Here is a 71,380-nt window from a genome sequence, read left to right on the forward strand (position 1 = left end):
GCTGTGGTTGTACGTCAGGTTCAGGACTCGAGGTCAAAGTCGAACCTGCTTATTGTGACATGGATCTCGGTGTTCACCTGTTGGTCTCTCGATACGTATGTTACTCCTCCTATTGACTATTGTTGATATAACCTTAGGTCTTAGGCCTTGTTTAGATCACCTCCAAATTTCAAGTTTTTTCACTCTCTCTCCACCACATCAATTTTTGGACGCATGCATGGAGCATTAAATGTAGGTAAAAAAATAACTAATTGCACAGTTTGGTTGTAAATCACGAGACGAATCTTTTGAGCCTAGTTAGTTCATGATCGGACAAAGTTTGTCAAATACAAACGAAACGTGCTACAGTGTCCAGATTGCAAAAATTTGCAATCTAAACAAGGCCTTAGCATAAATATGTGATTTAACATATACTTAGAAGATCTTAATCTTGGTGTAAGCATCACTATCTTAACCTGATACGGATCTTAATTAGGTGCTTAGGGTTTAGCCAAAATTATGTTATCCCTCCATTACAAATTGTACTCCCTCCACATAAGACGGTACAATTATGGGATCCGTGCCACTTAAACTAATCTAAGTTTGACCATGTTTATAGTAAATAATATTATCATTTATATATCTAAATAAATTTATTATGATAATATATTATATAAATATCTTTTTAAAATAAATTTAGTCAAAGTTCGAACTGTTTGACTCCTCGAAAAGCGAGAATTGCATTCTTTTGTGGACGGAAGGAATAAAAGCCATTCTAGCTTTCGTAGACGCATAGTTTTAATTATGTATCTAGACATAATGTATATTTAGGTGCGTAGCAAAAGTTATATACTATGTCTCTAGAAAATTCAGAATGACTTAGAATTTTGAACGAATATAGTAGATGCCATCTGTCACCTTTATAAGAGTTGCAGCAGTCGATGTGGTTGCTATAGGAATGTAGGCGCTTAATCTTCACCGATTTATTAGGATTTTGTCGCGCATGGTCGATGAAGAGCTCAGTGGATAGAAAAAACCTTCTAGACATGGAGACATGCTCGCAGCCCTTGCATCATCCAATAGATCGGTCAGATAATTCAATCCATGTTTATTTTTTCTTCTGCTACCTCTATTCTAAATTATAAGTCATTCTAAAAATCTTGGAGAGTCAAAACATCTTAAGTTTAATCAAAATTATAGAAAGAATCACAAAGATTTATGACATTAAATTCGTATACATTAAATTCGTATACTATCTTGTGTGACTAACAAATAGGGAGGACTTTCGTCAAACGTGTTTTCGTGTGCGCGCTCTCGTCGTAATCAGCCCGCTCCCACTAGTACAGAGATGGGCTTTACTCCCGGTGGGGAACCCCCTCTAGTCCCGGTTCCCCACCCGGGAGTAAGCATCCGGGACTAAAGGGTCTACCTTTAGTCCCGGGTCAGAAACCGGGACTAAAGTGGACCTTTAGTCCCGGTGCGTAACATCAACCGGGACTAAAGGTCCTCCCAGCTTTAAAAAAATAATGCCTCCCACCGTTGCGTCCCGTGAGATTCGAACCCAAGACCTCATGCATTGCCTCGCGCGTAGCTTACCACCCCACCTACACAACACATTTAACAATGGATGTGATGCTTCCCTTTTGAACTAACCCATCGGGGGACCTTTAGTCCCGGTGCGTAACACCAACCGGGACTAAAGGTCCTTTAGTCCGGGTTGGTGTTACCAACCGGGACTAAAGGGTCTACCTTTAGTCCCGGTTGGTGTTACCAACCGGGACTAAAGGTTTGAGGACTTTTAGCCGTTGGGCAGGGACCTTTAGTCCTGGTTGGAGACACCAACCGGGACTAAAGGTCTCTCTAGTCCCGGGCGCAAAAAATGCCGGGACTAGAGCCCATTTTTGCATCGGATAAAAGGTCTGTTTTCTACTAGTGTCCCCTATGCGGCTGCGCCCACGTCTCCGGAGTCCGTAGGTCCGTAGCTCCCCTGATTGCCCCGGGTCTCCCGTAACTGAACGAGATATCCAATAGGAGTATCTCTCTCTCTACTTGTCCTCTACGCCAGCCATATATACCCATCCGATGGAGCACGGTACATGCAAACTTGCAGATACACTAAGGGCACATTCGTTTTGCAGGGAATGGAGTGCCGGAACCGATCTGGACCGGAACGTAGCTGTATTTTATACGGCCAACCATCGCCGGGAAGCGTTTTGACCGGAAATCAGCCTAAACGAACAGGCCCTAACGGGTCCTATTGAACAGAGAGAGACAAGAATAACCACCTAGATAAAAAAATAACTAAAGAAAAATAAAGGCCTAAATGGATTTTTAAATCGGAGGCCTGGATGGATTTGAAATAGATTAGGGTTCTCACAGCAAAATTCTTTATTAGCATTCTATTATTTTCTAAAAAAAATGATCAAATCCATCACGATAGGTGGTCGTAAAAATTCATGATCCCGGTACAACGCACAGACATATATCTAGTGAAAATATAATTAATAAAAAAAGCTAATATTACTTAGTTGGCATCATGAATGTTATTATTTTATTATATAAATCTGGTCAACCTTGAAATAGTTTGACTCTCCAATTTTTTTTGAAATGACTTATAATTTGAGACGGATGAAGTACGTTATTAAAAGTAACATAATGAAACTCTACACTAAGCCCTTGTTTAGTTCCTCCCCAGAACTTTACACCCTATCCCATTAAATGTTTGAACACATGCATGAAGTATTAAATATAGACTAAAAAATAACTAATTGCACATATTGCGACTACTTTACGAGACGAATCTTTTAAGCCTAATTAGTACATGATTTGACAATGTGGTGCTACAGTAACACATGTGCTAATGACGGATTAATTAAGCTTAATAAATTCGTCTCGCGGTTTACTGACGGATTCTATAATTTGTTTTCTTATTAGTATCCGAACACCCCATACGACACTCCCAAAACAAGGCCTAAGAACGACCAAACAAATTTGACATTCCTAGTTTTTTTTTAGCAAAATTTCACATTCCTAGGTGGAGAAACTCAAACAAAGAGGCCCTAAGCCCGCGTACAATGTGGCCTCTAGCCCACATGCCACCGTGCTACTCTTGCTACTTGTGAACACGTACTCGCAGGTCCCCGCCTTCACTTACACACTTCTCGATACGTTATCTTGCCTCGGCAGTCGGCACTGCCGCCGTGACATCTGCGTCCTGTGAGCTCCTCCTCGCCACTCCTCGACGGCTCGACTGCTCTGGCCGGCCGGCCATGGAGGCCTACGCGGGTGCCGCGCCCGCGGCCGGCGTGTTCGCGGGCTACGGCACCGCAGCCACGCGCCCCTTCATCCTCCGCCTCCACCGCCACCGCCTTGTCGGCGGCGGGTCTCCGCGTTCCAGCGCGGGGCGAGTGCGCCTCGTCCCGGCGCCGCCGCCGCACGCCGCCGGGGACGCGGGGGACCTGCCTTCTCTCGACAAGCGGGACATTATGGAGCTGGGTTTCGGCAGGTTCCTCGGGGAGGACCCCAAGCTTACCCTCGCGAAGGTCCGCCCCGTTTCTTGCTTCAGATTATCTCGTGGCTGTAGCTAGATAATATGATGATCAGCGTAAAAATGTCGTCTTGCTCACTATTTGAATGGAAGTTTAGGCGTGCTTTGGGGTTCGATTTCATTTCACATTGCTCTATTGCTAATCATATTAAAAGGATCAGTGCTAGTACTATCGTTCATAGCAGCAACTGTGTTCACTTTGACAGTTTAAGTTAGCCGCTTCGGTTACTGTTTCAGTTGTAGGCAATCCAATAAAGAATACTGTGACATGCGTGGTAATTTTTTTCATATACCTGACCTGTATAGATTGGTCCTACTGGGTTAGTTAAATTTCTCAAACACAATCCAGCTAATTTTGTAACAACATAAACCTTTTTTTTTTGGCTTCTCAGTAGTATTGCTTTTGAAAAGAATGACGACTCCAAACAATAAAAAGGGAAATTACAGGTGCATGATGAAATTTGAATTCCATCGGAAACAAAGGAGTTGTTCCTAATTAGCTTCTGTTTACATGATGCTATCTGCTTTGCTAGTGTGTACCGAAAGCATGGTTACTATCACTTCATTTGACTTGCATATTTTATGGGATGACTCTTTCAGATTCTTCTTAAGAAGTCAGATCCGGATGCCTCATCCCTCGATGTAGAGAAACTAATTGCCACAAAAAAGGACAAGCTAGATGATATTCTGAGGGAGTGCATGGAAGCTAATAAGAAGGACCAGGGTTTTAACACATCAAAAAGTGGATCCCCTGTGAATACGACACGTCCAACAACAAACAAGCCGACCGAAGGCAAAAGTTCTTTGAATATTTTCAGGCCTGTTATGGGCAAACCTATCCAAGACGGGCCTCCGTTGACTTTGCTTCGACCAGCAGGAAGCAAACCGAAGCAAGATGAGCCTTCTCTGGCTCCGTTGCGACCAGTTGGAAGCAAAGCAAACGAAGATGCACCTTCATTGATCTTGTCGCGGCTAATTGGGAGCAAACCAAAGGTACGGGGCACTCCAATACAAGATAGTTGGCCCAGTAAAGAGAGTTTAGCTGCTGCAACAGAGTTCAGTGAGGCGGGGAGCATCGCAAGAACAAGCGAGGTGGATGTCACCTTGCGGAAACCCACCGTGTATCAGAGTGAGGATGATGATTTGAAGTCGAAGCTTAAAATCAAGCCAAATATTAACCTAAAAATGAGGAAAGATATGAACGAGGACTTAACGAACATTTCTTTCCTTCAAAAGCCAGATGTTGCAAAAGATACTTCTAATCCAGAGCAGGACAATGCCTCTGCTAGCCCTGCCACAGTTTCTGCTACAGTGGATACCAGCGAACTTGAGCCAGAATCAAATGGTGAGGTACAATGCCCCCAAACAGTGAGCCAAATGTTAAAGAGGTCTTTTGAAGCTGATGATGCATATGTTCCAAATTTCAGGTCTTGATGAAAAATTAGTAACTGAAAATGTTCATGAATCATCTGGGCTTGATGACGATTCTACTGCAGGTAAGGAAGGCATGAAGGGTGGGCCTGGTGCAAGCGGTAGAGTCTTATCGCCTGTGACCGGAAGGTCCCGGGTTCGAGTCGCGGTCTCCTCGCATTGCACAGGCGAGGGTAAGGCTTGCCACTAACACCCTTCCCCAGACCCCGCACAGAGCGGGAGCTCTTTGCACTGGGTGCGCCTTTTTTTTATTATGCTAATATTATGTTGGTGTTTTCAAGGACTACAGCCATCAGGTCAAACTTTCATTCAAGAAACAAGTACTTCTGCTGGACCAGTGGATAACCAATCAGCTACCAGCAACAATTTCTCTATGCAGGCTTTCTTGCAAGGAAAACCTAAAAGGTTCTTACTTCAGGAACTATGCAGTTATATTTTTAGCACATAACTTTTATCACTAGATATCTGGATCCTTATTTGAAGATCACATGGAAAATATTGTTGAAATTGTTGAAAAGCAAGGATTTGTACAGTGGTTATGAAAGTTCTACTTCACGCCTGTATTTTCTCATCATGATATTCACTTACTTTTCATAACTTTGTAAAGTTATCTAGTACACATGCGTCTTGCTATTGCTGTGCTAATGCCCTGAAACCTTCTTGTTTAATAACTTCTACTCTTTTACGAACATGAAATGTTCCTTACCATGTTCCGTGCACATTTATTTGCTTACTCCACACTCATGTACTTGTGATTGCATGTAGGTGATTATGACATGTACACACCTACCATTTTGGTAACATAGTAGGAACATCATGTGGCTGGAATAATTGAGCATTCCTTTGTTCCCTGCTTTTGTGCTTTTCAAAATAATTGTATCATTAAGGTTTCATGCATGCTATTATCTTACAACTAACATGGCGTTTATTACTTTGTAGAGAAAACCAATCTGCTGAAATATTGCCATCTGAAGTAGATGAAAAGATGAATGCTACTGATAATAAAAATTATGTTGATGATGGGGGAAATGTCTTACCATCAAAACTGGAGGTAATTTCCTAATATTTGAGCTAGCCTCTAAAGGTTTTGCACAACAACAACACTTCTTAGAGTGTGGATATAGCTTCAATGGCATTAGGTGTTCTCCTTATAGGGCTGTACTTGACCATTACATTGAACTTAAGTTCCTGAGTCACTAATGCAGGACATCACAGAGAGTGACTGGACAAGGTTAGAGCATTACGCAAGTACTGGAGAAAAGGTTGAGGTGGAGCTGATAAATTGCAGTGCAAAGGGATTTGTTGTAAGTTTTTAGTTAGGTTTCGTATATTTTCTTATTTTATGAAACTATAGCATTGTTCTTTTCTGAGCCCTGTTATGTTTTCCTTGCCAGGTGTCACTTGACTCACTGATAGGTTTCTTACCATACCGTAATCTTGCTACAAAGTGGAAATTCTTAGCCTTTGAGACTTGGTTAAGAAGGAAGGGTGGCGATCCTTCCTTGTATAAGCAGAGTTTGGGATTAGATGATAATTTTGAGGTTAATGACATGAACATAGAACCAGAATCTAGCTCAGTTTCCAAAATAGCTGGTGAGGATCAAGAATCTGTGTCATCTAAGCCGAAGTTTGAAGATCTTATTCGAGCATACAACCAAGAAAAATCCAAGTTTTTATCATCATTTATTGGTCAAGTATGCATCTGAATTTAGTGTCCTATCATTTTGTGTGCATTGATATTATCGTAGTTAGCGTGCTGTTGTTTCGCAGAGACTCCGAGTATCAGTTGTCCTGGCTGACAGAAACTCCAAGCGGATATTTTTCTCTATGAAGCCAAAAGAGAGTGAAGAATTTATCCAGAAAAAGAAAAACCTGATGGTACTTTCCTTGTTTATATGCTCCTGACTTTTATGGATATATTTATGCCATCAAACTTGAAAAATCGTCAACAAAACGTTGGATTATCTATCAAGTTGCAAAGCACTGATATACAAGAGCAAGTAGGAGGGGAATCAAGATGTCTTGTATTTGAATATTTGACTCTTTCTTTCTGCATCACGAGTTCATGACTGAAAACCACAACATTTTTGTAGTCCCACTCACAGCTGAAACGGAAAGACACTTTCTCTATTACCCTAATTGGTTTGCATGCTATTCACTACTTCCTTATTCTGCAGGCTAGGCTCAACGTAGGAGATATTGTTCAGTGCACTATCAAGAGATTTGTTTACTTCGGGATATTTGTTGAGGTAGATCCAGTTCCTGCTAGTGCTGTATGATTTTCATCAAATATTATCATCTGACTATTTCTTTCAAAGGTTGAAGGTGTTCCTGCATTGATTCAGCAGTGGGAAGTGTCATGGGATGACACCTTAGATCCAGCAGTTTCTTACAAAATTGGTCAGGTAATTCTGGCAGTTTGCTGTTGTGATCCTCCCTTTATTTATCATCTTCCTTTTTTATTTGTTGGCCTTTCAGAACAATATCTTACCTTTTTTTTATGAGTATGTCGAGGAAATGTGAGATAAAAACTCATAGGTTTTGTCACCTTTATCTGATTTTATCTTTTGTCTTTGTTTTGTTTAATACTGCTAAAATGCTCATAGTGCTATAGTTTCTGAGAATTGTTTTTTCGTTTTCAGGTTGTGGATGCTAAAGTTATTCAACTGGACTACAATAATAGCCGTATATTTTTGTCACTTAAAGATGTAAAGGTACTGGAGCATTCCTTTGATCCACATTTGTGAGTATGTTAATTGGTGGTTTCAATTATTCCTTTGTTAATTCTTGCACTGAACTCCGATATGCAGCCAAATCTATCCATAGGTGCTTTGGAAGCAGTAATTGGTGAGGATTTATCACTTGGTGGAGCTCTTGAACCTGTGCAGGCAGATTTCGAGGTTTGCATTAAATTATGACCGACAATAGTGTAGCATGTACAATGAGGACCAAGCATTCCTCCTTTCCTGTATGGGCTCGTGTTACTCCGCCACTTGCGTCAGCTTGTGGTCTGTAGTTTCTTTTCTGCACAGATGGGTTTGTGTCGCAGACATGCCTGTGTCAGAGTCCATGGAAAACTTGGACTGCTCAATCTGAATTACCAATGGTTTTTTTAGCTTGGGAACTTCCCACATATGATCCAGCTCCTTTTCTTTGGTTGCCTTCAATCTAAGCTACATTTCTTATATTAATGGACATGTCGAGTTTAAGAATGTCTGACCTGGATATCCCGTGCCCTGAAATGGTTTATGAAGCTTATGGTCTTGTGCCGTTTTACTCCTCTCTTTTATGTCTTCTCGTCTCTTTGGATGATTCCATTTATGCCGCAATGTTCTTGTAACCCTTGGATGCATGATTGAATAATTTGTAGTGGCCTGAGGTAGATGCCCTTATGGAAGAGATGTGGAAAATAGAGGGTGTAAGAGATGTTTATAAAGGACGATTCTTCCAAAGCCCAGGGTTAGCTCCTACGTTTCAGGTAAGATGTGCACCTTGGTTCCTGGAGCTACTACTCCCCTGAAAGCTTTTGTTTTTTCTAAACAAAAATGATTTCTTGGCAGGTTTACATGGCACCTGTGGTTGGTCCGAAATACAAGCTCCTGGCACGGTATGGAAACAATGTTCAAGAGGTAAGGACTTGAACCTCAGACAGTGAGTGGTTCAAATTAAACAAGATGTCCAACTCCCAGTAGATTAGAGACAGTAGGCTTTTAATAGTTAGTATTTTGTGTGGAACTAGATTGAAAACGTACTATAGCTGGCCACATGGTGACATAATATATATATACTATGTGCTGTTGTGCAGGTGATGGTGGAGACAACACTTGGGAAAGAAGAGTTGAAAGAGGCAATTTTGATGTGCACTAATAGGGTTAGCTGAATAGCTAGGATCTCCATTGCTCCTTCATATATAGCATATATCATAGGATCTCCATGACGCCTATGTTTGACGCATAGAATATCTGGATGTATTTTGTTTTCGCTTTCCTCCTTTTCCATATCATTGGATCTACATAAACATAGCATATGTCATGGGATCTCCATGACGCCCATGAATTTGATGCGTAGATGTATTTTATTTTCGCTTCTTCCTCCTGGGAGGGCCTGAAGCATGTGAGGGATTGGAACAGCATACGGATTATATCTGGTTAAAGACGTCACTGATAAAGCAGAGAAGAAGCTTAATTTTGTTGCATGCCTGCAGATTTCTTTTTATCAGAATGGTGATAAAATTTGCGGTTCATTTTGTGCAACAACCACGTTTTCATCGTCTCCACTTGAAGTTTCGTATGTCTAAAACCGACCAAAATGTCTTGGAATAGGAGTGTACGCTGATCTAACCTGCAATGGTACGGTTGGACCAAGTTAGAGACAATGTAGTTGTACCAAAATTTGGGACAATGTGCAAGAGGAAAGGACTTTCAAGCTCACAGACGAAATCAAACAGTAGACTATAACAAGTTCTTTTATGAAAGGAGTAATATATGGTCCTGGGTTATTTTTCTGCGTGCTGCTCTCTTCAATCTTTACAACCTTTCCTTTGTAGAGAATAAATACGAAACTATTCTTTAAATCCCTGCAATAACACATGCAGAATCACGTGGTTATTAGCGAGAACTAAACCATACTCCCTCCATTCTAAATTTTAAGCAAGGTTCTAAATAGCGGGCTACAGCGCCGCTGTAGCGTTTTCATCAGGCTGCCGGTAAGATTTTGCATATCTTCTCTGCTGTCACAGCTAAGGCCGCTATATACGATGTTTAGAGTCGCCAAATAGGATAATTAGGGTTGCTATAGCGGTTTTAGTGATGATGAAGATTTGTGAAGAGGATGAGCTGAGGAGAATTGAGTCTCGAACTTGCTAAATAGGATAGCGTTATGGCTGCTATAGCGGTTTTAGTGATGAGAAGATTTGTGAAGAGGATGAGTTGAGAAGAGTTGTGTCTTAAACTTTTGCTTGTCTCTTGTGAGCTATGTGTGCTTTTGTAGGGTGTTTCAAACTTTCTGTTTTTGTTTGTGATTGAGGTTGGGACCTTTGATGCACTTTGTATTTTGCTATGAGCTTAACCTATGATGTCCTCTTAATGTCTCTTGTGAGCCTAACGAATGATCTTATGGATTCATTTACTCTTTTTTTATATTCATCTAGCTATTTATGATATGGACAAGTGTTTGGGTAAGGATGTTAGGCATATGTTAAAAAAAACTACTAATATCCACAAGTTTTTAGGTTATATAGGCTGATTTTTAGAAAACATGTCAGGTGCAAACCAACCAACCTGTGCAAACTTGAAAACTACCAATCAGGACTACTAGATGCTGATCCAATGGATGGGGTGAGGGGCTTAAGCGCAAAAAAAAAAGGCCGGCGCGTGGGGGGCTTAAGCGCAAAAAAAATCCCACATCTCACCCCATCCATTGGATCAGCATCTAGTGGTCCTAATTGGTAGTTTCCAAGTTACACAGATCGATTAGTTTACACATGACACGTTGCCTTTTTTAGAAACCATTAGACTGCTAAGAGTAGACGCAATGTTACTGGGGTTTCAAACATCAGATCTCAGCCTGTTCGGGAGGCCGTATCGTATCGTGGATTATTTACTGCTGGCTGGTTTGATGTGAGAGAAAAACACTGTTCTCGGCTGGAAATTTACGATCGTTTACGAGCAAGCGAACATGCTGTTATCAATGTTACTGGGGTTTCAAACATCTTGTCACTGACATAGAGCACTGATGCTGGAACTTGCTATTTCTTGCAATGGTAGCAGATATGCGTAAAACACGTGGGGCCCAATCCCAGTAGCTTTTTAGTTGCACGGCCACGCTGGAGGTGTTTGCCTTCTGATCCTAAAATTTAGTCCATATCACATCGACTATAGTAAATATGTTTGATACTATTTAAAATATTAAATATAGACTAATTATACAGATTGAAACTAATTTATAAGACGAATTTATTAAACCTAATTAGTCCCATGATTTAATAATATGGTACTACAATACATATGTGTTAATAATGGATTAATTAGGCTTAATAGATTTGCCTCACGAATTAATCATGGAAGTACCGACGGATTCTGTAATTTATTTTTTTAGTAGTATCCGAACACCTCATGCGATACTCTCATGTCCACACCTTCTAAATTTTAGTCACTGGATCCAAACACCCCTTTAGTTTATTATTAATATCCGAACACCCAATGTGACAATAGATATGATATCCAATGTGACATCTTATAAACTTTAGTCCCTATATCCGAAAACCTATAAAAATTTCTACTCACTCATCCAACTGAAATAATATTCTAGCCACTCAGCACCGAAGCCTCGACATTCCTCGATGCCAGATTTTTCTAACTGAGCATTCCAACTTGCAATGGGAAAATCGATGCTCCACTTTCTCTCTCTTATCCGAGCAACGCTTTTACCACTGCGGTTGCTCTTAGCAGCCGCTATAGTGGTCTAAGCTTTTCTAGGCGCGCTTCGCTAAAGGTCATGACCCGCTTTTTTTATGTATAGGCCCCGTTCGCTGGTCTACTGAAACTGGTTGAACAATACTGTTTTGGCTGAATTATTGGGAAAGAAAAACACTCTTTCCGGTTAAAAAAAAAGAAGCCGAACAAATCCAAATATGGGGTAAGCCGAACAGGAGAATTAAGTCTTGATATACGCTATGTTATACATAATAAAGTTATCTATGCAAAGTAAATTATGTATATAGAAAAGTCAATCACGACTAGAAATTATGTAATGTAAAACGGATGGAGTACATGGCAACCGCAACGTATGCAAGGCACGAATGAGTTTGGGCACTTTGCGCGGCTGCACAACATTGTGATTATGATTTATGAACAATGGCGATGGCAGTAGCCAATAGCGAGGGTTCAGTTCAGCTTCCTGGTTCCAGCAGATGCAGATTGCAGAGCAGCAAGCAGCCAATCCACAGAGCAGAGCACGTCCAGTCCAGGGCTTGGAACCGTCGTCGCAGAGATCCATCGGGTCGGACGGACGTGCCGCTCCATCACTGCCGCCGCCGCCGCCGCCGCCTAAAGACCTGGCCCCGAGCCATGAGCAGCAGCTTGGTGCGGTGGATCTTGCGGAACTTGCGGCGGAAGGCAGGGCCGGCGATGAGGCGGCCCCATCCTCTTGCAGACGAGGGCAGGCGTTGACGAGGCTCGCGGGGTCGTCGGGCGGGAGGCGGATGAGGAACTCCTCGACCGAGCTCGTCCATGAGCGCCGCCGCCGCCGGCATCTCGACTGGTGTGGTGGCTGGTGGGGGACAAGCGATCTGAGCTGGGCTTTGCCACTTCATATGCATATATGGACACAGATGGGCCTGTAGCCCGGAGTACGACGAGTTTAGGCCCGAGATGGGCCATGACTCTGTCGCGAGATTTTTCTTATACTACCACAAAAAAAATTGTCATCTAGTTTTAGACTAAGTCAAACATTCGTAAGTTTGATTAAGTTTATAAAAAAAAGTATCAAGGTTTGTCCTTTTTACGCATCACAAGTATTAGTAACTTTTTTTATGTATAATTAGTCAAAGTTTAGATGAATTGACTTCTCAAAAAATGAGAATGACATTTCTTTTTTTGGGTTAGAGAGAGTATTATACTCGAAATTCAATGTTTTGACGCAACAGAAGCCCTGTCACATGGATACCTAAAAAATGAAAAATAGGAATTTGCATTTTTATTCATGACCATCCCCACTTTCATTACCCCTCAACCACCGCTCACGGATAGTGGCGATCTTGCCATCAAGCCACTCCACCTACCACTCTTTTACCCTGCCATTCATTAACCAAGGCAACTCCTCGTCCATATGATGATTCTTCTTATTGTCCACACTCCTTCAACTCCCAATTGTCGGCTCACTCACCAACCGTCGTCCATCACCACTATTAGGAGCCTGCCAGTCATACAAAGCTCGAACTCCCAACCCCTCCAACCCTAAGCCTAGGGCTTCTTCATCAATCCTAAATAAACCATCATGCCTCTAATCTAAGAGGAGAGGGAAAGAGAGTGTGTTCTCAGATCTGAAATGAAGAACATCTTTGCTAGGCGAGGTTAATACATTATCGATTGGGCCCCACTATGTGGGTGGAAGGCCAAGTGTGTGGCTAACCACGATTAAGTATTTACATATATATCTTTAGCAACCATTATTTCTACAAACGAACAAAACATGACTTGCACCATACCATTCATACTTAAACTGCTCGGGCCTCAAAGGATAAGAAATTGACACATAAGGGTCAGTTACAGGGTTCTTCCTATGCTCTTAATGGCTCCAGCTCTAGATCTACTTGCTCCCCACCAAAAAAACCACTCTTCATTAGTTGCACCAACTCGACGACGCAAATGGGCGCGAGCGGAGAGGCGTGACACAGGGATCACAAAGGGTAGGATGGGGTAGGGTAGAGGCCGACATGAACGCAGGATCCACACACAGAAGCTGGGGCGGAGGAGGGCTTTGATGCCGCCACCGCCACGGTCGCCTCTGCTCATCATTTCGTCGCATGGAGGATGGAGCAAATGCTGTCGATGAGGTCCAGGCCTAGCGACAACCTCACCTCCTTTGTGAACGTCGGTGACATGACAGAAAAAGCAGAGAGGGGCGTAGGTGGAGATCGTGGTTTTTTTCGCTCCCCCACGTAGTAGAAGCACGGTGAGCTGCTCCGCTCAATTCTTTCGTGGAGTGGGCGGCAAAATCACTGTTTGGCAACATTCCTTGGCTTCTCTCACGCAGAGCAGAGCGAAAGGAGCACTGCTAAACAGTCTCTAAACTGAAAAGAACATTGTCAAACAGGCGACATAGATGTACAACCTGTTCGCTTACTGGTTTCAGCCAGGGCTTATCAGCCAGCCAACAGTATTTTCTCTCACAACAAACCAGCACCAACTAGACTTATCAGGCTAGAAACCAACCAACGAACAACCCGGTAAAACACGATGATTATTATCAGTTAACAGCAAGCCATGTCGTGGGCAGATTTATAGGTTTATTATTACTGCCATACACGGAGAATATCACTGATATTGTTATTATTATCATCAATACCTCTAATTGCACCGATTTTTTACCGTCTTGAGGGAGGGAGTAATAATGCAATTATATAATGTTGCTTTAATTTAATAACTCGATACACATTCAGTTTCAGGTAGCAGGGTACATGCTGTAATAATAAAAAACAGAGCCATTTCGCTTGGCTTGCATTGCTACAGACGAATCCGGACACGCGTACACGGGCTATAGTTGGGATAAGGATGATATGCATCGATCTGATGCACATGCGCAGTTTTGTCGTGGTCTACTAGCTGTTGACATGTACGTATGTCTCATGCTCATGCTGCTCTTCGTCACCTGGGCGTTTTTTTCACCGAAAACCGAACACCGCACCGAACCGAATCGAACCGAACAGTCGGTATTTTGTTTTTTCGGTTCGGCTTCGGTTTTTGGTTTTAGAAACATCGGTCATCGGCTCGGTGTTCGGTTCCTATGTAAAACCGAACCGTAAACCGAGAACACCAAACATTCGTCAACTCTTGCCTCTCAGCAACTGAGCAGCCCGTGTCCCTCTCCCCGTCCTCTCAACAGCCCACCTCGGCCCAATTAGCAGGCCCACTCGGCCACTCCACCAGACCACCGCTTCGGCCCCGCCCCCACGCGAGATGACGCGACGAGACAGACACCCGAGCGGGCGAGCGGCCAGGAGCGGACTTGCCCCAAACCCTACCGGGAGAGCGGCGGCGACGCGACGGCCACGCGAGGGGGGAAGCGACATGGGTGGCTGGGTGTGACTCGCCGACGAGCTGCGAGCGCCCGAGTGGAGCACCGAGCTGCGCGGGCGCTGCAGCGGCTGCGAGCGCCCATTGCCGAAGCGGGCGTGCAGCGGCTACGAGCCCCCTGTGTCGGAGCGAGCGAGTGGCGGCTGCGAGCGCCGGAGCTGGCGAGCGGCGCGGCGAGCAGGGAGAGGAGCTGCACGGCCGCGGCGGCGGGAGCGACTTCGAGTGAGATCAGCGAGGAGCGGAGCAGGTCAGCAGGAAGACTTCGGTCATCTCGGTTTAAACCGAAAAGCCGAATTAGGAAACTGAAACCGAACTCGTCGGTTTTGCATTTTTGAAATAACTGATCGGGTGTTCATCGCTGGAAACCGAAGTTTACTAAAACCGAACAAACCAAACCGAATTTTCGGTTTAAACCGAACGCCCAGTCCTGGCTCTTCGCTTATTTCTTGACCTGACGACGATGACAAGGAAAGGAAAGACGACGGCGGTGGACGATTAGTACTACTGAAGAACAACTCGGACACGCCTCGCTCAACCACACTAGCTAGCTTATTCACCTCACTACTAGCAGTAGCAGCCAGCAGCTCTCCGATCTATCGCCATCACTCACATGTTTGGCTTCATGTTGAGCCGGGTGGCAATCTTCATCCCCAGAGATGCGTCGCACTGCATGCATAGTAAATAAATACAATTAGTAACTAACAATCATCATTCAACATGCATGTATACTGCAGTAATATGTCGATGATTTACCTTGGAGAGGAGGTCGATCCAGATGGACCTGAGCTCCTGGCTGACCTTGGGGTGCCCCAGCGAGTCCGCGAACCTTCTGACGAACCTCTCCTGCCGGTCGGCGTCCCAAGACCGGTACCTCTCCCCAGGCTGCTTGAAATCATTCGGCTTCCGTATCCTAGCCTTCTCCCTCTTCCCCACCACCGGCCTCGCCGGGACGGGCACCGGCGGCGCCTGCCGGAGCGGCGCATGCCTGGACGGGTAGTAATCCACCTCCTCATCCCGGTGCATGAAGTTCATGGCGCCATCGTAGTGGTTGTTATGGTGCGCGCATCGCGGCGCGTTGACGGGGAGCATCAGGTAGTTGGGGCCCAGCCTGTAGCGCTGCGTGTCGGCGTACGCGAACACCCGGCACTGCAGCATCTTGTCGTCGGAGTAGTAGATGCCCGGCACCACCAGCCCCGGGCCGAACGCCAGCTGCTCGTTCTCGTTGAAGAAGTTGTCCACGTTCTTGTCCAGCACCAGCCGTCCGACAGGCTGGAGTGGGAGGAGATCCTCCGGCCATGTCTTGGTGTCGTCCAGCGGGTCGAAGTCGTACTGCTCCTCCGTGTCCGGGTCCATCACCTGCACGAACAGCTTCCACTCCGGGAAGCTCCCGGCGGCGATGGAGTCGTACAGGTCCTGCGTCGCGTGGCTGTGGTTCTTCCCGCCCACCAGCGCCGCTTCCTCGTCGGTGAGGATGCTCCGGACCCCGCACGTCGGCTTCCAGTGGAACTTCACGTAGTGCGCCTTCCCGGCGGCGTTGACGAAGGTGTAGGTGTTCACGCCGAACCCTTCCATGTGGCGGTAGTCCGTCGGCACGCCGACGTCGTCGAAGAGGAAGAAGAAGGTGTGGAGGCTCTCGGGGAGGTGGGAGAGGAAGTCGAACACCCGCCAGTACTCCTGCACGTGCGACTTCGGGTTGGGCTTGAACGCGTGGATCACGTCGGGGAACTTGATCCCGTCGCGGATGAAGAAGACCGGGAAGTTGTTCCCCAGCAGGTCCCAGTTGCCCTCCCGCGTGTAGAACTTCACGGCGAACCCGCGCGGGTCGCGGATCGTCTCCGGCGAGCCCCGCTCGTGGATCACCGTCGAGAAGCGGACGATGACGGGGGTCCGGACGCCCGGGGCGCGGAGGAAGTCGGCGCAGGTCAGCGACGTCACGTCGTGGGTGCACTCGAAGAAGCCCTTGGCGGAGGCGCCGCGCGCGTGGACGACGCGCTCCGGGATCCGCTCGCGCGCGAAGTGCGCCACCTTCTCGATCAGGTGGTAGTCCTCCAGCAGGATCGGGCCGCGCGGGCCAACCGTCAGCGCCTCGTTGTCGTTCCACACCGGCGCTCCCGCGTTCGTCGTCGTCACCGTCGTGTCGTGGCTGCTCGACGGACGGAACTGCAGGTGCATGAACACAAAGGCGCCATGCAACCACCATACTGACATTAATTACTGTATATACTCAAAACTGTATCCATGCGTGTATGTATGATTTATATATAAGTTTATAAAAACCAACAGAGTAGCTTAGATAGCTGTTAGCAATCAATATCTAGCGATTCTGAAATAAAAGATGGATGGTTGGAGGAGATAGGAAGAAGAAGCTTGAGCTCACCTTGGTGGGATCCATTGTGATTCAGCTAGTGAAGTGTGCAGTGTTGGACAGTGGAGGAGTGTGGCTGCTCTCCAAATCTTTTGCTGCTTAAATAGCAGCGAGGTGAGGGGTAGCGTCACCGCCCGGTGAGCTCGCCGGCACCAGTGACCACCCACTGCCATGTGGGCCCGGCCGGAAGCGCCCCGATAAGACAGGGATGAGGTGGCAAGGGCCCACCTTGTGTGGAAACTTTGGGCCATCTTGATTGCTGACGCCTAGCTGGGTACACGATAGGTGCACTGCATTTGCATTTCTTGATCTGAGGTGGCCCGGGGAAATCTCAAGGAGATAAGAGGATCGGCATGCATCATCACTGTCGTCGTAGACTCGTAGTACGTGATGATATGATAATCCCACTCCCAACAACATGGCTAATCTTCACTAGTATATGGGGATGGGGTTATTAGCGTACATGATTAGTCTCTCAAAAGCTCATTAGTGCGTTAGTGAGTCACCACTAATGTATAGTGTGTGGTTGATTGCCTCTTATTAGGAAAAAACACATATATATTTATGTAATTTAAGCTTGGCTCTGTACATGAAAAGCAACGCACAACATTATTGACACGAGTAAATGTGACCGAAAATCGTATGGATTTCCTACAACCAAACAAGATCCCTGTCATGCTTGCCTCAAAGGAGATATAATACCAAACATGTGAAGGCGCACACATCCCTGTCATGCTGGCTGGCCAGAACTTCAACCAGGCCTAAGGCAGCCAAGCTACCAATCACGTCCTATATGAATGTTGCTTCTATCCTCTGACTTGTCTCTTACATTGCTTATTTAGCTTCGCATCATGATTCCCTTGTGTAAATGTAAAGGGCTATGATATCCATCAAGATTAATTAATAGTCTCTTCAAATCGAATGTAAAACTGAATTAGTTTTACTTTATTCAATGTAAGCATATCTTACACATGCCAACATTTATATAAGTTTGCCAATAACTTATTACATATCTTGTGCAACATATATATAGGCTAGATTTAATTTTGGGTTATCAAGTCCAGGTGGATCATGGGACATTATCCTAGAGGTGATTTTTACGTTGTGGTGAAGAAGCAAAGGCTTTAACTACTTAGGCGGGGCGGGCCTAGACAACCGGTGATGGGCAATATTAGTGAGAGACACGTCACTGTATGTATAAGAGAAAAATGGTAGACGGCGCGCATTATTGTCCATCAATTTTGATTAAAATAGAAGTGATAGGTATGCATCAATTTCCGTGTGTCTTCATTAATTACTTAACATCCGTAGTGGTAGGCAAAATGTGTACTTTTGAGGTTTAAAATTAACCCGTCGTCATCACCTTTTGTGGCCTAGTGATATTTTCCAAACTAAAGAGGTTTTGAAAGCGCCAACAGCAAGATATATAGGGTCCGATTAATTATTTGCATTAGTTTTAGTCTACATTAAACCTTACGTAGCATAACCCAAGCTAGCATAAATGTATGTAGTATCTTGTTGTTTGATAGTCCTACATAAGCAATGCCATGTTTGAAGAAATCGTGTTTTTATTGTTTATATTTTGTTGAATGTAGTCATCTCCATGTTCTACTTGAGATCTCATGTTTCTAGTATAGGTATGTGGAGTGAGAATTAATATTTCATTTTTGTGTGTCTAATGGCGGCTTGTGCAAATCCGCATTGTCTAATACAACCAAATCTGATGTATTAGCCAATACTACTACATTAATGGACTTGCTTTGAGCATTATGCGAGCTTGCATAAGAGCCTAAGCGGACAACCGAACATAAACAAACCGCACATCATAAACCTGAATATAAGTAAACCTAACACAGATAACCAATTAGACCCATGGATGGTGCATCGGAGAAGACGTTATGTTGTTATCAGAATGCTCAGCGACACATCAAAAGTGATGCGGTCGCGTTTTGGTTTCTACCAGCTCATCATCACAATAATCCATGGAGACAACACATCAGTGTCGCCTCCTGATAAAGAAATCATAGTATATAGTATGTACGACCCAATTAAGGACTCGATCGATCGGTCACAAAATCGACCAAGAACAAGGACGTTGCACTAGCTAGCGAGCTAGTACTAGCTCTCTAAAATTTGTGGTGTGCTATCACGTGCATCGTGCTTGCCACATCAGCAGTCAGCCTGTTCGCTGGTTGGTTTCTGGGCTGATAAGCCCGGCTGGTGCTGGTTTGTTGTGAGAGAAAAATATTATACCATAGCTAATAAACCCTGGCTGAAACCAACAATCGAACCGGCTAAATATAATATAATGGACCGACCACTGGCTGCTAGTACACGCCGTCGTTTTTTTTGTGAGAGCGTCGATGAGCTAGGGCATCGTCATAAACATACATGTGTGGCTGCAAATCACAAGGTGTACTGACCAAGGTAGACTACATCACGTGGCCATGTTTGCTTTCCATTTTTAATGTCCTTTCCTAGGAGATTACACTCGATACTCCATCACCAACAAGCAACAAGTGATCCAACATTATTACTGTGTGATGCATGCTTATACACTGTTTCCATGTGTGAAGGGAGTTAGTCTGCTTGCCTAGCTAGTCTAAATCTTTTCTTTATCAATGTCGTAATCGGCAGCTAGCTCTCCTGCTCGGTTCATTTTTTTTAATATCATTAATGTTACTGGGATGCATTCTTACTGGCCTAGCTAGCAAAGAGCAAAAGCTCACTAGCTAGCTGCTGGTAGTATGTGTGCAAATTATCAGTGTACATGATTATATTAGGCCAGACCAGGGCTAAGTTTGCTTTGGTGATCTGACTCGCTCCATCATATCATCAGTACTACTGCAGCCAATTCAGGGCTCCATCATATACAAGGACATGGCCGTAATATTTGATAGCATCTCGATCATCATATATGTGCTATACATACGCATGTACGTGGTGGCTGCAAATCACAAGTTGTACTGATGAAGATCTGAATTTTCATTGCATTGCATGCATGCTGCCAAGATCACTTGCACATCACTTGCATTGCATGCTGCCAAGATCACTTGCATGCTGCCATCATATACACACACCGGCACACATACACATCACTTGCATTGCATGCTGCCAAGATCTGAATTTTCGTGTGCCCACCAATAATGCAGGAGCTAGCTATAGCTAGCTAGCTAGCAGTTGTTGATCTCGATGGATTCGGAATTGAGAGAAATTTATTTGTCGCTCATGACGACTAATATTAGCTAGTTCGGAGTATCTTGCATAATCGTTTAACTGGATTCTAGCTTTAGGCTGTATTAGCTGCAGAGACTCTCGTTTAGGCCGTGTTCGCTTATCTTATAATCCGTCTTTTTCAGCTTGTTTTTTACGGCTGGAACTATATTTTTCTCTCACAACAAATCAGCCGGAACAATGTTTTTCTCTCACAACAAATCAATCGGAACATTGTTTTTCTCTCACAACAAATCAGCCGGAACAGGAGTATCTTGCCTGTCCAAGTCTCACCAGCATCAGTCAAACGGCCAGGCAATAAATATCTGTCTACTGTATGTACTATTGCTTTTAAAAACTAAAATAAGGGCACTATTTTAAAGCTACGGCAGCTAAACAAATTTAGTGACGCTAAAGCATAATGGTCGGTGTTTCGAGTCACCAACCAGTAAATTTCTAGATTGCGCATCTGGCTTAGATTGAGTGCTTAGAGGTCACCCTGGGCTTTCGGTTAACCGAAACCGTTCGGTTCGGTTCCTCAGTTCTTTATAAAATTCGGTTAGCATAAAACTGGAACCGATCGGTTAGCTAGAAAACTTGGAACCGAGGAAATTCGGTCTCGGTTAGTTCGGTTCGGTTTCGGTTAGAACCGAACTAACCGAGCCATACATTACATCAGCGAAACAGAAGGGAAGAAAAGGAGAAAAATGAAAACCGAGCCTTACATTACATCAGCCATACAGTTCGGTTCTTTTGCTATTGGACCAATATGTACAGATTCGGTTCTTCGGTTCTGTTTGGTTAACCGAGGTCTGGAACTGAATTACCCGATATTATTTCGGTTCCTGAGAACTGGGAACCGAACTAGGAACCGAAATTTTCGGTTTCGGTTTCGGTTATTTCGGTTCGGTTCTCGGTTCTCGGTTATTTTTGCCCATGGTTACTTAGAGGACACAAGATTTATACTGGTTCGGGCAGAACGTCTCTACGTCCAGTTCATCGCTGCTGCTTGTGTTACTAGCACCGAAAGTTTGTATTAGAGGTTACAAACGGTCAAGAGAGGAACAGGGTCCCAAGTCTCTGGTGTGTGCGTGTTCTGCTAAGGCGTATTAGGGCGTGTAGAGATGTGTTCTTGCGTGTAAAGCCGTGCCCTTCATGAAGCTTCCTGCTTCCCCTTTTATAGGTCAAGGGGGGAGCAGGGGAAAAAGGAGAAAGATGAAGAGAAGTCAAAGGCCTTCTGGGTCGCACCATCTTTCATCTCCCATATGCGGGTCTCGCCGGTCTTATAGACGTCAACAGGGACAACTCCAAGTCGTGGTCCTGTTCATCACTGGTGCCCTGCGCCGACGTCGGCTGTCGGTCATGGCGGTCAATCCCGTCCCTGTGGACGGTGTGGCGAACTGACGCGCCCGTCGGTGTCCGTGCGGGGATTAGGTAGAACAACGTCGGTACGCCCGGCACTGTTCTGGACATGAGCTCTCCGGTATGGCCCGTCTTGGTCACGTGTTACATCGAGGCGCGCCTGCCCACTCTCTGGTGTCAGAACCTTGACCCAGGCCCATACGCTTGAACTAGGAGTGGTTGACAGTGGTATGGGCTTCCGTCGGGGGAGACGGGAGCTGTGCCTGAGGGGTCGGGCGAGGCGGAGCCCGCACCCCAGCGGTCGAGCGGGGCGAACCCTGCACTTCCAGCGGTCGGGCGAGGCAGAGCCCGCGCCCCAGGGGTCGGTCAAGGCGAGACCCACGCCTTAGCGGTCGGGCGAGGCGGAGCCTGCGCACCTGGGGCCGGTTGAAGCCGTAGTCGCACACTTGATTGCTCGGGTGAATCAGTGTTGATGACCATTAGCTCCTCTTCGTATACCCTAATATTGGTCCCCGACAATAATATAGCGGTCGCACCGGACATAGCGAGAAAACAACAATAGCTTAGCATGGGCTCTCGGCAGAAGCTTAGCCTGCTATTTAAATCCATGGTTCAAACTCACAATTTTAACCTTTATGTGTAGCTTCCTTACTCGTGCGTGCCTTAGAGTCACTTGTGACTAAGTGGCTGATGCATTGCTTTTGTATTCACTATAGTGAATTTTGTAGTGTATATTTAAAACTCTAAACGAATTCAAATAAAAAAATTGAACTAAAAAGTTTTAGATATCTTCGATTAGTACAACTTTAGTTTATGTCATTTCTCCATCCGAGATCATTTAAGAAATTCATAAAAGTATTAATTTCAAAATAATGATTTTTTAGCACTTAAGGAAAATTGCGTATTTGTTTGGAGGCCGAATGAAACCACCAAAGATACAAATTACAACGACCAAGGAAGTTATAGTTTTTTGGCAGCTGGATTTTGGCACTCAAGAAAATTTCGGGCCACCAAAGAATCAAATTTCCGTTTTCTGATTGATAGTGCTATATTTAAGTAGAAGCGAGTAAAAAAGGTGATAGATAAGCTAGCTAGCACTATATATGTACAAGTAAAGTAAAGTTTCGAATCATATCGATCGGATCATTATTAATTAGATGGATACTGAATTACTATATATATATTATATCAGAAAAAGAGGGCAATCATGGACTCCCGATCCCACTACTGCTTATATTATATATATATATATATATATATATATATATATATATATATATATATATATATATATATATATATATATATATATATATATATATATATATGCACGCATTTTCCATCGTTCCACAGTACAAACTAATGTTTTTTTGCAGTGAAAAGAACAAGAGAGGAATTGTCACGATGCATGAATTGAAAGGGGCCGGCCGGGGAGCAGCCGCAGCTGCACGCACGAGCTTGACTAAGGGCTGCTAAGGTGGTGTTGTTTTCCAAGAAGGGCGTGGCGTGTGGGTCAAAGATTCGTGTGTGTCCGCTACATGACAATGCAAGGGAGGGGCCGGTTTTGCTGCTAGCTGCTGATGGGTGGGGATGATGAGGACCAGCGAACCTATGCAACCAACCAACGCGTGGCCCTGCTGATACATGAAAATATCTAGCCACCTCTGCAACCTGCCTGCCTTTCATCCTATCCTTCCAAATCTCTTATTATCAAAGCAGGAAGCTTTAGCCAGCAACCAGACGGTCCACGTCGCCCCGAAATCGTCTGGCCGTCAGATTCTGCGATCCACGGTGCATATTGCCTCCGTCCATCGCTACAGTCCCTCGCCCCCGCTACGAAACCCTCGCCATCTCTCGCCGACCCCGACGCCCTCCTCCTCTCCGCTCTCTCTCTCTCTCTCTCTCTCTCTCTCTCTCTCTATCCATGCCACCATGGCGACGGTGCACGGACCGCACGGGCGGGACGGCGCAGCTGCGGCCGCCCTCCTCCTCCCCCCCACCCCCCAAACCCCCACGGCGTGCCCTCCCCTACCTCTCTCTCCTCTCCACTCGCTACCACTCTCTCCCGATGCGGCCAGGGCGACGGCGGCCAATGCGCGCAGCCGGCCTGACGCGGGCCGCCGCCGCCGCCGGCACTTACGCGGGAGGCCTGGCCACTGGCCTCTACTGCCCGGCCGCTGCGCAGCTTAAGCTTCGCTCTCTCCCTTCCGCCCCCTCCCCTTCCCTCGCCGGCGCCGGGGACGGACGTCGATGTAGGCTTATCGGCTCGGTCTTCCTTGCTGGCGGAGGCCCAAACCCGCGGATCTAGTGGATCCGGTGCCTCCATGGCCGGATCCGTCTGTCCTCCCGTCCGATCTGTGCAGCCAAGAACCTTTCGGACGCCATGGCCGTTGGTGCCATGGTGGAGGACCGTGGCCCAACGACGGAGCTGCCCACTGCCCCCCTTCCCTCCCGAGGCGGCGGCGAGTGCGAGGCGACGGCGGCCCCCCGGGCGCCGCGCCGGCGTGGGTGGGGCCTGGTCGCGTCCTTCCTCTCCCCCATCCTCCGCACGGCCTCCTCAATGCCTCCTCCAGTCGGGGAGCGTGAGCTCCTTTGCTCGGCGAAACCCTAGGTACGGCCCAAACCCTAAACTGCAGCGTGCGCTCTCTCCCCTCCTCCCTCCCCTTCTGTAAACTCCCTATCCTCACTACGGGGATCGTCACCGCCCCTCCCCTCTTGGCTGCAGCGAGCAAGGTCACCCAGTGTCCATCGTGTCCTGTTGTCCTCCTATGCAGAACTGATATCCTTACCTGTACGTTGATGATTAGTTGTTTCATTCATCTCATCTACTGAGGCTTGGGGATTGTGCAGTGATGATTCTTTAAAGACCGAGATAATGGAATTGTGCAGTCATGATTATATAATTATTCCATTCTTCCATGAATCTTGCTATTTTCGGTGCCTTTGTCGTGGCTGTGTCGTCATATTACTTGCACATTTTTTCCATTTGTTAGTCAGTATACAGCCATTGTCAATGATGTCTTTGCTTCATACGATTTATCGGTTGTTCTATTACTGAGCACACAGCCCCTTGCCAATGATGTATACTTGGTGAACTACAATATCTATGCGCTGCGCCGCCTCTCAGGGTGGCTCCGACGGTTGTGACCATGGTGCCCCCTCTGTTGCATTCGTTTCATGGCGTCTCCCAGGTGAGGCAAGACCATCTCTCTGTTCTGTACTGATCCCATTGCAGTCTCCTCTATGTGCCTCTTCTAGATTATAAGTGTGTGACTAGGGTGCTGTTTTATTTATTTAAGTCTGAGCATATGCCATTGCTGATGATGTGATGATGACTGTGAGGTGCTTTTAATATACCTGAACATGTTTTTGTGCCTTTGCTGTTTTGCATTTTTTCTGGTTGAACATACGTCAATGCTGATGATGCTGCAAACAAATATCTTTATCTGAAATATACGATGTGATTTTTGCTAACATGGACGGCCTGCAAGAGGCGGTCATGATTATCACTCTTTAATGTTTTTTTCTTTGTCATTGCGAGTGAGGTATTCATATATGTCAAACCTGAAAATATTTACATGCCATTGCTATTTTGCAACTTTTTCCCTCACATGTCAGTGCCAATGTTGCTTGACACCAAATATCTTCTTCTCAGCTATACCATTTGAGAATATGCAGTCATGATTATCACTGTCTGTGTTTTATGCTCTTTTTTCCTAGGGCATCTTCGTATGTTTTCATGGATATTGCTTTCTACACTTCGGCTGCGGTTGTCGTGAGCTCAGGGTGGCACAGTGTCAGTCGCCAAGTAGGCTGCAAGCCTCCTAAGAGCACACATAGTCTTAAACATTTGATTTGATACATTCATGTCTTAATTCGATGAACCTCAAATTTGAATTGATACTCAAATGGTATATGTTGCTATGTTCTGGCTTCGGAGATACAGGTACAACTACCCCTCAAGTTGTCTTTCTGTTTACGTCTGTGCTGAGACTATAAATCAGCATTTATCTAGATGTTTGAGTTGCTTTATAGAATAGTTTTCTCGTTGATATATTTGTCTACAGATAGAGTACCTTTTATACCTCAAGTTTCTAGCAGGAAGGTAGCATGCTCTTATGCGTTATGTAACAGTTATATTTATTCTAACAAGAGATTAAACATTCTGTATAAATAGGAAGGTAGGATGTTCAGATCTGGAAAGAGTTAATTAGTTGCTTCTGTGTCGATTTATAATATTCAAGCGAGTTCAGATGCCTAATTTGACTATTTTTATTCCAAAATTGTTTTTCCCAACAGCTGTTGTACGTAAACTTACCACTAAATTTATGACTGATGGCTTAAATGCATATTTCATGGGTGTAGGCCACGAAGGCACAAATACACGGGTAAGGTAAATGGCATTTCCTCACTTCTTCCAATTTTTAATCTCTATGTGACTCTAGACAAAAAAAAATCAATACTCATGGTTGATGGTCGGTGTGAAAACTGAAGCTTTAGAATATTTCTCATGCAGTGTGAAGACCTGAAATAGTTTATTGCATTGTCTTCTCTGTTTTTCCTAGGAAATGTGATCTAACACATCAAGCATTTCATGGTTAGAATTCTGAATAGTTGTACCATATTAGATATAAAAAGAGCTCCAATCTTTAAGTTTTTGTGCATGGCGTATCTACATTAAACTCCTAATATTGTTTCCATGCAAATATTAAACATATTTTTTTACCTCCGCCTTAACCGGGTGATTTGCCGGCGCGCGCGAGGGCTCGCGTAATGGACTAGTTTAATATCAGGCCTTTTATTATTGATTTGTTCCTATCTCCAACAGTTGCTAGGCTTGTTTGTTTTCAATTTATAATTTGTTTAATTATCCTCTCTCACATCAACTAATTATGCATATACTTTCCTTGGTAGCAAAACAAAATCATTAAATTCTTGTGCTAGAGAGAATAACAGTGAGAGTTGCTTGATTATTTCTTGGCTATCTCTACAACTAAAACATTCATAACTATTCCGTCCATAGGTACGACACCAAAGCTCATCGTTCTACTAGAGATCGTGCGAAGCCCATCGCTCCACAGATGAAAGGCGCCGCCACGTGGGACCGACAGCACGCTTTAGGGAAGTCATTTCGCAGGAAACCTCGCCATCGATCTCGGGCGGCAAGTCAACCCCAGCCTTCCCTGCACCGCGATCCACCTCGCCGACCCCTCCTCTCTCACGCCCAGCACCAGTAATTAGGGTTGCTCATCTCGCTCCAAGGAACCGCCGCCGGACGACCTCGCCAAGCCACCGCCGCCGTGCCACTACCGGACGCGATGCGACGCCTGCGACCCCTGCACCCACGACCGTGAAGCAGCCACATATCTAATGGCCCGCACGGCGATCCGGCGCAGCCTCGTCCGCCCCGAGCCACAAGCCCGCGATCCACCGCGGCCTCCTCCGACGTCGAGGCCATCCTCGAGCCGGTGTCCACAGCCATGATAGCCGGATGAGATATGAGAGAGAAGAGGGATCCAGAGGAGGCCTGCTGATATTGGCGAGGCATCGTGTGGTTGAATCACATGGCACGGAGTCCACGACCAACGGCAGCGGCGCCGACGGAGGACTGGTGCAGCTTGGTGCCGTGACGATGGAGGCAAGTGCTGACTCGCTCGCTCCTTCTGTATATATGCTTGATTGAAACATATACCTACTTATACAATTCCTAGACAGTTCCTTGATTCGTCCTTGCTTAGATGCTGCTGGCATCTCGTAATTTGTTGTTCAGTCTACTTATGCAATTTCTAGACAATTCCTTATTGGTTCGTTTTTGCTTAGATGCGAGTGTAGGTAATGTGTTTGGAAAAATTCTCCTGACTCCTTTTGTTTTGATTCAGCCATATGCGGCCAGTTGGATTGTCGTAATCTCATATGAATTATACAAGCTGTGTGATAGTATAGTTGGATCTAGGTTCGAATATTTTGATTGATGCCATGTTGTTCTTCAATAGCTTTCTTCAGATAATACAACTTTCCCTGAACTCTTGTGGTACTCATTGTGCCCAAGTTGTGATTGTTATTGGCAAGCAGGACCATGAAAATTGAATATACTGTGTGATTGATGAGTTGAACAGTATAGAACGTACTTACAAAATAGTTGATTGTTATACATACTTAGATAGCAAGGTGTAAAAATGCTACAACTTTCAGCATTCCCTGAACCATCATAGTTTTCTGACACGTGTAAAAATATCATAATTTTTTAATGTAGTTAAAGAATATTTTGACACTGCTTCATAATTTTCTGAGTTTAGTTAGACAATATTTTGATCTGCTTGCTTAATGAGATTGTTTATCGCTCTTTCGGTGCCAGTGATAAACTGCATGTTTTCAGTAGCAGTGGCAGTGCTCCCAGTACCTTGGTGTTAGTGGCGACGGTGTGCTCCCTGCTGCACACTCTATACGACCTCCCCGCACGAGGTGGGGTTACAAATGCTCTGCTTTGCCGTGAATTTAGAAGTTATGTGCTCTGTGATCTGAAATTAAGCCAGCCGAACTTGATTGTCAAACTGACATGCAAGTTATAGACCAAGTGATATTTTTATTTTTGTTGAGCCATGTTGAGAATATATTCGGCTGGAACAGATAAGCACAAACTTCATCTTGGACTGCATCCCAGCGGACGATGGCACGCACAGCCCCTCCATCCCGACCCCGGTGCTCAGATCTACAGAGGAGGAGCGGCTCCAGCGGGGCTGCTGGAGCGGGGCCTCGACACCGACATGACGACAAGGACGCATCGGACCGTCACTCTCTCCCAGTCCTCAAAGGTCTAGGGCTCCCGCACGGAGGTTTCCATTCGAGGAGGAGGACCACCACCATGGAGGATCTACATTCGAGCACTAGGATCAGCATGGAGTACTAACTCGCAATTCTGTTTGTTACATACATAGACCATACCTAAGTCGGCACTAATAAAAACTTTCGAAATACTACAGTCCCACTAATATTGTCATCACTTACAGCGATTAGATTTATGTACTAATGACCGGTGAAGATGTTGCATCATTGGGACCACAAGAAGTCACCAAGACCCATCAGTTGTTCGACTGGGCGAAGAAATCTGATAGGGGTTTGCTCCTCTTCATAGATGAAGCAAATGCTCTTCAGATACTTTTCTTGTACCCATCTTTGATTCACATATCTGTTGATCTCCATTTATTCAGTGAATGGTATCAATTAAAGAAATATACTGTGTGAGCGCATGACTGCAGATCAAGCCTGAAGGAACAAATATACAGTGTAGAATATCTATCCATCAGATCTGTTGTGATCATGTAATTGTGGAACAAAACTAATTTGTATATATGTCTTCAATTAAAGGGAGAAGTCATTTTGCAGCCGCTCAATTACCATCTCGTGAGGTCATCACAGCAACATCGATCAATTTCATGGCCACTCGATTACCATCTCGTGAGATCATCGTAGCAACATCAATGAATTTCACTTGGGCGAAAACTGAGATATAAGGTGAGGGACTATGGGCCATCACAGTTTGTGTCACACTATTCATTTTTTAGTTTATTTTCTAGCTTTGATGGTCACCAATTTAATAACACTGGTTGATTGTGTCTCATTAGCAATGCAACACCAAGAGATGGTCACAAAGTTATCTCTGCACCATAAAATGCATGTGGGAATTTTTGAAAGTAATAATTTTTTTTGAAAGTAAAAAATGCATGTGGGAATGACCTTTATCTATTTTTTGAACAATCCGATGTGACAGTCACAAAGCATCTAGCCACATAGACATGAACACAAATGCTGCAATTTAGCTCTCGGTATCTAGATTTTATTTCCTCATAGTCCAGTAGACTTTTTTCTATGTTCATTAAATTTGTCTATAGTAACTCAATTATATTATGAATATTGCCTGGTGGTAGGTTTGCGAAAACTTTAGGAAAAAGAACACAGATACATCTGGAAGTGTTATATTTGCCTGGCTATAGTCACAGTAGGTCCTGAATTATTTTTGTCTGATGCAGTGATTGTAATAACCCGGAGTTTCGCACAAGAAGTCAGACATCAGCCATCTGCAAGAAGTCATCTGCATGCCTCAACTGCAAGAAGTCAGACGCTGCATCTTGAACTAGAAAATCTTCTGGATCATCATTGATTAGTGACCAACTGCAGCTTGGTATTCATGCAAAGCACGTTCTCTTAGTCGAACTATTGAGAGATTAGATTCTTAATTGTAGAATAGATTCTAAAACATGTATTGTGAAATACAAACTTGTTATGATTATCTTTCCGTAGCACTTGATTCCTAAAGAAGTGCAAGCTTATCTTTCGCGTATCGTAGGCATGAAGTGATGCGACAGTTGAAGTTGATGTTTTAGTTTTGCATTCAAATTTAGAGTTATATTTTAATTATCTATCTTTCGTGAAGACTTATGTAATATTGATTGGAATATTATGATTGCGGTATCTATTTTAGATAACAGTATAACACACGCTCATACATATGTTATCGTTGTATTATGTATTCCCGTGGCAACGCACGAGCATTTACCTAGTATATACGCATGTCTATCCCTATTCTATAACTAAAAAGCTAATAAGATTATTGTACAACCGACTGGACAACATCCCACTTATGACAATCCCTAGGCAATTAACGTGCTCTGAACTGTGCGCCTATGTCGCAAAAGTCAGTAAACACCCCTAGCCTCACCCCTATCCACACACTGGTGGAACCTGTTCGCTTAAGTATATGGTGTTTTTCTCTCACAATAAAACAACATCAGTCGACTTATGAGCCGTAGAAACCATCAGCCGAACAGCTCGATAGCCCCTTCAGTTTAGGGCTTGTTTAGAACAAAGGATTGTCATAGGAGCAGTGAAGAAAAATCAAAATAATGGAAAGAAAGTAGAACAGAGCGCTTGGAACAAAGGAAACAAGCTATGCAGGAATGAAAACCTCCACTCCTAATTTTCTCTTCCCTTGTGTACGCCGAAGACAACTGCTCCAAAACTAATTTTAGTCACTTCATTCCATTCCTTCGTTATGGATTCCTTCGATCGAAACAATCTAATTATTCCATTAGTTCCTGTATTTTGGAATCATGTAGCCTTTCACTTTTTGCTCTACCTGATTCCTATATTTTTAATCTTATTTCTCTATTTTATATCGGTAGTACTAGTGCCCGGACGTCTGGACGGATGTCCGCGCCTGTACTCCCTCTTACCCCACGCACCTGCATCCCGCGCCCGCCTACGCAGGGCCCGCGCCACCCGACTACATGTGGGGAGTCCCCGCTCGCGCCCCCTCCGCTTCTCACGCGCATGCACGCGGCCAGCAGCTGCAGCAGGTGGCTATACGTCAGCATCCAAAAGAGGGGGAGGGGACGGCCGATGCCTAGCCAGCGCCGGGAGGAGGAGGAGACATCGAAGTGAAGGTGAGGCAGCGCAAAAGCGAAGACAAAGATGTAATACCCAATCTATTTTTGAAACATCTGGATGACATCGAAGTGAAGGTGAGGCAGCAGAAAAGCGAAGACAAAGATGTAATACCCAATCTATTTTTGAAACATCTGGATGCAACACTTGCAACATACATCTGAAGGCGGATGAATCACATGAAACATGCATCTGAAACACTAGCTGCAACACCAGATCTACTTTTGAAACATCCAGATAAAACACTTGCAACATACATACGAAAACAGCCGAAACACTCGAAACATGCATATGAAACACTTGCGAAAAACACCTGAAAACACTTCATATGTGTGAAAACATATGCAACATCCTGATAAAACACTTGCAAACATATGTCTGAAAAACGAGATGAAATATTTGGAACATACATTTGAAACATACGTGTATAGCCAGTGCGACATGTGCAACATTCCGATCTACTTTTGCAACATCAAGATGAAACAATGCAATATCCAGGTGAAATATTCGAAACACTTGAAACATACTCTTGCAACATGGGCTTTGCTTGGACGAATGGGGGCATGCCGACGCGGAGGTCGACGACGGCGCATGGACCTCGTTGTGCGGCAGTGGCACGGGCAACTCGCCAGCGGGTGCAGCGTCACACGAATCTCGTCCCCCTCGCTGAAAAAACAAGCCGAAACAATGTTCCGGCTGATTTGTTATGAGAGAAAAACATTGTTCCAGCTGAAAAAACAAGCTGAAAAAGACGGATTACAAGAGAAACGAACATAGCCAATAAATTATTCTTTACAATGAAGCTCATGCATTGGCAGCATTGCTAGTTTTGATTCGCTTGCTTGATTGTACACGTTATAGGACAAGAAAGAGGCCTACCATTTTCCGACCTCTGTGTGCCTTTGTACTCGGTTAATATCACGGAGGTCCATTTTAAGATCAGAAGAACGTGCAATGCAGTTGCTCGTCATAGTTAGCTCAATTGGCACTGAGAAGAAAACGTGCAAGTGGGAGAGGTAGTGTGCTTCGCCTTGTCTAATTGAGTAATCGCATCTGAACGTAAGAGTATCTCTAAAAGTACCTAGTATTTTCTTCCAAGAAACATGTAGTTTTATAACTCCTAAAAACGTATTGGAAGGAATAAAGAAGACCATATTCAAGAATTTCTAATAATTCACTCCTAAAATATAGAAGATAATTTTACATCAGGAATCATATACTATTTCTAAATTATCCTAACCACTTTTATATATTCTTTCTCTCTTGTATATTTGCATGAGGAATCATTTCCCATTGAAAAGTAGTAGTTCATTTTTTTTTAAAGGTAACTGATCTTTACATGTATGTGCAGCACAGATGTGCGGTGCATGTCCGGTGGGAGATGCATATCATGCATGCGGGCCATGCATAAAGATCAGATTCCTGCCGCATTGCATAGTGGTAGCAGGTACTCGATCCGTTCTGAACTTTAATTATATTTATAAAAAATACGTGTAATATTTATATCTTCAAATAAATTTATTATAAAAATATATTTAACGATCTATTTAATGATACCAGCTATATATTATAAATATTAATATTTTTTATATATAACTAGTTAAAGTTAAAAAAATTTAACTTCTCAAAAAACGGAAATGACTTATATTTTATGACTAACTAGCTAGTCACGATGTGGGCGGGGCCCTCCGATCCTTTCCTTTTCTGGGAGCGAGGGTAGAGCGAAGCGGCCACTTGTGATTGCACCAGGCGGCTGTTGCGTGCTCTTTCGGATAGTAGATAGAAATAGAAGCGCCGATCAAATAGAAGCGATGATCATCTGGACAATTAACGTGCATGGAAAATGCAAAATATTTAGGACCGGTTTAGAATATAGGAATATAAAACCGATAATGATATAATTAAAACGTTCGGACGGACGGATGCCTCCCTCCGTTCACTTCCACACGCGCTGCTCGCCCAGCGACTCTATCCGCTCGTTCCGTCCGTGCGCCCCGATGCTCACTGTGTAGTTTGCTCCGTACGTCACCGTGCCCATCCGCCCATACCACTTCGCCTCGCTGCCGCCGGTCCCCTGCAGCGCCGCGCCCCATCCCCTGCGGCCTCCTCCGCGCCGTATTCCCCACCGGGCCTAGTCTGCCTCGCCCGCCTCCGCCCTGCTGCCAACTCGCCGCGGCCGTCCGCTCGCCGCGACCGCCTCCACCGAGTTGGTGAGCCGCAGCCGCCTCCACCGAGCCGGCGAGCCTCCACGACGGATGATGCTTAATAGCAATCAAACTACCAGGAATCCAGGATAAGATGTTTCTATCTGTGCTTTGAGCCAATACAAGTTGTTGAAAATCTCAAACCAGTTCGTCCTAAACAACTGCTGCATTGCAAGTTCCTTATTACCTGCATACACCCTTTTGTAGTGAACTTCTACTTTGTAGTCATCTTTTAGCCTCTTCTGAATCTGCTTAGGTCTTTGCCTTTGGAGTTTCCACAAGCCAATCCCTAATTTTCTCACACACCCAAAACTTGGTAGCTTGCTTTACGTTGCCACTCTCCTCCTTGTACTATTGCAGTCATGGGCGCTGGGGTTTATCTTCACCTGCCAAGATACTAAAAACAAGATAAATAATATTACTAATGTACGCAAGAGGAAGTAAATATCATAAGCAAAACTTTCCAGTACGTTTCCAGTGTTCACCTTATTTGTAACATTATTGTCCCCGACTGCAGATGTATGGATCCTCCAGAAGCAACCATCTTCCTTAGCAGTACAATGAGCCCTGAATCATATCTCCTTGGTTCACTCTTCTCAATTAATGTTATATTTAAACTCATGCTTGATAGAACGATATACTAAAGCCTACTTAAACTCATGCATGCTAGCATAAATGGTTCCTACCTTGACATTGGTGGATCCTCTTTGTCATGTATTGTTTCAAGATTCTGATGTGGGACATTATCCTTTACAACCTTATATTCTTCCTCGTCACGTGGTTCTGAGTAGTTAGAATCAAGACACTCATCATCACTGCGTTATTTGGAGGGTTCCTTCAGCCAATGTTCTTTTAGTGGGTATTAGATCTTGTTGTCAGCCGCGGGTGGCTTTTGCAGTCTTCAGAGCTTTGTTTGGCGATGGTGTTTGCAGGTGTTCCTTTTTCTTCGATGTCATCTCAGTGCGATCTTCAAGCTTCGGCGGGCAATGGATGATCGGAGTAAAAAGACAACTGTTTTGGTCTTTGATGTACTCTTATTTTTTAGAGGTTGTTTGGTTTCGTATTGTTCATCTTCTGTACTAGTCTTGTTTTCCTTAAGATATATTAGATGTGAGCCACTCTTTTTTGGGTGTCTTTATTTTTTTTTTGAAGTCAATCAGGTCACCTTTCCTTTTGCATGTTCAAGATCTCCTAGAGTTTAGGGGAGGAGAGGAATCCAGAGAGTTAGGCATGTGCGAGAGAGAGAGTTATCATTTCAGTCGGTAACTAACGGTGTCAGCGAGGGAGGTAACGTTCCACGTCCGTAGAATTTGACGGAACTGGGATCATAATCAGAAGAAAGAAAGAAAATTAAAGCTAGTAATATAAAAGTTACAGTACAATAAACTTTTCGATTGCACATATGGGTACCATATTTTTCGAGAGACACACAAATTAAAACTCTCTGTACATTTTTTTTTCTCGTGGACAGCTGGAAAACTCTCTGTACATTTTTTTTCTCGTGGACAGGTTGGGACTGCGGTCGGATGAAATGGATACATGGATTGGAACAGTGGCCCCATTCGGCTTACCCCAAAATCGGCACTATTCAGCTTGTTTTTTCAGTCGGAATAGTGTTTTTCTCTCACAACAATTTAGCCAGAATAATGTTTTTCAGCTAAGTTTTAGCGAGCCGAACGGGCCGTAACTGAATATTATCGATATCACGGCATGGAATTTACGAATGAACACGAAGAGCGGAGCCTGTAGCTAGCTATATATGCAAGCTGTGCTGTGTGTAGGCCGTGGGCGGATACGGCCAAGCCGGACCACTCCTGGATGCCCATCCCGGCGCGCAAACTGCATGCGGCGGCCGGTGCGCACTGCACATGTGTGACTGCATGAGTACATACATGTATCCTACCTACTGTAAGGCTCTGTTGTAAGGCTCTCAGTGGAAGTTTTATGTGAGTTTCATTTGCGTTAAATGGGTTGTCACATAGATATTTTTTATGACATGACAATGTATTTAAGAAGAGAGACAAGAATTGAGTTTTATCTAAATGAAACTCTCTTGATACGATTACCGACTCTATGAGTTTTGAAATTAAATGCCTATAAAACCATGGAATGAAACTCTCTATTGAGAGTGGATGTTTCATCCAAGTTTTTTTTATTCATATGACATAGCAGTTTTGTAAACAACGCCATAAAACTCCCCACCGAGATTGAGACGAGCAACAAGCATCGGTGGCGGTGCCAGCCGGTGCGCGTGTCGTTGTGTACGTACATGTGTCACAATGCAAACTCTCTATACATAGAGCAAGCTCCTGCATGCATGTGATATACGACGGGAAACGGGGAAAGTAAGGGCACGTTTGGATCCTCTGCCGTATCTCGCCTGGCCTTACCTGGTGAAGAATTGCAAAAGAACCAAGCGTTTGGTTGAGCGGTGAGTGGCCTGGGAGCCTGTGCAAGCAAGCAAAACCTTTGCCACTGCCAGAGTTGGAGAGCGGATTCAGCTGGCTTGGCTGGGCAAGTTTTTTTTGGAGTCCGTACAAGCGGGGCAAGGCAAGATACGCCGACAAACCAAGCGTGCCCTAAATGTCCATGCATGGCATACACTGGTAGACAACAGAGCTTTACTCTCGGTGGGGAACCCTCTCTAGTCCCGGTTCCCCACCCGGGAGTAAGCATCCGGAATTAAAGGGTGGTCTTTTAGTTCCTTTAGTCTCGGTGGGTAACACCAACCGGGATTAAAGGTGCCTCCTGACATGCCACGATGGCCAGCACCCTTTAGTCCCGGTGGGTAATACGAACCGGGACTAAAGGTTTTTTTTTCTTTTTTCTTTTCTTTTTATTTTTTTGTTTTCTTTTTAAAATAGGTTTTCGAAGTCATATTGTACGCTGCTAATTATACATTTATACGCGCGTATAGTATGTTTCGGTTCAAGCACAATGAACGTACACAATTCAAGCATAGAAATATATATATATATATATATATATATATATATATATATATATATATATATATATATATATATATATATATATATGCATCATATATATATTTACATGCATGCATGCATATGTGTATTTTACATTATATTATTTCATGTGCATATATTACAAAAGATTGCATTACAGTTGTTGTGATATAACAAGTTTCCTCTCATCCTCTAGCTTAGCTTCAATGGCAGTGTTGGGTCGAAGTAGAACTCGCCCTTAGAATCGATGACCTGCTCATTAAAAAAATCCGGCTATAGACTCTTGAATTGCTTTGATTTGGTCTTGCCGTATGACCTTTTTCTCCAACCATCGAGCCTACAGGTTTGAATTAAAGGAAAATAAATTAATATATGTACAAAAAAGATATATATATATATATATATATATATAAAGACATAGTAACACAATCAATAATAATAATTAAATGAATATATAGTTTATTTTTAACGTACTTTGAGTCTCTCTGTAGGAGTTCTTTGGGAGACCACCTTGATAAACTTGCAAACATAGTAACCACAGTAGTTGTTCCCCTGTTCCTGCCTCAGACACCACTTTACGAGAAAAAGATTTGTCATCCAATCTGGTGATCTGGTGAAAGCTATATGTTTAATTAATAAAGATGATGCGATTCAGGGGACTTACTTTCAAAGGGATTACATTCAGTGGCGCTTTGCATTTTTCCATGTGTTGCTTCTCAATAAAGGTTTTCCAAACACTGCCCAATAAAAAATTTGCCACGTCATCAGATATAGTTAATCACTATGTTTGTGTGTATATATAGTTGCTAGAGATACCGAAATTACCTCTGGATAATATCTATCATATCTTGGTAGTTTTGTTGTGGTTTTCTCATCGAGTCATAGATTATCAAATGACTTTTTACCAGATCGATGTCCATCAATATCCAGTGATTGCTGCATGTGTTTATAGGATATAACGCATAACACTCATTAATTAACTAGAATTAACATATGAGCCATTAAGGATGATCGACATTATTAACACTCACTTGAAGTTGTAGGGAAAGAGTATATCCTTCTTATGGCGTTGGTTCACTAAGAAGTTCATGATGTTACTCTCTGACTCAGACTTCCAATTAGTCTTTGGAGTAACTGGGTCTTTGAATACTATATGGGGATCAACAAAACCAATTTCATTGTAGCCTTCCTTTCTGATCTCTGTCATTGTAAATCTGCATATATATAGTACTTGTTAGGATAATTTATATGCATATACACACATATGATGAGTTTAATAATAGATCGAAAGAATTATTACTTACATGCAATAGCAGCTAATGATAACTTTGTCCAGAGAGGTCAGGTGGCATAGTTGATGAAATTCTGCAAAGTCAACATACATAACATCATCGCCACAGAACCAATGTTCGCCTCTAATTCTGACACCAATGCAGAAGTCTCCACCGGTAGACGCCTGCATGTACCACTTATTTAGCAGGTACATTTGCGTCCCCAGATCAGATAAGGCTTGAGGGTTGTATAGACTCTGGTCTAGTACAAATTTTTTCTTCCAAATATCAACCTCCGCCGCACTCTCAACGTTTCCATCACCAAACATCTGGTAAAGGTCGAGACCAGTCTCATCAATAAATTCACCAAGGTGATCCAAATCGACATCCGGAGGTATGTTTGCCTGATGCATTAATCCTAAATTCGAACCATATTCATTACCAACAACTAGCGGGGGGACTGATTGGTGCGATTGTTGTCCGAGTTGTGCAACTCCTTTCCCTACCCGCTTCTTTTTCTGTGCCGCCTCAATTGACTTGGTGAGAGTGCGGTCATAGTCCGTTAACGTTGATTTGGACGGCTTACGAGATTCTCGCTGTTGTTGCTGGTAAGAAGCCACCTTTTTTCTAAGAATATCTGGAGCTACGAAGAAGTACGGTTTCTCCGGGTTTCTCCTTGCTTCTTGATTCTTTTTAAGTTTGTCATAGAATCTAGACATATCTTTTTTATATGCATCAGTTACTTCTTCCTTCTGTTCAGATATTATTTTGGGAATAACCCTTAGTTTCACGGTGGCTTTCTTTGCCGGTGGGGACTAGTTCTTCGTTTGTGGGGCTGGCCTCTTGGTACTTGGCTTCTTGGTAGGCGGGGGCGGGGGAGGCGTTGGAGACCTCCTTGGAGGTGGTGGCAGCGGCGTTGGAGACCTCCTTGGAGGTGGCGGCTGTGGCGTTGGAGACCTCCTTGGAGATGGTGTGGATGCAGCCTCGCCTTCCAACACATTGTCATCGTATAGAGCCCTATGATGATCTGGCGATTGAACAATTGGATTTAGGTTGGGGGAGGATCTGCTATAAAAAAGGAATGGCATATTATTATGAGCAGATTGTTAATTATTTAAGCCAATATAAATTAATGATGTAGTGTTTTCATCCGCACATATGGTGAGGTAGTTCAGGAGGAGGTGGAGGCGATATCCCGGGAATGATGATGTAGCGCTTGCGCCATAGAATGAATGTCTTCTCGCCATCACCTCCAGAAATGTCAAGAGGCAAATCACTAAAACCTTTTTCAGCTTTATCTACCGAGATGGTAGCATATCCTTCTTAGATTATATTCCCATGAATCCTTGGTGTCTTGGTTCGGTCGATAGGATTAACAAGACCGATAGCCACCTTGATTGTGGAATTCCCCTTCAGAATGTGTAGCTCACACGATGTAAAAGGTTCAGTGATGTCATCCACAGGGAAGCGTAGTCCTGTGTCCCTTCGATTTGGTATCTCTATGGAAGTGCAGCTGCTTTTCAGCTGAACAGATTGGCTAATGTTGATTCCTGGCTCTAATGTCTGCTTGCTTGCACTCACTGCTATTTGCACTTGCCTTCTGATTTCCTCCTGCATTCTCGCTTCAAGGTTTTTTCCCGCTCCTGTGCTTCACGCACCGCTTCCTCCAACCTCTGGAGCCGCTGTGCCTCTTCTTCCTTCTTTCTCTGGTGGCTTCTGTAGGAAGGTTTGTCCTGAGGGAATCCATGCTCCCACGAGACACTTCCTTTGCCTCTAGTTCGGCCACCGTGTTCAATAGTCCCGATGGCGTATGTGAGTTCATCCTTCTCTCTGTTGGGCCTGAACGCACCACTAGCAGTAGCTCTCTGAGCATAAAACAATCTTTCTGCTGCTTCTTGCAGTCTTGCGCCATAAACGCACTTCCCTGTCTCCTGGTCCAGTGTTCCCCCATGAGCGAAAAACCAATTCTTTGCACGCTCTCCCCACTCGAGTGATTCTGGTGTGATACCCTTGGCAAGAAGGTCTGCTTCCATTTTGTTCCACTTCTTCATGGCAGTCGGGTAGCCACCTGATCCCAAGTTATGGTGGTATGTCTTATGTTGGACATTACGTTGGTTCTTTATCACCCGACTCACACCCTCTTCCAACGTCTTGTACTGTACAAACTCATCCCAATAGGGCCTCTGCTTTGAGATCGGGCCTAGGACAGTAAAATCTGGTGCTATGTTCTTCTTGACATACGTCGTGTCTAAGTGTTTCTTCCAAGTCTAAAACTAGGTGGCCATCTTCTTCATTGCCCAATCCCTAACTCGCTCCTTCAATTCATCACCATCTATTATATCACCATAACCATCTGTTTGGAGCGTGAAATGTTCCAAGACATCATTCTAAATTAACGTCTTGTCACGATCGGAGACAAAACTGATATAAGGAGCATTGGTCTTCTTCTTCCATTCGCGGGTACTGATCGGGAGCCGGTCCCATACAAGATAACCACAGTGGTGCACGAATTTCATTTTATTTGGCCCCCCGGTTCGCCTGTATCCACATTGAACTCCGAGATGATGAAGCGGCCCTCCAATGGCTTTTTGGGACCTCGAACATTTTTACTCTTCGTTGTAGTTGTTGATGTCGATCCAGAGGGCTACAAAACATAAACATTATTTTTAATGTCATGAGCACACATAAGACATATGATAATATATATAGCTAATAATAAAAAATATATACTTGGCCAATATGTTGTTGCTCATTTTGTTCAAGAGCTAAGTACTAACTCCCGTCATCTGCATCCTCTTGCACGTTATTGTTAGCACCATCATCGCCGGCAACTTGAGTGCCAGTGTTGATCAAATTCATCATCAACTCCTCCTCATCCATGTTTCTCGGGTCGACCATCTAGCTTCAAAAAACAAAACCAATATATAGTACGTCAAATCTTTGCTTACATGCGTAAAATCTATGAACAATATGCATTATTAAATCTTGCCCCTCGGTCACGGACGCAATTCGCCACACTACGGCGAATTAGGGCTATACATAAACGGCCGAGGGCGAATTGCGTCGGTGACTAGGGCGAACCACGTCGGTGACATCAACAGCGCGGTTCGCCCTGGTGTGATTGTTTAGCGTTAACGATAACGATAATACGAATGTTGATCGACTAGGCCGCGAGAGAGGGCGGTGTGACAAGAGTGGCGGTGCTCCACTCCGCCGTATATATGTTTGTACACATGGGTGAACGAGGGCAGCGGTGCTCCGCCGTATACATAGAAACGCATGGGCGAACGAGGGCGGCGGTGCTCCGCGACGTATATATACATGCATATGAATACAAATGATGTATATATACGTGTCGGCGCGGGGGCCGGTGTGCTGACGACGACGACGTGAGGCGGGCCGGCGTGCTGACGACGACGACGTGAGGTGGGCCGGGGCGGTGTCGGTGCGTGTTGTGATCCTATGTACCATGTGAACCATGTAGTCATTCATCATATGAGGAAATTCTATGCTGATAATGTAAGTATAAGTCATTATGAAATGTAAGTATATGTGTCTTATTGCTAATATAACCATTACTATTTCTAAAATGATAAGAATTTATTTTCTTCTTCTACAGGCACAGTACTTCGTCTCTGATGCTATGATATAAAGTTTGAAGATAGTCTTCCCGAAAAAATATGTAATGCTCATATTACTTAGCAACATTAATATATTATATCTGTATATTCAAAGTTCACAAATGAAGAAACGTTGAAGTTTTCCTTCATTTTTATATGATATTTGCGTATATAAAATCTAGGATATTTGTAATTTACTTTAGAACATCTATATTCGGTATCACAGCAAAATATAACATTTTTTGAAGTTTTCCACCGTCTGAGAATGTACAGAGAGATGAACTGATCACCTCGAGCTCGACAGCGGAGGGCCTCGGACGCGCGCGGAGGAGGGCGCGGTGGAGGGCCACGGGCGCGCGCGGAGGAGGGCCACGGGCGCGCGCGGTGGAGGCCGCACGAGGAAGAAGAGGGTGGCGGTGTCACGGAAGGCGAACGGACGGCGGTGCGAGGAAGAAGAGGGCGGCAGTGTTCGACGAGGAAGAAGAGGAGCGGATCGATCTGCGCCAGGCGCTGGCGGTTATATACCAGGGAGATTTACTCTCGGTGCCAGCCACCAGCCGGGAGTAAAGGGTCTTTACTCCCGGTGCGCGTTACCAACCGGGAGTAAAGGGTTTTTTTTGGCGGGCCACGAAACTGCAGCCCACCTTTACTCCCGGGTGGGCTTCCCACCCGGGAGTAAAGGTGGCCTGCAGTTTCGTTTCCCGCCTGTTTTGAGCAGACTTTTTTAATAGAAATATGGATTTTCTTGTTAAATACATAGTAAATTAAATAAAAGGCATAAAATTATTTTGTTAAAAATATGAATTTTCTTTTTCTTTATTGCACATAGGAAAAATCTATAACCTAACTTTTTTTATTTTTTGTTATAATTGTAAAACATAATGTAACTAATATTTATTATTTCGTTAATGCAAAAATGTAGTGTTTAATTAAAATTATTAAAACTATTGGTTTTGGACAGGAAATTTGTTTTCACATCATTTTAACGTTAATATTTTAATTTTTCATCACTCAATATCCTAATTTTACTTTTCGAGAGAGAAATCCCACCAAATCAAACATTGATTTAATTTGAAACACGGCATAATAAACATCTGAATTCACAACTATTACATAATATCTCAAACACACACTACATTAAATCACTATATCATCAAGTGGGCACAGCAATGAACTTCTTTTTTATGTATGTCCCTTGGTTATGATCGCGTCGTAACCATGGAGTATCCTCATTATTTACCAAGATGCTAGGGTCTTTGTTCACTTTGAAGGGCGGAATTCGGTCCTACTTTTCATAATCTTCTAACATGTCCGACTTGTCCTCGATTCCCACGATGACTCTTTTCTCTGAAAGAACTATATGGCGCTTTGACTCTTTGGTTGAGTCATTATCGTTTTTCCCTCTTTTTGGTTTGGTAGACATATCATTGACATAGAACACCTGATTCACATCCTTGGCAAGGACGAATGGTTTCGTCTTTGTACCCAATATTACTAAGGTCTACTGTTGTCATTCCATACTCGTTGTCTACTGTTACCCCGCCTCCGGTCACCTTGACCCATTGGCACTTGAACAATGGGATCTTCAAAGTAGGTGCATATTCTAGTTCCCATATTTCATCTATGCGGCCATAATATGTCTGCTTATTCCCATTCGGGTCTGTGGCATCTATGCGGACATCACTATTTTGGTTGGTACTCCTTTTATCTTGGGCTACTGTGTAGAATATGTTCCCATTTATCTCGTACCCTTTGTATGTTACGATATGCCATGATGGTTGCATAGCCAATAAATACAGTTGCTCATGGATGCTCTCATCACCTTGACATTTTTTTCGCAACCAACCACCGAAAGTTTCCATGTGCTTACGCGTAATCCAAGCTTCAGTCTTCCCTAGAAACTCGGATCGTAAGAGATCCTTGTGTGTTTCAATATACGGATCTATCAAAGAGGAGTTCTGTAGAACTATGTAGTGCGCTTTATTGAAATAATCATCCTTCGTACCAATATATGTTTTCCTCCCTAGTGTCCCCTTTCCGCTTAGTCTTCCCTCATGTCTCGATTCAGGAACACCAATCGAGTCAAGGTCAGGAATAAAGTCAACACAGAACTCAATGACCTCTTCTGTTCCATAGCCCTTGGCGATGCTTCCTTCTGGGCGAGCACGGTTGTGAACATATTTCTTCAGGACTCCCATGAATCTCTCTAAGGGGAACATGTTGTGTAGGAACACAGGACCGAAAATGAAAATCTCCTTGACTAGGTGAACTAGGAGGTGTGTCATGATATCAAAGAAGGAAGGAGGGAACACCAACTCAAAGCTGACGAGACATTGAACCACATCATTCTGTAGTTTAGCTAGATCAGTTGGATCAATTGCCTTTTGAGAAATTGCATTGAGGAATGCACATAGCTTCACGGTGGCTAGACGTACATTTGGAGGTAGAATTCCTCTTAATGCAACTGGAAGTAATTACGTCATGAGAACATGACAGTCATGGGACTTTAAGTTACAGAATTTCTTCTCTGGCACATTTATAATACCCTTTATATTCGAGGAGAATCCAGATGGTACCTTGATGTTGTTTAAGCATTCAAACATGATTTCCTTCTCCTCTTTGCTTAGAGTGTAGCTGGCAGGACATAAGTAATGGCGTCCATCATCTGTCTTCTCTGGATGCAGGTTGTCTCTTTCTCTCAAACAACGCAGGTCCTGTCATGCTTCAAATGTGTCCTTCGGCTTTCCATACACACCCATGAAGCCTAGCAAGTTCACACAAAGATTCTTCGTCAGGTGCATCACGTCGATCGAGCTGTGGACCTCTAGGACTTGCCAATAGGGTAGGTCCCAAAATATGGACTTCTTCTTTCACATGGGTGCGTGACCGTTAGCGTCGTTCGGAACAAGTTGGCTGCCATGTCCTTTTCCAAAGACGACTTTCACATCATTGACCATATCGAGTACATCCTCACCGGTTCGGTTGTGAGGCTTGGTCAGGTGGTCTGCCTTCCCTTTAAAATGCTTGCCTTTCTTTCTTACGGGGTGATTTGCAGGAAGAAATCAACGATGGCCAAGGTACACGACCTTTCAACATTTTTTAAGAATACACCTCTAATATCACCGAAGCAGTGTGTGCATACATTATATCCCTTGTTTGACTGTCTTGAAAGATTACTTAGAGCAGGCCAATCATTGATTGTTACGAACAACAATGCTCGCAGATCAAAGTGTTCCTGTTTGTACTCATCCCACACACGTACACCTTCTTTATTCCACAAAATGAGAAGTTCGTCAATAAGTGGTCTCAGGTACACATCGATGTCGTTGCCAGGTTGCTTCGGGCCTTGGATGAGCACAGGCGTCATAATGAACTTTCGCTTCATGCATAACCAAGGAGGAATGTTGTAGATACTTAGAGTAACATGCTAAGTGCTATGACTACTGTTCTGCTCTCCAAAAGGATTGATACCATCTGTACTTAAAGCAAACTTTAAGTTTCTTACGTCATTTGCAAACTCCGGGAATTCTCTGTCGATTGCTCTCCACTGGAACCCATTAGCAGGGTGTCTCAACATATTGTCTACCTTACGGTCTTCTTTATGCAATCGCAACAATTTTGCATGTTCTTTGTTTCTGAACAGACGTTTCAAGCGTGGTATTATAGGAGCATACCACATAACCTTGGCAGGGATTTTCTTCCACGGACGTTCACCCTCAACATCACCAGGGTCATCTCGTCTGATCTTATGCCACAATGCATGGCATACCGGGCATGCATCCAATTTCTCATACTCTTTGCCATGGTACAGCATGTAGTCATTAGGACATGCATGTATCTTCTCGATTTCTAGCCCCATAGGACAGACAACTTGTTTTGCTTTGTAGGTAGTGGCGGACAATTCATTGTCTTTCGGAAGCATCTTCTTTTGGATTTTTAGTAACTCTCCAAATCCCTTATCAAATACACCATTCTTTGCCTTCCATTGCAGCAATTCTAGTGTGGTTCTTAACTTTTTCTGCCCTGCATCATAAGTTGGGTACAACAATTTGTTGTGATCTTCTAGCATCCGCTCGAACTTGATCTTCTCCTTTTCACTTTCACATTCTCTTTGTGCGTCATGAATGACCTGACAAAGATCATCAGCAGGCTCATTTTCTGTGGCTACCTCTTCTTCAGCTTCTCCCATTGCAGTATCATTGAAGCATGCACCATCGGGAATAATATCATTGTCGTCCCATTGTTCTTCTTCACCTTCTTCTATTACAACGCCGGTTTCTCCGTGCTTCGTCCAACAAATATAGTTTGGCATAAAACCCGACTTGAACAAGTGTGAATGAAGAGTCCTTGAGCAAGGATATTCCACCGTATTCTTACATATGGCACATGGGCAGCACATGAAACCGTCGCGTTTGTTTGCCTCGGCCGCACGTAACAAAGAATGCACGCCGTCAATGAACTCTTGGGAGCGGCGATCAGCATTGTACATCCAATGCCGGCTCATCTGTATTATATGACATAAATACCATATTAAAACCTAGATCATAATTAATTATTTATACAACATGTGTGCCACCACAAAAGGTACAAATTTATGAAAGCATCGCTACAATATAGACAATCCCAACTACAACTAAAAGAACTAAAGCTAAAATATATTTCAGGAGCACAAGGATTTCACGACCAATCTCAACTAAAACAGACAGATCCCCTGATTGTGCAACATCTTTGGGCTTCTTCGGCTGGATCACTGCCTCATTAGCCGTCGTATCTGCCTGTTGTGCAAGATATTTTTGCACGAGTTCAACATACTCTTCCTCCCAGTAGAAGCCTGAACATCGTCCACTGCCATCCCACTGAAATTAAAACAAAAAATTAGAACTTTAATCACAACCATCATGAAAATAGGTATAAACTAACCATAATTATTAAATACGATAAAATAACTCACATTGCGATCCGGACACTTGTAGAAGATACGATCCTTGTTGGAACCCTCCTTCTTCACTCGGTACTACATCACAATCTTCGTCTCATCACGACACTTGCCGCATGAAATGAGAGGGAGGCCCGGCCTAAGTCGCTTTAGAAACCCATGAGAGACCGAGGACCCGGAAGCAGTTGCCATCTACTCTCTAAACTCATTTTTTAATACACTATAAATTTCTCATTTTATAAACAAATAAAATTAAGAAACTATAAAATTATCTATATCTCTAAACAATGAAGCAGTTGCCATCTTCTCTCTATACTCATTTTTAATACACTATAAATTTCTTATTTTATAAACAAATAAAATTAAGAAACTATAAAATTATCTATATCTCTATACTCATTTTTTAATACACTATAGCTCAAAAATATGTTTTAATAAATAACCATCCGTACTAGTTGACCTTGCTTACGTGATCATCTCGACGAGCATTTCTCCACCGGACGGCACCGTACTTGGTCAAGGAAGAGCTCCGATTCTACGAGAAAGGGAACACGGTCTTCCACGACCGTTGTCGCTCTCTCTCGTAGAATCAAAGCTCCTCCTTGATGTCCGTTACCGCTCGACAGAGAACATGCTCGCCGAGCTGAACACGGTCCGCAAGTTCAACTAGTACGGATTTTCTATAATTTTCTAACTATTTTCTAAGTTTTTCATTTCATAAAAAATTAAAATAAAAAGTACGGTGATTGACAGACTACTGCGACGATATCGGGACATGTGAATAAATAATCATCCGTACTAGTTGAACTTACTTACGTGATCATCTCGGCGAGCATTTCTCCACCGGACGGCACCGTACTTGGTCAAGGAAGAGCTCCGATTCTACGAGTAAGAGAACACGGTCTTCCACGACCGTTGTCGCTCTCCCTCGTAGAATCAAAGCTCCTCCTTGATGTCCGTTACCGCTCGATAGAGAACATGCTCGCCGAGCTGAACACGGTCCGCAAGTTCAACTAGTACGGATTTTCTATAATTTTCTAACTATTTTCTAAGTTTTTTATTTCATAAAAAGTTAAAATAAAAAGTACGGTGATTGACAGACTACTGCGACGATATCGGGACATGTGAATAAATAACCATCCGTACTAGTTGAACTTGCTTACGTGATCATCTCGGCGAGCATTTCTCCACCGGACGGCACCGTACTTGCCACGGAAGAGCTCCGATTCTACGAGGAAGGAAACACGGTCTTCCACGACCGTTGCCGCTCTCCCTCGTAGAATCAAAGCTCCTCCTTAACGTCCGTTACCGCTCGGCACAGAACATGGTCGCTGAGATGAACACGGTCCGCAAGTTCAACTAGCTACTTTAACCTTCTTTCATGTAAATATGCAAGCTTAAAGTGATTTTGAGCTCAAATTGCTTACAAATGAAAGAAAACCACAATAAAGAACCATATATATATATATATATATAGTGAACAAAATGAGATAAGACAATAGTGAAAAATAAGAGTATGAGATTGGTAACCTTTACAACTGAAGAATCGACGGAGAAATCGAAGAAATCGACGGAGGAATCGAAGAATGGATGGAGGAACAATGGAGGGAGGGAGGAAGCAAGAACACTACTGCAGTGAACTTCAAAATGTGCTGAGCTCGGGCTCGGAGAGGAAGGAGGCGGCCGGGATATAAAGGGGGGACCTTTAGTTCCGGTTGGTGGCTCCAACCGGGACTAAAGGTAACTTTCCAACCCCGGGCGCAGCCACGGCCCGGGAGTAGACCTTTACTCCCGGTTGGAGCCACCAACCGGAGTAAAAGTATACCTTTAGTCTCGGTTGGTGGCTCCAACCGGGACTAAAGGTACATGCCACCTCTGTCTGGCGTAGTAGCCGTTGGGCAGGGACCTTTAGTTTCGGTTGGAGCCACCAACCGAGACTAAACATATCTCTAGTCCCGGACGCACAAAATTCCAGGACTAGAGCCCATTTTGATCGAGGATCAAAGGTCTATCCTCTACTAGTGATATGACCTCGATCGCTGCCCAGAGTGCATGCCCACGCCGTCCGTCCGATCCAGGACGAGTGGTATGGATGGAATCTAGGGAGGGTTTACACGTCCCACTAGCTATGTCGAGATCCGATTACGGTTTGTTTGGAATCTATGGAGGGTTTACACGTCCCACCAGCTTACTAGGTACCTAGTAGTCACCAAAGTCACGATCGAGCAGTGCGTTGTCGTCACTGATCTATACGTATCATACAAATGGTCTCACTCAGTCACAGTCTTTCTACTCCATCGATCCACCAGGCATTATTGCGTTTGCGTGTCACACTATCTCAGGCCGTATTTGGATAAAATTGAGGCGCTGTTTGATACAAGATCGAGCTAACTACTGTTAGCTAGCTAAAAATTAAATAAAATTAATCATAGCCCATCTAAGCAGAAGGGCTAATAAATGGACTATCTTTTTTTCTAAGCCTTTGACTAGTTATTAGTTAATCCCAGCTAATTTGTAATGATTTTAGTTTCAACTAGTGACTAGCCCTAACTGATCTAAACAAACCTTGAAAATTGATTGTAGCTTGCTCGCCGCGATAATCCCGCCAATTAAATAGTGCCATGGTGTATGTGGTTTATCTCTATGCCACTCGTTACGGAGCTTAGAATTGAACTAACAATCGACGGTCGGTGCCGTATCGCAGAAAAACCAACGATTTGCACGGTATAAGGAAGCTGACGGTCGGTGCTGTATCGCAGAAAAAACCAACGATCCTCTCTGCCTTACCGCAAGGTCTAAGGAGCTGAACCAACCAAGGCCTCAACAAGAAACTGTTGATGCTCTCTCCCCGTCTTAAGAAGGAAGCAATTCTAGTTTTGTTTCCAACCATCCGACGCTTTGACCAACCTAATCTATCTATGCTAATCTATACATATATATACTCCCTCCGTCTCAGTATATAAGGCATACACGTATTTTAAATAAAATTCAAACTTCGTTATCTTTGACCAATAATTAGTCTAATAATATAAAAAATTATAGTACACTAGTGGTAACATTAGATTTGTCTTTATAAATACTTTCTAATAATACTTTTGTTGTTGCCATAAATAATAATAATAATAATAATAATAATAATAATAATAATAATAATAATAATAATTAACGATTAAAAGTATGCTTTTAAAGACCGTACCAAGTCAAATCGTGTCTTTTATCTTGATTGAGATGGAGTACCTAATAATATTTAAAAAGAAAATTTTCTCTCTTCTAAATTTTCATCATTTACTCTTTTCCGAGTCCACTGGTCCCTCCACTCCCTCGATCCATAACACTATGGCCCTGTTCGGCTAGCTAGAAAAACAACTGATGCTAATGCTGATGCTGATTTGTTATGAGAGAAAAACACTGTTATTCTGTTAAAACGGTACGGCTGATAAGTTCAAGCGATCGGGGCCTATGCTGGCAGCAAGAAAAGAGAAGAGGGCTCTGGCTCCGCTGGCGTGGGTACTGGAGAGAATCGCGCCGAGGGTGTTTCACGCGAAATGCCATGCTATTGGTTCCATGCTTGATCTTACGTGTACTACTGTAAAAGTGTTTGCAAAAAGCAAACATAGAACTATGCATTAGGGTCTGTTTGGATTTTCTCCTCTAAATTTTAGATCTAAAGCTCCAAATAAGTGATCTAAAATTAGCTATAAACTTCAGCCCACCTCACATGAGAGCTTTAGAGCTTAAAAGTGAGCTAAAGTACTCTAAAACTTTTAGAGCTCTAAAGTTTAGAGAAGGGGATCCAAACAGGCCCTTACTAAGATGCAACCCACTTACTAATGCACCAAACCAAAGAACACCAAATTACATTCACTTGTGCAGTCTTTATCTTATGTAGTATAACCCCTTCTTGTAATGTCTGCCTTGTGCGAGCAACCAATCATATCCTATAAATTTGTCAAAGCCAAACTATTATAAATTTAACCAAATTTATAGAAAAAAAATGTATTGATATTTATGACATTAAATTAGTACCATTCAATTTGCTATCTAATATAGTTTCATAATAATATATCTATTTGGTGTTATAGATGTTAATATTAATTTTTCTCTATGAACTCAATCAAAGTTGTAATAGTTTGACTGTGATGACCAAACTTATTGTAAGATTCTTTCTCTCTATGATGGAGTGAGTACGTCCTAGTTGACCAAAACGTGTAATGCGTCACTTGATATGCGTTGGAAGAATGAGCGCAGGGACAAAAGCTGTCTCTCCATATGGTCAGAGATCCGATTTTCTTGTGGTAATGTGGTGCTTATTTGTCTCAAAAAAATCAGTCGCACAGTCCATGGATCCATCGGGGCATTGCTTTTGCGTCTCAGACTCATCAACTAGGATGTGGTACTATCAACTTTCCGTTCCAAATTGTATCTAGTTTTGCTCTGAATCTGTTTTTCCTAACTTTTTTCACCAAGTTCACAGGAAACTATATTAGCATCTAACGCAATATCTAGTATCGACACATATTTCATGAATAATTTAATTTAATTAACGAAACGTATTTGATATCGTCGATACTGGGTGTAAGTTGCTATAAATTTGGTCAAAATTAAATGAGGTGGGCAAACTAATGCTTGGTATACGCATGCTGTGCTTCTTGTTGACGGGAAACATTATCGACTCGAACGTCGAAGCATTTCATGTAGCCTAGCCCAGTCCAGAACAAAAACAGCCCCGTTCAGTTTCCAAATCAATTCAAGTTCCTCGGCCTGGGCCACATCATCAGAGGCCGCAATCTCATCTCCTCCTCATGGGCTAGCGTTGAGGCCGAAGCAGATTGCAGTACCCACTCGGCTTTGGGCCTCCCCGTCGTGTACTCGTCACAAAAGCAGTCAAGCACATTTTTTTTTTCTCTCGGCTTGGCTTTTCACTCCGAATCTACTTTGCACCATTTAATTATCATTATTAACTAGGAATAGAAAGCTGCAACGTCTTAAAAGTGCTTCTTTTTCACATAAAATTCCAATGCGAATCCTCTATAACAAGAACAATCACAAGGAAGTAGAAAAAAAACAAACAGTTCTACGCTCAGCACGGCGAATGGCAGAGCACCACGAAGATTAGTTTTGTCCGCAGATGAAACCCACCCACCACCGTCCAGAGTCACCCCTCCCATCCACCCTAAACACCATTACAAAATTTGGCTTGGCTTCCGGCACTCCACGTCACCACCATCTACAGCTCGTCGTGGTCGTCGTCGACGCCACCCTCGGAGTCACCGCCAGGGGCGCCGCCCGACCGCTGGTACACGGCCGAGACGATGGGGTTGCACACGGCCTCCACCTCCTTGAGCTTCTCCTCGTAGTCCTCCTTCTCGGCCGACTGGTTGTCGTCCAGCCACTCCAGCGCCTCCTTGAGGGCCTCCTCCACCTTCTCCTTCTCCTCCGCCTCCAGCTTGTCCGCAAGCTTGTCCTTGTCGCCCACCGTGTTCTTCATGTTGTACACGTACGTCTCCAGCTGGTTCCGGGCGTCGATCCTCTCCTTCACTTTCTTGTCCTCCTCCGCAAACTCCTCCGCCTCCCGCACCATGCGGTCGATCTCCTCCTGGCTCAGGCGGCCCTTTTCGTTCGTGATCGTGATCTTCTCCGACTTGCCGGTGCCCTTGTCCTCCGCCTTTACGTTCAGGATACCGTTGGCATCCACCTCGAAGGTCACCTCGATCTGGGGAGTGCCCCTGCAGAATTCGTTCACAAAGTGTTATGGGTCATCAGACAACACTGGATTCATTCAATCATCGGTTCAACAATCTCTGGTAGCAGCAACGCACCTTGGAGCTGGTGGAATGCCAGAGAGGTCGAACTTGCCGAGAAGACGGCAGTCCTTGGTCATGCTGCGCTCACCCTCGAAGACCTTTATAGATCACAGACAAAACAGGTCATTACTACCAATCCCACAGCTGGTGGAAGAGATTACAGCAGAGAGCAGAGAGCAGGCTACACGTCATTACCTGGATGGAGACAGTGGTCTGCTGGTCCTGGTAGGTGGTGAACACCTGCGACTTTTTGGTTGGGATGACAGTGTTCCTCGGGATCAACTTGGTCATGACTCCACCGACGGTCTCAATACCCAGGGTGAGGGGAGCCACATCAAGGAGGAGGATATCTGCACCAAGGCAAAATCACACTTCTGTAAGCAGGATGATCACTAACAAAACAACCAAGCTAGCACTAGGGAAAGAGCACATAAACATGAGCCGAACCTTTGGTCTCGTCACCACCCTCGCCGCTCAAGATGCTTCCCTGCACCGCGGCACCAAAGGCAACAGCCTCATCAGGGTTGACACCCTTGTTGGGCTCCTTGCCATCAAAGTAGTCCCTCAGGAGCTGCTGGACCTTGGGAATCCTGGTGCTTCCACCAACAAGGACTATCTCGTGGATCTGGCTCTTCTCAAGGCCAGCATCCTCCATGGCCTTCTTGACAGGGCCCATAGTCTTGCGGAACAGGTCGTTGTTCAGCTCCTCAAACCTGGCACGGGTCAGCGGCTCCGAGAAATCGGTCCCATCAAAGAGGGACTCAATCTCAACGCGGACCTGGTGCTGGTTGCTGAGGGCTCTCTTGGCACGCTCAGCTTCCCTCCTCAGCTTTCCAAGAGCACGGTTGTCCTTGCTGATGTCCTTGCTGTACTTCTTCTTGATCAACTTGATGAAGTACTCCATGATCCTCTGGTCAAAGTCCTCACCTGAATGAAGAGATGATACAGCTCAGTCATAAATAGGCAAGTTACAGTGTAAGCTCACAGGAAATGTGCTGATAGATTATGCATGAAATATATCAACAGTAAAAAGCAAATGCGTCCATGTAACTTCTAATGGCAAGTAAATATACAGAGCAGATTCAAGGTATGGATGATGAATTCATTCATCTAAAACAAGTGCATGCATCATAAACTTGAATGCAGATAGAACTTCTATTAATGTATCTGGCATCATAACCATTCAGATTCAGATCAATGAACACTATGAATATATGGCATCATCATGTTTTTAATCAATGTCAACATAGCATCTGATAGTAAGGTGATAGTACAGTCATCAGAAGTATATTGCCTGTGCATTGGATGGCTAGAAAGATTTAATGAGAAAATTCTATTACCTCCAAGATGGGTGTCACCGTTGGTGGCCAGCACCTCAAACACACCATTGTCAATGGTCAAGACACTGACATCAAAAGTACCACCACCAAGGTCAAACACAAGGATGTTCTTCTCGCCACCCTTCTTGTCCAAACCGTAGGCAATAGCAGCAGCAGTCGGCTCATTGATGATCCTAGCAACATTGAGGCCGGCAATGACACCAGCATCCTTGGTTGCCTGCCTCTGCGCATCATTGAAGTACGCTGCAAAAAATACACAACATAAAGAAGTGAGCCACCACATTTTTATATGACAACCACCAGAGGTAACCAGCAGAATGGTTCAGTTACTAACCAGGGACAGTGACGACAGCATCGGTGATCTTCTTGCCAAGGTAAGCCTCAGCAGTATCCTTCATCTTGACAAGAATCATGGCACTGATCTCCTCAGGGCTGAAGACCTTGTTCTCCCCATCCTTGATCTTGACCTGAATGTAGGGCTTACCATCCTTGTTAATAATCTTGTAGGGAACAAGTTTCATGTCCCTCTGGACTTCCTTGTCCTCAAACCTAAACAATGGGTATTACAGTTAAGACACCAGACATAATCCACAGCAAGATGAATTACGATAAGTAATTGTGGGAGGGAGGTATTACTTTCTTCCGATGAGACGCTTGACGTCAAAGATGGTCCTCTCAGGGTTGACAGCTGCCTGGTTCTTGGCAGCCTCACCGATGAGCCTCTCGCTATCGGTGAAGGCAACCCATGAGGGTGTGATACGGTTACCCTGGTCATTGGCGATGATCTCGACATGACCGTTCTTGTACACACCGACACAAGAGTAGGTGGTACCGAGATCGATACCGATCACGGTCCCGAGCTTCTTGGTCTCCTCCTTAGCAACCGAAAATGCAAGCAGGGATCCTGCAAATATACAGAATAAAATGATTAAATGACACTGATCATGTATTATCTTATCTCTGAAGTTACCAGCACATATACAGCAGCAGCAGCAGCAACTGAAATGTAATGTAATTGAGGCAGCATTTGACATCAGCAAAGAGTGAATTCAGACACATTCCAATTATTCCACTGAATCTGAATGTCTTGGTAATCTAATCCATATAAAAAATAGACACCTACAGTTAGTTCAATTATTATAAATTTAATGACTGGCTGTTAGTTCAATTATTATAAATGTAATGACTGGATGTTTAGACATGAAATGAGAATCACAGTCTGCTCCATACCATTACATTCTCTTCTAATTCTAATACCATGATCATGATCGAACCAATCACAGATCGAGGCAGTAATGAAGTCTATCTATGACATGAAGTCTGAAATCGCTAGCTAATGTGTGAACTCAGTCGGAGTGAACGCGACTCCGTTTCAGGTTCAGGGGGATAGTTAAAAAAAATTCTGCATCAACTACATCCCTTGGTCGCGGATGGGTACCAATTAGAGATCAAGGAAATACTACCTAGAAACAGTCTAAATATTATATCACATGAATGAACAGTCTACGGTGCCCCGTCATCCCCAGCGCCCGCTCCTCAATTCATGATCCAAACATATATCTCACGCAGATCGAGCTCGAGGCATCTCAGGGGCACTATCAAATCTAACCCCAGCACCAGATCTCATCTCACATCCATCACAGTAACATAAAACAAACAGACAAAAACCTCAGAGAAACCGAACCGCACGAGACGACGGGATCGCACGGTAGGTACCTGCGAGCAGGACGCCGAGCAGGAACGCGGATCCGCGAACCCGATCCATGGCCGGCACCACCTCAACGCTGCGCGCGCGTCTCCTCCTCCTCCTCGCCTTCTTGAAGATCCTTGGTTTCGAACTGCTGGCTGACGAGTCGAGCCTCCTGTTGTGGTGGTGGAGAGGAGAGCCGAGACGGGGACGGGTTTTAAACACGGCTGGCTCGGGATCTCGCTGCGCCCGTCGCGTTGGCCGGGACGTCACGAGTCCGACCTGGACCAGTAGGAGCGCGACGCGTGGACGCCCGAGCCAATCGCGGGGGGCTCTGTGCTGGGCCAGCCGCGGCCGTCCGTCACGCCCATCCGACGGCCCGGATGGCCTCAGACCGCGCGGAGTCGCGCCATTGGCTGCGGTCGCGTGGAGGGGGCGGGGGCGGCCGGGCTTCCTCTGCTCCGAGTGGTCGGGAACGGACTGGAACCGAGTGTCCTGCTACCGGTGAGCCAACTGACGTATGGGCCCCATCACAGGGTCTCCTCCTCTCGATTTTTTTTAAGAGAAAACCCTGTACTAGGCAGTTCTGAGGCACACCAATAAAGCAAAGCAACGTACTCCCTCTGTCTTTATTAAAAAAAATATAGTTCTAAACTCTACGAAGATCAAACTTTCTTAAATTTAACCAAATTTATAGAGAAAGCATTTATATCTAATCTTGATATAAAAAATATATTTCATAATTAACGGTATCATAAATAATAGTATATTTATAAATTTGGTCAAAAAACTAATTGTTTGACTCTTAGGGTTGTAAAAAGTATATTTTTTTTAGACGGAGAGAGCAGTAGTAAGTGGGTTTATTCATGAGCCTGCAAATAAGTAACCAGCTTTTGTTTTTTTTCGTTCAAAATATAATAAAATCAATAACATATATCTCTTTCTAATAAAAAACAAAATTGATTAAGTAGTTGAGAAATCCTATAAGATATCTTTCTGCAAGAGAAATCCTTAAGTTACCTGATCTCGTAAAAGAAGGAAAGCATTTAGGGTCTAGATATATAGTGAAAACAATATGTCTAGAAAAGCAAAAAAAAAAGTCTTATAATGGAATGAAGGGAGTACATTTCCTTTCATATTCGACAGTTTTATGCTACAAATGTAACCCAGCATGTACTCCCTCCATACTTAAAATTTAAGTCGTTTTGGACATCATTAAGGATTCTAAAGAGTGATTAGTTAGGGTGTATTTTCCCCTGTTTGTCCTTATTTAATAGGATTTTTGGTTTTCTCCCATGCAACAAATACTCCCTATCAGACTGGTTAGCAGAGGTGATAGGTCCCAAGTTTGATCCTTCGTTGGTTGCTTTTTTGCGCAGTGCGCGAATTTTACATGGCGCTGTGGACTTCACGCACGGCAAAAGAAACTACTCTTGCTCTAGAAAATCCTGATATTGTGGGCCTTGTGCAAATTTTAAAAACTACTCTTCTCTAGAAAGAGGAGCTAGTTCAAAATTTCCCGGTTCATCTCTTATGTTTATATGTGTAAAATTCTCTAGTGTTTGATATATGTCTTTTGTTAAGTTGCTGAATGAACTTAGCCGGCTATTTACCCCGCTATTGCCTTTTTAGCCTTTGAAAAAACTAGCCGCTAAAGTTCATAGCCAGCTATTGAGGCCTGTTTGGATCCACTCATCTAAACTTTAGAGCTAAATCTCCAAACATGTGATCTAAAGTTAGCTCTAAACTTTTGCCAACCTCAAATTAGAACTTTAGACCTTAAAACTGAGTTAAAGTGCTCTAAAATTTTTTAGCTCTGAAGTTTAGATGAGGGAATCCAAACATGACCTTAGAACACTATTTATTTCCTCTATGGTTTAGAAGATGAAAGTCACGTATGTACCACAAATGGCACAAAAGTTTTAGTTAATTAGCTGCAGAGCAATTTCAGCACGGTTTGGTCGAATCCAACACAACGGCGCCTGAAGAGTCCGGACGCCACACTAATTATCGCAATGGACGCAATCACCATGCACATCGATCGGCATCGACTCCTAGAGTCCTAGCTACTAGCCTCCTACCGGGATGACAGGATGACAGCAACTAGGTCCACCTGTGTAGAACCATTGAAAAGTGCCCTAGCACAGGCTGCCTTCTACTATTTTTTTTTTCATAAAAGCTAAAAAAAAATTCGGATTTAATTTAGATCAGGGTATCCTTCTACTAATTTAAACATGACAAAAAGCTTTGCCTCCTGCAACAGAAAAGGTGCACACATGTGAGTGCCTTATATTAGCTATACGTTTACGAATTTTTATAGCAAAATTATAATAGTTAGTTAATGCTATACTCTATATCCCTCCTATCTTTGGTAGCAATGTAGCAACACGTCCGGTTCTGTACGTCATTTCCTTTGGGTGCATCGGTAGTTTAATTTGTTGCATCATGCAACGCTAACAGTGTACGTGCGCTAATGTGTGACATAGATTACACCCCCCAGAGAAGGAAAGCACAGCCATGAAAACACGGGCAAAGCTAAAGTAAGCTCCAAGACAACAAATGCATGCAAACACGCATGCTATAGTTAGAAGGAACGGTGTTCCTTAATTAACTACTTGACTCCTTATAAAAGGCCACCTCTCCCCCCTTCTCTCCCATTGCATCCAGCATTCGATTCTGTGTGTATGTCTTGGTTTATTAATTAATTAATTAATAGACCAAGACATGCACACAGAATCAAACAAATAACTAAATCTCATTTGTTCCTCCACCAAAAGGAACTTAGTAATCCCCAACAATGGAGCAAGTTGATTGTGTGCAGGAAGGCGTCTCAACGGAGCGTGCATTTGAGGCAGATCCAATCCCATCATTGTTAGAGACCATAACACCACGATCAATAGTGGTTAGCTTTATCCTTGGTGTTGCCCTCTGCGCCGTTGCCATGAAGATCAGCCTAAGCTCAGGCTTCCTCCCGTCACTCACCGTCCCAGCTGGCCTCATCGGTTTCTACCTCATCCGGGCATGGTTCCGCGCTCTTGATTGTTTTGAATTGCCATACCAACCATTCACTCGCCAAGAGAATACCGTCATTCAGACATGTGTTGTCGCCTGCTCTGCCATTACATTCAGTGGTATATATCTATATAAGCACTGCATGCAAAACTTTATTTACTATACTCTGCCATGTTGTTATTCAATTATATGGGTTGTTAAATGTGTCACATTCATATTTAGGAGGGTTTGGTACATACATCCTCGCAATGGGCAAGAATGCAGCTGGAGGAGACACGAGGGATGAGAAGAATATTATTGAGCCAAGCATTGGCCGACTGATTGCTTTTCTCTTCCTTGTTAGTTTTTCTGGCTTGTTCATCCTCATGCCCTTCAGGAAGGTCATGATCATTCGGCACCGGTTGACATTCCCTAGTGGAATGGCCACGGCCCACCTTATAAATAGCTTCCATACCCCTCAAGGTGTCAATAAGGCAAGGTGCGTATCATCAGTTAAAGGAACTCAGAATGAATAAATGAATGCCTTCGGTTTATCAAACAAGTATGCATGCTTATTTTGTTATGTCACCATGATTGTTTACTTACAGGCAACAAGTGAAGATGTTGTTTAGTTCATTTGGGGGAAGCGTATTGTGGAACATCTTCCAGTGGTTTTTCACTGCTGCAAAAGACTGTGGCTTCAAAGTATTCCCTATATTTGGCCTTGAGGCATATAAACATGGGTACACAACAACTACCACAGCTATAAAATAAACTAATTACTTGTCAAACCTTGTCTATCTATGGACTAACAACTTTGCATTCCATTTCCTTGACCAGATTCTATTTTGACTTTTCCATGTCTAATATTGGCATCGGTATGTTGTGCCCATACATCATCACTGTCTCCATGTTCATTGGGTGTGTTATCTCATGGGGGATCATTTCACCGTACCTTGCAACAAAGGCGGGTATCTGGTACCCTTCTAACATTAGCTCCAGCAGCCTTAACGGCATCAGGGGCTATAAGGTGTTCATCGGAGTGTCCATGATACTCGCTGATGGCCTCTTCAACTTCCTATCAATTGTGTTATGCACATTGTACTCCATGTGCCAGCGGCGCAAGCAACCAATGCAAGGTGATAATGAAGTTGATAGTGACACGCAGTTGCCATTCCACTGCCTCGATGCTACTGAGCAACAAAAGACAAAAAAGAGCTTTGGTGATCGTCGTAGGGCACATGTGTTTTTACGGGACCATATATCCAACTCGGTCAACATTATCTGTTACATCCTCCTATCGGTGGTCTCCACCATTGCCATACCGTACCTCTACCCGCAGATGAAGCACATCCATGTTGCTCTCATCTACCTTGTTGCACCGGTCATTGCCTTTTGTGATGCCTATGCATTTGGTGTGACCGACATGAACTTGTCGAGCACTTATGGCAAGCTTGCTATGGTCCTCATCGGTTCAAGTGTTGGCCGTAACGATGGTGGTGTGATTGCTGGCCTTGTCTCCTGTGGGATCGTGATGGGGGCAATGTCTAATAGCAACAACCTAATGCAAGACCTAAAGACAGGGTACTTAACGCTAACCTCACCACACGTCGTGTTCATCAGCCAGGCAATCGGTACAGCATTCGGGTGCATCATCAACCCGGTCATGTTCTGGATCTTCTACAAGGTGCAAAACGGCGACGTTGACATCTTTGACGCGCCCTATGCCCGAGTGTACCGCAGCATCGCCATGCTAAGCGCTGGCCAGAACGCGCTACCTATGCACAGCTTGTGGCTCTGCAAGCTCTTCTTCGCACTGGCATTGGTGCTTAGCATGTTTCGAGAGTTGGCCACATGGAAGCAGTGGCGCGTGGCACAGTACATTCCGAGCACCATCTGCGTGGCCATCGCCATTGTAGTGCCGGCGCGCATACCCATTGACATGTTCGTGGGGAGCTTGGTGTTGTACTTATGGAGGTGGGCCAACCCTAGCAAGGCACCGGCGTTCTCAATGGCGGTGGCATCAGGGATGGTCTGTGGGGACGGGCTGGGGATGCTACTATCATCGACAATGGCACTCACACAAGTGCGGGCACCCCTTTGCATCAAGTTCTTGTCTCGTACCGATAATGTAAAATTGGACACCTTCTTAGCTACACTGCCTATGACATAGCTTCATGGGTGCATATTGGTTGTAATGTATCATAGGGGAACCCATGCTGTAGTTGCTGGATTGTATCCACTTGTAAACTTGTTTTAGTCCAAATTTGTGAGTGAATACAATTTTCATTTGCACATTTGAGCATTGCCCGTTCACACATAAGATTAAAACCTGTTGTAAGCATTGCCCGTTCACACATAAGATTAAAACATGTTGTAAGCGTGCATCTCCATCCTTCAATAATTTGATTGCAAATGTATGTTGTTGTGTTGAGTTAACAATGGAGCTTATCGTTCTAGCTTCTATGATCATACAAACTTTTTGGTGCATAATATTAGTCACAGTGAAGCAGTAGTTTGAATGCAAAGTATTTTGGCTTTTAGAAGCACTAGATGATACCCCGCACATTGCTGCGGGAATTATATTGCGTCATGCATTTCACTGGGCTAGACATCGAGATATTCATTCACAGGACTAGGCTAAATTCATACGTCCTCACCCAGCATCACCGCTCCCTTAATCTTGCATCGTGGCCAAGAAAATGGCGGTGGAGAAACCATTGCCATTAGCCGTCACCTCAACCCCTTGTGTTCAGGCTCTAGACACATAGCAGTTATACTAAAAAAAGTTGACAAAAACTTACAAAACAACTCACCACGTAAGGCCACCATGTGTCTTTTTACATGCCATTGGCAGTGGTACGTGTCCCTTCTGTATACTTGATAACAAATAAACTTTTGAACATACTTACAAAACATGCAGAACAGAGAGAGAATCTAAAATTCTAAATAACACCGTCTTAAACTTGATGCTGACGTGATGATTGTTACTTGATCTAGAGGCAACGATGACAGGCGGGGCACTGGAGCTCGGTAGACCTATGAATACTTCCAAGAAGAAATAGTAGTAGTTTTTTATCATAAGAGATAATACTGTATTAGTTACCAGGGTAGCCCACTCGTGAAACCATCACCGCATAGGACTTATCCACGCCGCGATCCATCCATCTCCCATAGAAAAAAGCACAACAATACCCTAATGGATGGGGATTGGGATGGAGAAGGGAAAATGAATTGGGATAAAAGAGGAGCTATGGGATGGATATGCTAGTCTTTATTTCCCTATCCGTATCTTCATTTCCTACTATCCAAACATTGGACCAAATCTATCACATCCCTCATTTCCCATATCCCAAATTGCCACCTAAACAATCGGTCGTAGCTTGTAGCCTCAAGCACGGACACATGGGCGGTGCCTCTGCCCACCCATTTCATCTCATGCATCTATTCACCTCCGCCACTCCCGCACCTCCCTATACCTAGCAATGCTTATTTTCTCAACAACAGAATCCCAATGTAGAGGCAAAGAACTCTCATCCTGCGGCGGCGGAGAGGAGACGACAATCATAGTCACACGCTTCTTGGGTCAAAGAGCATGGAGTAGGCCACGATGATGCAATTGAAGTCCTCGACGGAGGAGGCGGGGGTGCGAACCAATGTCCATTTGGTGGATAGATGACGAGTGTGTCAGGGGGTGGTATGTGGTCTTGCTCTCTGGCACAATGGCCCTCGGCCACATCCTCCTCCAGTCCCTATGCCAACACGCGCCTTTCATCATCAACTCCCAGAGATGGCTCCTGTCCTCATGGTTGAGCAACCCAGCCCGATGTCGTAGGAGTTGAATTGGTTGATGTGTGGCAATGCAACTCCTTGGTGCCAACAATGGAAGAGGCGTCGGAGAGGGACTGCTGCAGGGAAAGGCGACTGGCGATGTAGCCAGGGATTGGAACTAGGAAGGATTAGGGCTAATATATATAGGTGCTGACTTTTCATTTTACTATAGAAGACTGGATTGTCTCTTTCCAATTTGAACGTGCAGCGGTGAATGTGGAGTGTTTTGAGATAATGGTGCGGGAGGTGAAGTGCAAGGAACATATATAATAGCGCCTGGCTATAGTGTCGCCTAGCTTTTCTATGCGGACGTAAAGGGATGCTTTGTTACTGACTCTTGGGCTCTTGAGTTTATGCATGATGCTTCGGTTGATTGCTGATGTGGCTTCATGAAATTACAGAGAATTTAGCTAGTGGGGATGTCCTATTGAGGTATAGAGGATAGAGGATTGGCACATTGTAGACTTAATCAAACATCGGGTCGAGTTGGGCCAGAAAAAAAAACACGACGAGATTGTTGGTATGCGACCACCCTACGGACACATCAGGTTGGGTTGGGTCAGGTCGGGCTATTTCTCCTATTTTGCCGTGTTGGGGTTTTCAGGATGTGTTGGATTAAAGGTCGAAAGTTGTAGCTCGATCCTGACCCGACGCAGTGTTGGGGTTTTCAGGATGTGTTGGATTAAAGGTCGAAAGTTGTAGCTCGATCCTGACCCGACGCACTAGCATGATGTTTTTTTTCTTCGGGCAGGCCATGACTAGGTCTACTAGGCTACTAGCACATTGGCACGTGCTTCCCTATTGAAAAATTCTAGGTGTTTTCATTTAACAAAACAGTTGTTTAGTAACCTTACTGGTACGTTGAATAATTGTAGAATGTAGAAATTTATTTGGTACAAAAAAACAGAGAATAATGGTAGTGCATTTGAGAAAGCTACGTCGCAATACCAACAATTTAAAGGGTGCCTGACTAGCATGAAAGGAAAGGAAAACATGATAAATAATCGTTTGATTTTTAGCTAGCCTGAAACTGATTTTGTAAACTAGACATGTTAATTTTGGGATTTTGTAAACATGATACTAAGAAATGTGTAATCTTATTTTATGCAAATAATTCTTTTAGTGATATATGTGGCTAATAAATAGGCTGGGGCTTTTTTACATTAGACTGTCTTTGCAAATTAATTTACACATATTGTCTATCATTGGACTGTCGTAGTCTCTGTAGATGGATCAACCAATCTCTTAATAATAAATTTTAGTATGTATTTTTAGATATGGAAAAGTTAGACAGCTTCTGTAAATAAAAGAATATGTCTCAAAAACTATTTATGTAAGGGTTCGTTAATATCAAAATCTATTGTTGGCCTAGTTTTAGATGTTCACAGGTCTAGTTATTCATATGGTAAATAAGCGCGTGTTTGTATATGTCTGTGTTGAGTTGTGATCCAAATTCAGTTATGTACAAGATAAAGGCTAATTTCTACCGGAGCGAAGCGAGGCCCGTAGCCGGGAGGCTTGGGCCGAAGCGATTCTGGCACAATCTTCAGATCTTGATGAGGCGTTGGACGATTTTGGAGAAAAAGGACAGAAGTCATGGACCGCTGAAGAGAAGCGAAAGGATCGTAAAGCTCTATCTCTGATTTAACTTTATCTACATAATGATATTTTGTAAGAAGTGGTGCAGGAGAAAACTGCCATAGAACTTTGGCTCAAGCTTGAATCGATCTGCATGTCCAAGGATCTAACCAGTAAGATGCATGTGAAGATGAAGTTGTTCACGCACAAGCTGTAAAAAGGTGGTTCGGTGATGAACCACTTATCGATCTTTAAGGAGATCGTCGTCGATCTAGTGTCGATGGAGGTAAAATATGATGATGAAGATTTAGCTCTTCTACTGTTATGCTCACTGTCTACTTTGTTTGCAAATTTCCAAGATATCATACTATTAAGTCATGATGAACTAACCCTTGCGGAAGTATATGAGGCCCTCCAGACGAGGGAGAAGATGAAAGGTATGGTTCAGTCTGATGTGTCGTCCTCCAAGGGCGAAGTGTTGCAGGTTATAGGTAGGCTCGAGCAGAAAACCAACAACAGCAACAATAATCGAGATAAGAGCAAGAACGGTAAAGGCCATTCGAAGTCTAGAGGAAGGGATAAGTTCTGCAGGTATTGTAAGAAAGATACTCATATCATTGAGGATTGTTGGAAGCTGCACAATAAGGAGAAAAGAAATGGTACATATAAACTAAAAAATAAATCCGATGGTGATGGTAAGGCCTTTGTTGTCTACACTGTTGATAATTCTGATTCAGGAGATGTTCTTGTTGTTTTTGCTGGTTATGTTGCTGGTCGTGATGAATGAATACTTGATTCTGCATGCTCGTTTCATATATGTTGTAATAGAGATTGATTCGGTTCTTACAAGTCTGTGCAGAGTGGAGATGTCGTGCGTATGGGAGATAACAACCCACTTGAGATTGTGGGGATTGGCTCCGTTCAGATCAAGATGCATAATGGCATGATACGCATACTGAAAGATGTGAGACATATACCAGGGATGGTCAGAAATCTCATCTCCCTCAGCACACTTGATGCCGAGGGGTACAGACACTCCAGTTCAGGTGGAGTGTGTAAGGTATCAAAAGGCTCTCTCATTTAAATGATAGGTGATATGAATTCTGCAAAGTTATATGTTCTTAGAGGAAGTACTTTACATGGTTCCATCACTGCTGCTACTGTTTCTAATGATGAACCAAGTAAAACTAATCTCTAACATATGCGTCTTGGACATATGAGTGAACTTGGTATGGCAGAATTGATTAAGAGAGACCTGCTGGATGGTTGCACTGTGGGTAAGATGAAGTTATGTGAGCACTGTGTTTTTTGTAAGCATAAGAGGGTAAAATTCAATGCATCTGTTTATACCACCAAAGGTACACTTGATTATGTACATGTTGATTTATGGGGGCCGTCTCGTAAGCCCTCTTATGGCGGTGCTCGTTACATGCTTACCATTATTAATGATTACTCTAGAAAAGTGTGACCTTACTTTCTGAAAAATAAAGATGATACTTTTGCTGCTTTTAAAGAGTGGAAAGTTATGATAGAAAGGCAAACTGAAAAGAAGGTAAAATTGCTTCGTACTGACAATGGCGGTGAATTCTATTCGGATACTTTTAATGATTACTGCAGGGAAGAAGGTATTGTTAGGCACCACACCATCTCATACACTCTTCAGCAGAATGGTGTGGCTGAGCGCATGAATCGAACCATCATCTCGAGGGCTCATTGCATGATGTCCAGTGCTCGTATGAACAGTCGTTTTTGGGCTGAGGCTGCTAACACCGCGTGTTATTTGATCAACCGGTCACCTTCTATCCCACTTAATAAGAAAACTCCCATTGAGGTATGGTCTGGTAAGTCTGCTGGTTATTCACAGTTGAGAGTTTTCGGTTGCACTGCTTATGTCATGTTGATAATGAAAAGCTAGAACCTAGAGCCATTAAGGCCCTGTTTGGTTAGGCTTTTGGCTTTGGCTTTTGGCCCCAAAAGCCAAAAGCCCAACCAAAGGGGCTGCTTTTGGAGGGTGCTTTTTCAGAAGCAGCTACTTTTCTATAGTTTATTTTTGAAAGCTGGTTTGACCCTGCTTTTGGCTTTTGGCTTTCTGCTTTTCGAAATTGGTGGAATAAAAAGCTCTTCCATAGTTGTTTCAAGAGAGATAAAGATAAAAGGTATATTTTATACTTGTTTAACCAAACAGCTTTTAGCTTTTCTACAGCTCACAGCCCACAGCAGCTTTTCCACAGCTCACAGCCTACAGCAGCTTTTTCCCACAGCCACAGCTTAACCAAACAGGGCCTAAGTGTCTGTTTCTTGGTTATGGTTCTAGAGTTAAAGGATATAAGTTAAGGAATCCTAAAACTAAAAAGACTTTTATGAGCAGGAACGTTGTTTTCAATGAATCTGTTATGTTTAATGACAGCTTGTCCACAGATATTTCACTAGTTGGTTCTGATGAGGAGCAGGAACATGTTAGCGTGTAGGTGGAGCACGTAGATGATCAGGAAACTGAAATTATGGATAACAATGTTCATGATATTGTTCAGCACTCACCTCCTGTTTTACAGCCTCAAAATCAGTCTATTGCAGATCGCATAACAAAGAGGAGTTGTGGACCTAGTCCACGTTTAATTAAGGAATATGATATTGTTCATTATGTCTTTAGTTGTGCTGAACAGGTTGAGAACATTCATGAGCCGGCTACGTACACTGAAGCTATTATTTCTGGTGACCGCGAGAAGTGGATTTCCGCTATGCAAGAAGAGATGCAATCACTTGAGAAAAATGACACATGTGATGTTGTGCGCTTACCTAAACACAAGAAGGCCGTCCGTTGCAAATGAATCTTCAAAAGAAAGGAGGGTTTGTCTCCTAGTGGGCCTCCAAGATTTAAGGCAAGGTTAGTGGCAAAAGGTTTCAATCAGATTCCTGACGTTGATTATAATGATGTGTTCTCTCCAATTGTAAAGCATAGTTTAATTCATACATTTTTCGGTATTGTTGCTTTGTGAGATCTTGAGCTTGAGCAGTTAGATGTAAAGACTACGTTTCTACGTGGAGAGCTTGAGGAGGAGATATACATGGACCAGCCAGAAGGGTTCATGGTACCTGGTAAGGAGGATCATGTTTGCAAATTAAAGAGGTCCTTATATGGTTTGAAACAGTCTCCTCGTCAATGGTATAAATGGTTTGATTCTTTTATGATGTCACATAGTTTTAAGAGGTCTAAATTTGATAGCTGTGTGTACATTAAATTTATTGATGGATCACCTATATATTTGCTGTTATATGTTGATGATATGTTGATTGCTGCCAGGAGCAAGAAAGAAATCACTACGTTGAAGAAACTGTTGAGTAGTGAGTTTGAGATGAATGATCTTGGTGCTGCTAAGAAGATTCTAGGTATGGAAATTACAAGAGATAGAAATCCTGGTTTGTTATTTCTTAGTCAGCAAAGTTACATTAAGAAAGTTCTTCATTGTTTCAACATGCATGATGCAAAGTCTGTTAGTACTCCTATTGCTCTCCATTTTAAATTATCAGCTTTACAATGTGCTAGTATGGATGAGGATTTTGAGTACATGTCAAGAGTTTCATATTCTAATATTGTTGGTTCTTTGATGTATGCCATGGTTTGCTCTCGTCCTGATTTATCATATACTATGAGTTTGGTTAGTAGATACATGGCTAATCTTGATAAAGAACATTGAAAGGCTGTTCAATGGATTTTCAGGTACCTTCGTGGCACAACAAATGCTTGTTTAAAGTTTGGCAGGACTGATAAGAGACTCACTGGCTATGTGGATTCAGATTTTGTTGTTGATTTGGATAAGAGGAGATCTCTCACAGGTTATGTGTTTACTATTGATGGTTGTGCTGTGAGTTGGAGGGCAACATTGCAGCCCGTTGTTGCCCTGTTTACCACTGAAGCAGAATACATGGCTATTGTTGAAGCATGTAAAAAATCAGTTTGGTTGAAAGGTTTGTTTGTTGAGTTTTGTGGAGATGATTCTTGCATTAATTTATTTTGTGACAGTCAAAGTGCTATATGTCTCAGTTAAGATCAGATGTTCCATGAGAGAACGAAGCACATTGATATCAAATATCATTATGTTCACGATGTGGTCGCGCAAGGTAAGTTGAAGGTATGGAAGATAAGCACACATGATAATCCTGCTGATATGTTGACAAAGCCAGTTCTTATTTGTTAAGTTTGAGCTTTGCTCAAGCTTAGTTGGTATAACTGTTTAGCCCAAGAGGATATTTTGGCACCGGAAGTATTTCTTTATTGTTTCAGGATGAATGTTCGTTTTATACTACAAGAAGGAATTTGTCTCAAGGTGGAGTTTGTTGAGTTGTGATCCAAATTCAGTTCTGTACAAGATAAAGGCTAATTTCTGCCGGAGCGAAGCGAGGCCCGTCGTCGGGAGGCTTGGATCGTCACCTATTAGGGTTTTCCATCTATATATACTTCATGTAAGCCGTCGTCTTGGGATAAAAAAGTTGTAAATCCCCGATGTTTGTAACCTCACCCGATATAGTGAAGATTTGTTGGCTGGTGCCCGTGGTTTTTTCCCTTCCACCTTGGAAGGGTTTTTCCACGTTAAAATCTCATGTCCCATGTGCTTGATCTACTGTTCTTCGTCGTTTATATTGCCTATCGTTTATAACAGTCTATACCATTATTATTCGAAGAATTTTCAAGTGTAAAAGTTGGCCATGTATCATATATATATATATTTAAAAATAGTGATTTTGAAAAGGTACTGTCGAAACACAAAATAATAATGAACATGCAAAGTAAACCATTCGGCCTCCCTAGAATTGACTTTGTTTTTTTTGGAAAGCGTGGTTAGCACGTGTTTCGTTAAGGGAAGTTAGAACTGGAACACAGCCCGGTGGCGTGCGACGGCGAGTTGCCGCTGCTCGCCTACCGGTTGGACACTGACGACGATCACCGGCTTTAACGGTGGAGCTATTCAGTTGTACTAAGGGACTAACTAGTTTTGCGACCAGGAAAAGGAACGATGCTCCCTAGTTAGCTACCGCTAGCAGCGACGCCAAGCTCTGAAACCCGGAGGCGATGCAGGAGTCAGCTTCCTCGTGGACTAGAGCAAGCACCTGGACCGTCATCTTAGCGTCGTTGTCGAAGGTCCGTCTGTTGCACTCTTTCCAGATGACCCAGGAGACGAGAAGGACGAGGGAGTCGAAGCCACGCCTGAAGGTTTCCGGGACGGCAGCCCGAGTCTGCAGCCACCAGTCGGCCATGGTGGAATCATGGCTCGGCCCCAGCTGCTGCAGCCCCGCCTTGGCAAGCAGCCGGACCCAGACCTCGCGCGTGAACGAGCAATAAGCCAGTAGATGATCAGTAGTCTCGTCGTGTTGATCGCACAGCGCACAGTTTGCCTCCGGCTGAAGACCATGGCGTTTCCGGCGCTCGGCAGTCCACAGACGACCATGAAGAGCAAGCCAAAAGAAGAATTTAACCTTTGGCGGCACCGCGGCCCTCCAAACGTGCTTGGCCCCAATCAACGAGGTCACGCCAGTGAAGAAAGCTCTGTATGCCAAGGAGGCAGTGTAGATGCAGATGAAAGCGGTTTGAGGAATGCGGCAATAGCTGGAATGTCTCGACCTTGTCCCAAAGGTGGATGTATTCACAGAGGACTGCAGCAGTCGGAGCGCCGGTGATATCTCTTGCCCATTGGCGATTTGTGAGTGCCTCCTTGACGGTGCGTTTGCGCCGGCGGCACCCAACTACTTGAAAAAGGTTGGGAGCAAAATTGCAAATGGCACCGTTCGGCAGCCAGGAGTCCGTCTAGAAGCGTGCGGAGGCGCCGTCGCCCACCTGAATCGTGACCGAGGCCCGGAACATGTGGTCGACCGAGTGTTCTGGCCTAGAAGGCAGGCGTGCCCAGACGGCGTCAGGCTGCGTGTCCGTCGCAACCACTCCTAACGTAGGCGCAGGGCAAAGCCGAGGACCCTAAGGTCCGGCAACCCCAGACCACCGTGGTCCTTGGGCAAGCAGACGATGGGCCAAGCGACTTTGCACTTCCCGCCGGCGACTGAATCTGTGCCCGCCCAGAGGAAGGCGCGTCTTCTCTTGTCGATCTCCCCAATAGTCCAGGCCGAAAGGCTGCAGCAGATGGAGACGTGTACTGGGATCGCGGAGAGAGTAGTCTGCGTCAGCGTGGCTCTACCCGCGTTCGTCAGAAGGCCGGCCTTCCATGTCGGGATACGTGCGGCGACCGCGTCGACAAGCACCTGTTCGTCGGCGTGGCTTAGTCTGGACAGCGACAAAGGCGCCCCCAGGTATTTGGTTGGGATGTCCTGGAGTCTGCAAGGGAATACATCCTGAACGGCCTGGATCTCTTCTGAAGAACAGCGGATCGGGGTGATTGTGCATTTGTCCAGGTTGGTGGATAGGCCCGATGCCCCGGCGAACAGCTCCAGGATCAGTCTGATGCAGCTGAAGTCCTGCGGTGTGGGCGCAAGGAAGACGACGAGGTCGTCGGCGCATACGGAGGCACGGTGTTTGATCGCGTTCCCAGGCAGCGGCGTTAGCACCGCTCGAGGATCGTCCTCGCTGATGAGCATGCCCCGGCGAACAGCTCTAGAATTGAGTCTGCAAGCATGGTATTATATTATAGAGGGCAGAGGCTGGGTACCCTCAGACCTCGGTCTTTATTTTGGAAGCTTAAATAGAACAGAAATAGGAGACCAGATTCTAGTCTGGCTGGTGACGTCCCTCACTTCCAGGGAGAGCACCACCTGGGGCTCGAAAGCATGGTATTCACCACCTTCTACAATTAAGTCGACGAACAAGAGAAAAAATGAAGCAGAACGTACGTACATTACATGCTGTCTGAAACGACCCTACGTACAGCAGGTGCAAGAAATGCATTAAAGGCTAAGTGATGAACAAGAAAATCTATGAGAAATGAGCAACAGTGAAAGCATGCAAGCAAAGGAAGAAGAAGTGAAGAAACAGGAGGAATGAAGGCTATGTGGCGGCTGGGTTTTTCAGCGTCCAAAGGAACTCCTCGACCTGGTAGTTTGTGTCGGCGGAGAAGACCCTGAGGCACATGGGCGGGTTGATGTTGAGCAGCGACAGGATGGACGACGGCAGCGACCAGATCCCGTCGCCGCAGATGAGCCCCGACGCGACGGCGGGCGCGAACATGTGCGCCCTCACCCGGTCCGACTTGCTCCACAGGTACAGCACGATGCTCCCCACGCACATGTCGATGGTGAAGAACGACCCGAGGAAGAAGGGCACCGCCATGCCCAGGGCACTCGGGATGTAGTCCTGCACCCACCACCGCCGCGCCTTGGCCACCTCCTTGAGCGCGCAGATGGCGACGGCGAGGAGGAAGAAGGCGAGGCAGAAGCGGAGGCAGTACTTGGGCAGCTGGTTCCACCCGTTCACGCCCAGCAGCGCGATGCCCCGGTAGATCTTGGCGTACGGCGCCGGGTACCCTTCTTCCAGCCCGACGTCGTACGCCTTGTAGAAGATCCAGAACACGACGGGGCTGATGACGCAGCCGAGCCCGGTGCCCATGACCTGGCTCACGAACATGGACCGCGGCGAGGTCAGCGTCAGGTACCCCGTCTTGAAGTCCTGGATGAGGTCGGAGGCGGTGGAGACGATGCCCATCATCAGCCCGCACGCCGCGAGCCCCGCCACCACGCCGCCGTCTTCCGCGCCCACGCTGGCGCCGAAGATGAAGATGGCTAGCTTGCCGTAGCTGCTGGAGAGGGACCAGTCCGTGAGCCCCGTCCCGTAGGCGTTGCAGAAGGCGAAGACCGGCGCCACCACGTATGCCCACACCACGTGCTTCGGCTGCAGCTGCCGGAAGATGTGTGGGATCGCCACCACCGAGATCGCTGCCAGAAGCACGTACGCCCCCGCGGCGATGGACGTCGGGATCTGGTCCTTGAGGAACACCTGCCATATCGAACGAGCAGGTCAACCAGTCAGGCACTGCGCAATCACCGTGCATGCATTGTCATTTGCCAATGCCGCGCCTGCGCG

The 71,380-nt window shown here is 44.3% G+C and overlaps 5 protein-coding genes and 1 pseudogene across 5 annotated transcripts in view; 2 read left to right on the top strand and 4 right to left on the bottom strand.

Annotated features, from left to right (window-relative positions):
- The first annotated feature begins 3,163 nt into the window (after positions 1 to 3,163).
- On the top strand, positions 3,164 to 8,947 carry LOC136470918 (uncharacterized). Its single transcript, XM_066468646.1, has 15 exons — positions 3,164 to 3,521; positions 4,127 to 4,871; positions 4,954 to 5,022; positions 5,239 to 5,362; positions 5,897 to 6,008; positions 6,163 to 6,261; positions 6,352 to 6,651; positions 6,728 to 6,835; positions 7,135 to 7,206; positions 7,276 to 7,362; positions 7,600 to 7,671; positions 7,768 to 7,857; positions 8,328 to 8,435; positions 8,518 to 8,586; positions 8,763 to 8,947. The coding sequence occupies exons 1-15, from the start codon at positions 3,249 to 3,251 to the stop codon at positions 8,835 to 8,837; spliced, it is 2,403 nt and encodes an 800-aa protein (XP_066324743.1). The 5' UTR covers positions 3,164 to 3,248; the 3' UTR covers positions 8,838 to 8,947.
- Positions 8,948 to 11,667: 2,720 nt separating this feature from the next.
- LOC136470919 (uncharacterized) lies at positions 11,668 to 12,209 on the bottom strand (annotated as a pseudogene).
- A 2,840-nt stretch (positions 12,210 to 15,049) lies between these two features.
- LOC136475536 (catalase isozyme 3) lies at positions 15,050 to 17,201 on the bottom strand. The gene is made up of 3 exons (XM_066473027.1): positions 17,129 to 17,201; positions 15,505 to 16,911; positions 15,050 to 15,417 (listed from the first exon to the last, which is right to left on the bottom strand). The coding sequence occupies exons 1-3, from the start codon at positions 17,141 to 17,143 to the stop codon at positions 15,358 to 15,360; spliced, it is 1,482 nt and encodes a 493-aa protein (XP_066329124.1). The 5' UTR covers positions 17,144 to 17,201; the 3' UTR covers positions 15,050 to 15,357.
- Positions 17,202 to 51,115: 33,914 nt separating this feature from the next.
- On the bottom strand, positions 51,116 to 55,145 carry LOC136475537 (luminal-binding protein 2-like). The gene is made up of 8 exons (XM_066473028.1): positions 54,993 to 55,145; positions 53,913 to 54,180; positions 53,611 to 53,825; positions 53,277 to 53,519; positions 52,384 to 52,863; positions 52,132 to 52,286; positions 51,952 to 52,034; positions 51,116 to 51,858 (listed from the first exon to the last, which is right to left on the bottom strand). Exons 1-8 carry the CDS (start codon positions 55,039 to 55,041, stop codon positions 51,360 to 51,362), a joined length of 1,992 nt encoding a protein of 663 aa, XP_066329125.1. The 5' UTR covers positions 55,042 to 55,145; the 3' UTR covers positions 51,116 to 51,359.
- A 2,516-nt stretch (positions 55,146 to 57,661) lies between these two features.
- Positions 57,662 to 60,244, top strand: LOC136470920 (probable metal-nicotianamine transporter YSL7). The gene is made up of 4 exons (XM_066468647.1): positions 57,662 to 58,094; positions 58,198 to 58,453; positions 58,563 to 58,697; positions 58,795 to 60,244. Exons 1-4 carry the CDS (start codon positions 57,761 to 57,763, stop codon positions 60,125 to 60,127), a joined length of 2,058 nt encoding a protein of 685 aa, XP_066324744.1. The 5' UTR covers positions 57,662 to 57,760; the 3' UTR covers positions 60,128 to 60,244.
- Positions 60,245 to 70,147: 9,903 nt separating this feature from the next.
- LOC136470921 (probable metal-nicotianamine transporter YSL8) overlaps positions 70,148 to 71,380 on the bottom strand; it is a 2,830-nt gene continuing 1,597 nt past the window's right edge. The window contains exon 3 of the mRNA XM_066468649.1: positions 70,148 to 71,293. Coding sequence (XP_066324746.1) covers positions 70,349 to 71,293 — 945 coding nt within the window. The 3' untranslated portion in view covers positions 70,148 to 70,348. The remainder of the gene's footprint in view (positions 71,294 to 71,380) is intronic.

This window comes from Miscanthus floridulus, chromosome 8 (genome assembly GCF_019320115.1).
Source record: "Miscanthus floridulus cultivar M001 chromosome 8, ASM1932011v1, whole genome shotgun sequence".
Classification (NCBI taxonomy): domain Eukaryota; kingdom Viridiplantae; phylum Streptophyta; class Magnoliopsida; order Poales; family Poaceae; genus Miscanthus; species Miscanthus floridulus.

Bases quoted from the DNA above. Each gene is read 5' to 3' on its own strand.
- LOC136470918 (XM_066468646.1), top strand. From the start codon at position 3,249: ATGGAGGCCTACGCGGGTGCCGCGCCCGCGGCCGGCGTGTTCGCGGGC. The intron at 4,872-4,953 runs GTGAGGTACAAT...TCCAAATTTCAG, and splicing joins ACTTGAGCCAGAATCAAATG to GTCTTGATGAAAAATTAGTA. The intron at 8,587-8,762 runs GTAAGGACTTGA...GCTGTTGTGCAG, and splicing joins ATGGAAACAATGTTCAAGAG to GTGATGGTGGAGACAACACT.
- LOC136470920 (XM_066468647.1), top strand. From the start codon at position 57,761: ATGGAGCAAGTTGATTGTGTGCAGGAAGGCGTCTCAACGGAGCGTGCA. The intron at 58,454-58,562 runs GTGCGTATCATC...GTTTACTTACAG, and splicing joins CAAGGTGTCAATAAGGCAAG to GCAACAAGTGAAGATGTTGT. The intron at 58,698-58,794 runs GTACACAACAAC...TTCCTTGACCAG, and splicing joins CTTGAGGCATATAAACATGG to ATTCTATTTTGACTTTTCCA.
- LOC136475537 (XM_066473028.1), bottom strand. From the start codon at position 55,041: ATGGATCGGGTTCGCGGATCCGCGTTCCTGCTCGGCGTCCTGCTCGCA. The intron at 53,826-53,912 runs GTAATACCTCCC...CCCATTGTTTAG, and splicing joins AAGCGTCTCATCGGAAGAAA to GTTTGAGGACAAGGAAGTCC. The intron at 52,287-52,383 runs GTTCGGCTCATG...GCCTTGGTGCAG, and splicing joins GGGTGGTGACGAGACCAAAG to ATATCCTCCTCCTTGATGTG.
- LOC136475536 (XM_066473027.1), bottom strand. The intron at 15,418-15,504 runs GTAAATCATCGA...CTATGCATGCAG, and splicing joins GGATCGACCTCCTCTCCAAG to TGCGACGCATCTCTGGGGAT.